Genomic DNA, 72,089 nt, shown 5'->3' on the forward strand with positions numbered 1-72,089 from the left:
CCCATTCAGCAATATACCTTCTGGGGTATAGTATACTGTGCATGTTAAATTTATGTGCACAACTTAGTAAGGATTATATGTAAATACACAGTTGTTTTGATTTGAGTGTAGAAGGGATCTCTTCTAGGTCCTGATGAGAAGCCAGGGTAGGGCTTCGAAACATGTCGACACAGGAGACACTGCTCATTAAAGCATAGTATCTATATCTCATTCCCCACTTTTAACGATACCAGCTCAAAGGAACATTAACATTTATGTTTTCCACTGAGCCAGGTATTTTTTAATTTTTCACCATTCACTCACTTCTGACCCTTCCACTCACACTCCTACACCACACTTAGGGGGGTCATTAGGATGGCGGGTGGACTTTGCCCACCCGCCATCCTCGCGGAAAACGGGACCGCCCGCGAGCTGTGTGGCAGTCCCGCCTAGCATATTATGATGCGCCCGCCACAGTGGCAGGCGCATCATGCATTTATAACATTGCAGCGGGCGGTTTTCACACCAGCGCCCGCCGCAATCCTGTAAATGCTTGTGATTCATTTGCATACACAAAGCGGCAGGCACCGCGCGGTGCCTGCCGCATTGCGTATGCAAATGCAGGGGGGTACCACAGGTACCCCCCAAGTGCACCCCCCTCGCCTTCACCATGGGGGCCCAGAGGGGGCCCCCAAAGTGAAGACCACATGCCTTTCCGTGGCGGCAAGGCATCTGATCCTGGCCATCCTAATATGGCTGGCGGTGTCTGACGGTGGCGACCGGGTAGAAAAGCGGCGGACGGTGTTTACGTCCGCCGTGGTCCCCCCGCCATTGTAATGTGGCGGGGGGAAATGGGTGGCGGACGGTGACGGATGTCGGGCGGATCGCCACCGCCTGCATGGCGGTGGCGATCTGCCCAACATCCTAATGGGCCCCTTAGTATTGTTTTTCATAACCAGTGCTCCCACGTAGTCGTAGGACATAGCACGCCCCTGCAGTGGGGCGGGAAGACCCAGATGATGAAGCATGCCACCAAGGGTCCTTTTGGTGGGTGAGGGGTATTTAAACAAAGCTGTGTGCTTTCCACCATTGTAGGAGACACACGTAGTCTGGAGGAACACTTCTATAGTTTCCCATAAGGGTGGGTCCCTTTGGTTTTTGACAATATAACTTGAGGAGGAGTATCTACCTCTTCTGCTCTTTTGAGCATTACCTCTTCACTCCCTTCTTGTGTTACTTTGATGTAGAGGCTGTAGACAGGGCTACATTTAACAATTGCACGAGGAGGATGCTGATTCCTGACCACTGCTTTTGGTAACTTGTAGGGGTGATTGGTGGGTCTGCAGCTTCTCTTGTTCAGGATAAGGAAGCTTCTAAGCCAGGCCTGCCCTTTGTCTGTCACTATTTGTTTCTGCAGAAAGGATAATGTCAGCCGGGTACAGAGATCTCACACTTCATTGTACCGTTATTCTGGGTACTTCTGCTTGGAGCCAGCCCCAGTGCCACCTGCTGTGGGAAGCATTACTTTACACAAAGGCAGGTAGCCTGAGAAGGACACTTGAAGAAGAACCAAACTGGTTCCACAACCATTCAGTTAAACAGTGCTGTTTGGGCAGCTGGAGTAATATTTTGACTTTTTAACCCTGTGCTTTGTTAACCATGTCCAAAGTCTCGGAGTCACACTACAGAGGCGGGCAGTGTTTGTCTTCTATTAAATAAAGTACTTGCATATGAGCCATATTTCAAGTAATCTACTGTGCTGTTACTGACATGGCAACTACCAGTGTTTGGGGATTGGGTAGGCCACCTTTATACATTTGAAGAAGAAACAACAATAGGTAAACTGCAGAGAAACCCAAGCAGGTCAGGTCGTAAATTGACGAATTAAACTTTTTAATTTCCACAGTGTATAATATATTAGAGTGCATCAAAGAAAATAATGAAACTTGATGTCAGATAAATGAAGACACAAATCAGAACTACGTTACATAGCACTGTAACGTAAAAATGTAATGCAGACATCAAATACAGATGAATTCATCTTACAAACACATTACTTAGAACTTGAGGTCGGTCATGAGGAGGTGAGCGTTGCCTATACATCATTTACCAACTGCTGGAACCTGTATCTTTCAACCTCGGGTGCAGATAAAGATCAAAGGTACTTTTAAAATCACAATACAAATTCACAGAGACGCAGGTCATGAAACACCACTTTGTGTTAGTTCGTGAAATACCCGGGATTGGGTTGGCTTTGATGCCACCCTGTCTCCCTCCTCCCCATACATGCCCAGCTAGGGTTCAGATAGTTAATGGGAGAACAGATCAATAGGGCTGCCTCAGTGGGATTGGCCAACGAGTTTGGGCTGTCACGCGGGGGCGGTGACGTGAGGCAGGGCTCCCACCTGAAGCCCCCTGTGCTCCAGTTGAGCTAGAGAGGCGCTGCAGACAGACATCACCGACCACCACCGTCATTCCCCGCTGACCAGCATCAGTGCTTGAGAAGACATGGCCATTCACTGGATCCTGTGTCTGGTGGCCGTCGGGCTGAGGCCTGGCCGCGCGAACCCCATCCAGGCCCTGCCGGACATCCAGACCCAGGAGAACTTCGACCTGCCCAAGGTGAGCGGGAGACCCTGCCCCGGCGCGTGCCCCTGTACGGATAACTCATGTTCAGAGCGGCCACCCCCCTCGAGCACGTGCGAGGAAAGGGTGGTGTGCCTCTCTATTACGTTCACGGGGGCAGATTTACAAGCCCCTTGCGCCACTTTGCGTCATTTTCCCCATGTTAAAAATGACGCAAAAGTGGCGCAAGGGACTTGTAAATCTGCACCATGGTATTTACTATTTAGGTGGGTTTCCTTGGCACTGGCAGGGGCTGGGTGCGAGTAACTCTCCGCACCCGAGTCGATCCTGTTTAATAACCGCTGCTATAGACGCCTGTTGCTTAGAAAGGCGGTGATCTGCAAACCAGTTCAGATTCTACTTTCATCCTTCCTCGGTCGGTAAATTGCTTAGCCCCATTAAACTGGATAGCAGTAACACCTGCTATTTCCAGAGCTCAGAAAGGACGGGAGTCTGAACGCGATTAAAAACCACACGAGGCATTGTAGTGTGCTGTCCCGTAGGTAGGAAACTTGTAGGCGCCTCGCGTTACCTCGATTTCCTGGGTAAGGGCAGATGTGTAATTGGCCTCCAGGTGAGATGACTCGTTTAATATCTCGTGATTCAATGTGCTTTGGGAAGTAAAATAGCGCATCTTGCAAAGAATGCACACCATCAGAGAAGGATTGCTACACCAAGTAGCCAACAGCAGGGCCGGTCCTAGGATTTGCGAGGCCCTGGGCTAAAAGGCAACGTGCGAGGCCCCCTCTAATTTAGATAAGTGGCCCCTTGCAAGGAGACCATTCAGAGACACTGTGGGGGGCCCATTGTCCAGCATTTTTGCGCCCCCACAGTTTTAACTTTTACTCCACAAGCATTTCTCACACCTTCAGTCCGATAGGTGTGAGGATTGATTGTGGTCTAAAAGTTAAAACTGAGGGGGGCGCCAAAATGCTGGACAATGCCCCCCCCCACAGTGTCTGTGAAGGGTCTCCTTGCAATTGAGGGAGCGTCTCCCTCCCCTATGCCTCCAGACAGACACCATCCCTGAGAGGCCCGGGGAGGGGGCCCCCTCCAATGGACCTTAATCAAGGCGACACCTTTTTTTTTAAATAGATCACCAGGGAAACAACAGGACACATCACCAGTGCGTGGCCCCATGCTGGTGGGCTGAGTGGGAGGCCCTGTGCAGCCGCCCACGCTGCCCATGCCTAGCGCCTGCCCTGGCCAACAGCATGAGATAAAACAAACATATTCCTCGGGAGTGACCCTGAAGGCCACTCTATCGACATTTTAAAGATTTGAAACAATAACTTAACGGAATTTTTCGTTCATACAGCTGCAAATACATGTTGTGCCCCTGTTTACAGTTAAACATGATTCTCAAGGCAGGGGCTGCTAGATATGTGCATATATGTGTTTTCCAAAGAAGTCTTCATAAAAAATTGAGTATTTTTTTCACTTCTAAAACAAAGAAGAAACGTCTTTTAAGCAAAGATTTGATCAAACCGGCCAAAACCTTCGGAACAAAGAAAACCATTATATAAGCAATGGTATTTTGGAGTTTAAAAAAAGACGAATCTATTGTTTAAAAAGTTATTAAAGGTATAACGGACAGAAAAAAGTTGAAAGTTAACCCACTAAAAGTAAATGTAGGATGTTAGAGTATTTCACACATCTCTATTTACCATTTTACTATTTGCCTGAATAGTTTGATAAACCATCAAATTATCTTCGTATTAGTTACTTGTATTTGTTTGTCCCTCTGGTGCACATTGGGAATATTCACCTTGTGCAGATCCTGCTGCTTTATTGTTTAATATACTCAGGCTTTACACTCCCATTATAATAACAACCCCCTATTCTGTATTCTATGCTTGGTCCAAGCGTTTTTACTTAAACGTTTTATTTTCATATTTTTATTATAACCGCCGTGTTTTTTAACGACCCAGGGGCCTTGAACTAGGTGCATGAAACTGCAACAAAAAATATATGAATGCAAATAATAAATGCAAGAAATACTATTAAAACGAACACATCTTGTGATATTCCTTCCTTAAATTTGAAAGAGGTATGCACTGAGTATTGTAGCCGGGCCTGGCACGTGGCACTTTTTCCAATGGCAGACGCATTACTTGGGTAGCTATGTCCGGCTTTGTACACAAACAGCAGGGCCTGCTCTAGCGTTGGTGGCGCCCAGTGGGACAATCTTTCTTGGCGCCCACCCACGACTTTCTTCTTCACGGAATCCATTACTACCAGCGACAAATGAGGCCCTCATCTCTCCTTAGCTCCTCTCACATGTATTTCTTTTATAGCGCTACTCATCTCAATGTAGTGTGTTAGGGCACTTTACATCACAAACATGCAGAGACATGCAATGAGTGGGACAAGTGAGTAAATCAATGTATAGGGAATGATACTCTCTGCCCTAGTTATGGCGTACCTTAGACTGCCTTGTGCCAGTTCACACCAAATGCACAATAGTGCAAGGGTGTGTGTGTGTGTGTGTGTGTGATGTCAACCATAGGTTTTATTCTGGAAGGGTACCCTTCCAGCACAACATTTTATGTTTTGGCGAAGTTTAATACTCTTCCACTTTGTATGTGTGCTGCACTGCACAGCAAACATGCAAAGTTAGAAAAATGTGATGAAAATAAATATTTTCTCTAACTTGATGCCTATCTCAACGAGGTGTAATCTTTTAATGCAAATCCTTTACTATTTTATTTATTTATTTATTTATTTATAAATTGTTTCTATAGGGATTAGAATCAAAATCCATGGATTGGTGAGAGCGAATGACAACGATCCACCCATGGTATGCCTCCTTGATACAAACTAGAGCATAGTGTTACTTTGTTTTACTTTCAGCTATTTTCAAGCGCAATTCTGGATTTGCATTGGAAGGTGAAACCCAAAACAACACTATACACCAGGTTTGCGTCACTTTTGTGATGCAAACCTGGCACAAAATGTTAACAAATCCACTCTAAACTCAGGATTTAAATGTAACACAATAATTAGGGGTGTCATTCTAGTAAAATTCTATTGCTAATGAAAGGAACCCTTTTTCACAACCATAGAATAACAAAAATATGAGGAAAAAACAATTGGGATCCATGCCTTACAATTTGCATGCAGCACTTTGAGGCTAGTTAATAGAGAAATGTCCTTTTCACACGGATTGTAATTTATGGATTCAATGTAACAAAAGGATCTTTGTGACAAAATAAGTAAACCCACTGAACTATCTACACAAAATACAAATATGTGACCTGCATGTTACACGCTGTGCTTTGCAGCAGGAACATTATAAACTATGACTAGACCAATCACAGATCTCTCCACTAAGTGAATTAACCAACAGAGATATCATGCTACTGTCATTAGCCCCTTAAAAATGCCAGGTGCACAAAGATCCCTGCAGACTGCTATTACATGCGAAGGGCGTCCCCTCGACCATGGCACCCAGTGTGGCTGCACTGACTGTCAGGCACAATTTATTTATGTATTAAGAAGTTTTGTATACTGTTGTGTGTAGCCTTATGATTCGTTCACAGCCCTAGATATGCATTGGTGAAGAGGGGATTAGATGCAGTCAGTGTAGAGGAGGCCTCAATCTTGCTTTCTTTGGTGCAACCCCATGAAAGTACACGTCAGTTATAGAAGAGCTGGTAAAACTCAGTTTTCAGATTATTCCTGATGTGCAGACAGGACCAGATGTATCATTGCACTGGTCGCCATTTGCAACCAATAGGTGGCTTTACGGAGTTCAATTTTGTGAACCGATTTATGCATCCATATTTATTTAATTAGGCTGGGCTTCAGGAAAGCTCTGAAAACGTGACTGTTCGAGCAAGTCTATGCATAGTAACTCTGCTGCAACATTCTTCATGCTCTGCGCCATGAAACATACGGGTGACCCGTGCGCTTTATAAGTTGATATTAACATAACATAACATAACATATTCATTCAGTGTTTTCTATAGTGCAAACATGATTGGGAGTGGGTCACAATCCTACCAATCTCATGAATGTTCATGTGGCAGGTTGCAAATTGTGACCCCGTAATGTGGTGCAACCCAAAGGGATGGTGGCCTGCAAGGCCACCATGATTGTCTTTAATTAAATATATATTTTTAAAGCAACCTGAAAGAGATCTGCTTTTAGTTTTTCTAACGCTTCACTGATAGTTGACAGTGGTCCTGTGTGAACTTTTATAAAAATTCACAAAGGGGAAGGGGTCCAAAAGGAACACTTTCCCATTTGTAAATGAGTTACCAGACAAACCCAGGAGCAGACGCTGCCGGTATGGGAGTACCTGCCGGGCAGTGACCTGGGGAGAGGGAGGGGCAGGGTGGGGGGTAGTAATGTACGGATTACGGACCTTAACAGGTAAGTAAACATATAAATAATGAATTTTGTTGCGTGCACTGCATCACTAAATGCGATGCAGTGCATGCAACGAAATTCGTTTTATTTATTTATATGTTTACTTACCTGTTAAGGACCGTAATCCATATATTACTACTTCCCACCCTCCCCCTCCCCACGCCACCGCCCGGCAGGTACTCCCATACCGGCCGCGGCTGCCCAGGAGTCAGTAACTTTTCAATAGAGGTGAACGAGCCAACAATTTAACAGTGAGAGCCAAGGGTGGGGCCTGGCTCTAGGAGCCTGTGCACAAGCTGAGCCCTGAAAATATCTGGCTGTAAATCATGCAACAAACATCAGGTTAGAATATGTACAATATGACAAGGTGTCCTTAAAATTCAAGATAGTATTTGTGGGTTTTTTTAACACATGGAAGCTTTTCACCTTAGTAAATCAAATTATTGGAGAAATATTTATAGAAAATGAGAGTTTTTTAACAAGCATTGAGAAACATTCTTGCTCCATGATAACAATACTCATGGAATTTGTTCATGCAGGTAGGCTGGGGTGATCCCAGAGTTTCCTTTTTCACACTGTCCAATTCAGTCACTAGATGAGTATCTCTTTCTGACATCAAAGGCTAACAGATTTTCTGTAATTCTTGGAGTATGAGATTTGTGTGCAGGTTACAGGCAGAACCTTACCATAAGACTTACGGGCTATTCACAAGAGACACTGGCCGCGAAACATGTATTTTTTTAGTACAGTGAAATTTGCCAGAACTCACAACATGTGGTGCTAAGGTCATGATTACCTCTATGGTACATGGTCAGCAGCCGTAGCCCCGTGGCCACGTCACCACCCACGAAAGCTCAGCTTTTTCTGGGCTCAACGTTCCAAGAGGAACTCGAGCTGACTCAGAGCCAGGCATTTGGCTTGAACTTTCCGTGCTTCACCCGCCTCTACTTTTTAATGGTTTGCAACGAGAATTACTGTTGCAAAACATTGATACATTGGACAACCAATTCAGTATTGACACATTGGATACCCACGACATGGCCCTTCCAAATACCGATTCGGTATGCATTCCCAAATCCATTTTAGGAGTGGTAAGACAATGCCAACTCCTAAAATGGGGTTTGTAAATGGCCAGTAATAATTTTCAATCGCAAACATAGGATCGGAATCTTTGGCCCATAGTTTGGCTCCAGTCTCAGGTTTGGTTTCAGGGCATTCCACAGTGTCAGACTTTGCACTCTAAGTAACTTTCCTCCATAATGCAGACATTTGTAAGTTCTGTGGGTGATGAGGTGTGCAGTTGATGATCGTAAATATCTGAGAGTATCTCACTGGAGTGCAATTAAGATTGGCCCTCGGCTTAGTTGGGTTTAGTGCACAGTAGCTTGGACTCCCGTGAAGAGGCCTACAATACAATAATATGTACAATCGGAATACAGTGGTAGCATGATGAAGTGCGTAGACGTAGTGATATTTTCCGAGAGCCCTCTATAGCCATTACATAAATAAATACAATTAGTAAAAGTATAAATGAAGATATAAACAACACTCAACATATTTTTGGAAAATTTGTGAGTGATAAATTCAAATCCATCTTCACAGCTCTCTCTTGTATCCTGTAATCTCATCTCAACCACACAATGTGGCCTCTCATTCCAGGGTACAAATCCAACTTTAGGCTGAAATGGTACCTCATGCCTGAATCGTAGTTACAACTCACAGGTTTAGCTGTTGTGTGGCTGTGGTGCCATGATATGGCTGTATTGTGTGCAGGAGTAGGCATTGGAGTGGTGTTGTCGGGTCTGGTCGGTGGACATGTTGTTTGACATGTTGTATGTGGTTTGGTCACATGTGCATTCCCACAGTTGTGCGTTGTGTGATGGTGGCTTTGAGATGTGTGGTGTGTTGATTTTGCAGTTGCCAACGAGCAGTCCAGTTCCATATGTGCCATTCTGGAAGCGCTGGTTGATAATGGATTGTTGGAAGATGTAGGAATCGTGCACACTGCCTGGGTAGTTTGCGACGACATTGGTGAAGAGTCCCCGATGGTCCACTATTGCCTGCACATTGATGGAATGCGTGTGCTTCTTGTTACGGTAGTGGTGTGCTGTATACGCAGGGGGCACAAGTGGGACATGTGTGCAGTCTATTGCCCCAACACGCCCGGAAATCCGGCTATGGTGTAGAAGTCTTGCTTGGTTTCCTGCTGTTCCTGCGCAGTGTGGGGGAAGTGAAGGTACTGGGGTATGAAGCTGAGGATGGCATCCAGGACAGGTGTGATGAACTTTGATAGGGCTGGCTGTGAGACCCCTCCAACTCAGGCAGTTGTTGGTTGGAAGGTACCAGAGGCCAACAGGTGCAGGACAGCCAGCAACTTTGTCCGCGGAGGGATGTTGGTTCTACGCTGTGTTGGGACTGTCAACCAGTAGGCGATGTGGGCCGTGATCCGGATGGTGGTTGTCCTTTTGAGCCTGTAGTGGGCAATGACTCTTGCACAGTCTGTGAGACTGGTGCATTTTTGGTAGGTCCGCTGTCTTACTCTGCACTGCTTCTGTGGTGGTCCGGGGGGGTGGGTGTCCGGGTCCTGTGGTGGTGGCGGTCCTGGAAGTGGTGGCTGTGGGTGTTGTGGCTTATTGGGGCTCCGAGGTGCATGATGAGTAGCTCCATAGCGTTGTTTGTTCTTCTGGTGTGGCTGTGTGGGGGCTCCATTGCATACTGCAGGTATGAACAAATCCTGGGCACACGTATAGATTTAAAGGTTGATACAGTTTTTAACAGATCATACAAATGACACCGCTGGTTTTCTTAAGTGTTGTTTTATATGAAGATGTTCATGAGGAATACAAAACGCCATCCGACACGTGTTTCATCAACAGGTCAGTGCCTGTGACTCTTCAGGGCTGGGAACAATGTGATACATGAGAATAAAAAGTCTAGTTGTAAGTTACAAATAAGACCACAGCTCAATGAACATGAAAGGTGACTTGGGTGGGGTGACCGATGTAACACCATTCTTACAGTGGAGACCCTATGGAAATGCGTTTTGGACATAACAATTCTAAAGGCGGATGCATCGGAAAAGTGTAAAAAGTAAAGGAAATTAAAGTATTAAACTACATGGATGAGTTAAGAACCGGTTGATTCTCTTGGAAAACATACAGAAGTAGTAGTTCTCAAGGAATATGGTGAAAGGACATTGGTCAACAAGCGATTCACTTGGATAGCATACAGCAGTAGTGCTTCTCAAGGAATAGGAGCATACATTGTGATAAGCTGTCAAATAGCATAACAAGTGGTAAGAAAACACGTAAGATCTACATAAACGTTCTAACCCTTGACAAAGTTCAATTGTGAGCTCACGGATGTGGAAACGTGACATCAGAGAAATAACTGTTGATTACAAAACCAAGCGGTCTGCGTTTGACGCAGCGAAACAGTGCAGATTCGGCGATTAACGGTTTGGGATTGTCTACCCATCATCTATTGTTATAAAAGCTAATACATCACGTAGTATTGCTAAACCATCACAGTAAATATATGCGGCTCTGTGCGTGCTCAGAGGTAAAGAAAGAAAAAGAAGTGAAAGTACGGGGTGGCCGAAGCATGCTTGGGAAATGCGTGTAGCTGAACGGTTGGAAAAACATGGAAGCAGCCTACCGTAAAAAGTGTAGAGCGTAAATCTGAGGGGAAATGAGGGAAAGAGAGAAAAAATCTAGGGTCAGCGATAAAGGGGTACCAAACACGTGCGAAAAGACGTATAAAAGTACAATTGGTCAAACGTAATATCCACTTACTGAGTGACCGGTGATAATTCCAACCCGGTTAATGGGTTTCACGACAGCCGTGGTGTGGCCGTCTGGTAATGAGGAGTGTGAGAAGGACGGATACATCTGTTTGGAGTAGAACCTGTAACAGGAATGTAGAGCGGGGTATCGGAGGGGGCGAGGTTTAAAGAAGAAAACCAATCGCGTCAAAGGCCCATGGTTAAGTCTCAGCGCTAAATTACCTGAAGTTGCAGGATCCACGTCGTTGCTCGTCTCTCGCCGATGGAGTGTATCGGAGGACGAGCTGCGACCGGAAGAGACTATTTAAAGGAAAATATAGTGGGAGAAAGGACGAAAAGACTAGACCACTGCAGGTAGTCGACTGGCTTGACACCTGCAGGAGGCAGGTGTTAAATACCTGCAGCTACCGTGGCTTATCGCGTGGTTGTGGTCCGCATCGCAGAGCTGACATTTAGTTGTGAAAGTGGTGTTTTGGTTTTTTCATGAGTTTTTTGCACGGGTACGCCTACTCTGCATCTCATTAGGGTTAGTTGGTGATGTCCACCGTGGAGATACATTTTGGGGCAGTTATCGCGGCAATACAGGCAATATCTGCAGTTTGCACCAGCTTGTGAATGGGGTGTTAATTCTATCTCCACATTTGTTGCGTTAGGGTGGGAATAATTCATAGTTGAGTCCTTGTGAATATACCCCCTAGAGTGTTCATGTCATCAATCCAATTGTTACAAAGATAGTAATTTTTATTTGTAGAGATAATGTGTAATTAAGACTTTTGGGGGCCAAGTTTCAAGTTAATATGACTCTTTCAATACTGTATTTTCAAGATAGAACTGGTCGTTGTGCAGAGCTTGAGATGAGCAGACACCGAGTAGACAGAGCAATATGAGACGTAGAATTCAACCAGGAATATGAAGTGGAACACTACAATGAGCAAATGAATGTAGGTGCCCACGCCATTGCATCTAAGCTTCCTTTGCAGTAAACAGAACAGTCTCTTGGGTATGAAAACTAGCATGACCATGCCACTCTCTTAGAGAGTGGAATATCTTGGATTGATCCCAGTTCTGCAGTGGTACATATTTCCCCCTTTTTTTCAACTGCTCAATCTGTAACTGTAGCAGAAAGAATCAGTGTACTTGCCTCCAGCTGGAATGCCAGGGGCAACCGAAGTTGATCTAGACTTTTGTCTCTTTCAGGTTGTCAGTAGCATTTTCAGAATCAGACATGCGTCAGCAGATAGATCATCCATACCTCCAGATCATATAGTTGCGGAAGCTAAAATGCAAGGCTCTCACTTAGGACTTAAGGAAAAATTGGCAAAAGTAAATTAGTTTCTGATACCGTCTTCCTAAAAAGCGAATGAGAGGAAGAGACAGAAGACAGAAAAAAGAAAGTTGTGTCATTTACTACAGTGTAACTGTGCTAGACTTAGAGATGTGTAGCCACCATGGCGATTCTTACTCAGAAGATAATGAGTGAATTAGGTTTTTTATAGATCTAAGCCAATTAAACTAACTTGTTGATTGCCAGTAACCCACCTGACACCAGCTTCTCACATCATGGGGCCAAACAACTGAAGCAGTATAGCAGGGGCAAGGTGACAGTGAGAAAAGGACACCGGAAGAAACCTTAGCTGGACTGGCCAGCTGGGCAAGCGGGCAATCACTTGGAAGGTTGTAGCCCCAGGAGGCCAGTTTTGACACTTGAGGCCGGTTGAAGTCTCCATGAGTGGTGGTGAACGTTAACCGATCCAGGTGGCAACTTGAAAGAGTTGCTTTAGTTATAGCACACATTAGCACGTCTGCACATGGGGGGTGAGTTTATCATTTTTGCCAGGGCTGTTTTAAATTCCCAGTCCGGCCCTGGAAGAAACCCACACACGAAATCAAGAGTCCTTCCGGGTGAGCTACATCAACCAGGGAAGTCATTCTTGTGCCATGGTGTCAGTAAGAGCAATGAGTATGAGTAAGTGATCTATGATGTCCATGGGCAGCCCCAATGAGTACACAGGGCTCTCTAGTTTTGTAAGTACAAGCTGTGTATCTTCTACTTTTCAATCCATGCAAGTTCCTGCTTTATCTCTCTTGTCATGGGTTACAGCAAAGCAAATGATAGGGAAGGCAGCATAGGCAGGACTGTCATTTATATATAACTATATTACGTCCAACCCTCTCCAACAACTTCCTGGGTGGTGAAAAGTGCTGCCAACTTGCACAGTGTAGAAGCATGGCCAAGGAGTGGCTGCATTTACCAGCAGTTATTCATGTTCAACAAGACACAAAAGTTCCAACCCAAAAGATGGGTTAAGGGAACTTTACTGCAATCCCAAAAAATCCTCTTAGAGGCATCGAGGTCAACATGTGATTCTCCACGGCTCCTTAAAGTTTAGTGGCATTAGGAGGCTGTATTTCCATGTTTTCTTCACTATTCGACTTCACAGCACCTGAAAATAACTTTTTAGGGCTGCTTTGGGCTAGAGGTGTGCTCTTGTGAATGAAATATATACTACAATGCAAGGCATGTGAGAATATGAGTCTCGGTTTTTGGTTCATGGCATCTAAACATTGTATATAAAGATTCACAGCTACCCTAACATGTTTCTCTTGTCTCCACAGATATATGGCAAATGGTACGATGTTGCCATAGGCTCAACCTGCACGTGGCTAAAACAGTACAAGGATAAGTCTGTCATGGGTACGCTGGTGATGGGTGTTGGTGAGACCAGTGACCAGCTTAGCACAACCAGCACCAGAATAAGGTAAGCTATGGTGAACCCAGTGCAAAAGGCAAGACATATGGCAGACAGCCCCAAAACATCCTTCCCAAACACGAATTCAAATTTCACCTTCTGCCCACCATCCACTGAGCTGCAGGATTACCTTCATTGCACATCCCTTGCTCCTTAACACCAGCTCGGGAGCTTTTCAGTGATCGGCTGAAGAAGAAAAGTTACCTTATCAGCATCTGTGGCACCAATTCACAAAGGTAAACTTAGACCTGAAGTCTAAGTTTAGACCTGAAGCCTAGTGTAACTTTGTGAATCTGGTCCGATGACTTCAGGACTAAACTTAGACTTGTGAATTGGGACCTTAGACTTCAGGACTAAACTTAGACTTGTGAATTGGGACCTTAGACCTCAGGACTAAACTTAGACTTGTGAATTGGAACCTTAGACTTCAGGTCTAAACTTAGACTTGTGAATTGGGACCGTAGACTTCAGGACTAAACTTAGACTTGTGAATTGGGACCGTAGACTTCAGGACTGAACTTAGACTTGTGAATTGGGACCTTAGACTTCAGGACTAAACTTAGACTTCGGGTCTGAACTTAGTTCTCAGGTCTAAGTTTACCTTTGTGAATTAGACCCTGTGTGTATAGCATTTGAGGATGGCCAAACACATTAGGGTAACAGGATACTTGATCACCTGAACACGAACATGTACAGTTAACTCTACTCCGGTATGTTTATGTCCAGAAAATAACTACCAGAATTTTGTGTAAACATCAACCAGTATTACTCTAACATATACTCTGCTCCATCCATGTTCAAGTAGAGGGAATTCCAACACTGTTCTGGGGCCTGCCAGATTTTCAGGATAAATACTGATTGTATTAATGAGCTTCATTTAAATGTATTGTGTGAAAATATATCAGTGCAGGATATTCTGATAAACTTGAAAGGAAGTGGCCATTGTGGACCAATGTCGGATGTCTTGTTCTAGTGCGTTGGTTAAGTCCTGGAATCGCTGACGCATTTGCATACGCAAAACCAGCTAGAATCTGCTTTTAGCAGACAGAAATTCCATGACGTGAGCATTGCAAGGGCTGCAAAACACACACCTCCAGCTAAATTATTGTTGTGTCAATCATACGCTATACAACTCCAGTCACACTGAAACAGGTTGAATGTTAGTTGCAAATGTAAACACTTTTTAATGTTTTTTCCCCAGGCAAGGTGTATGTTCTACAGCCTTCGGCATATATCAGAAAACCAACATTCCGGGGAAATTTACTTACTACAGTCCTAGTAAGCTTATTTTAATAATTCAATGTTTATGAGTATTATGTGTTTACTTTGTATATGTTAACTCTAAGACTACAGGTCACTTGGTGAGAGATTCACTGCGGTATGCTTGGATCATGAACCCTAGTTAAAAGAGGTGCCATAATGTACTGCTGTGGTCATAGTCCTGGAATGTGGCATAGCAACACTGCTGCTTCCTGCTATGCTTGCAAAGAAGCTACACGGTTTGCAGAAACAACTGGACATTTCCACGGAGCCTAAGAACTGGTATTAATAGCTATATAGGCTTCACATCATGTTTTCACACCTCTTGACCTCACGTAAACATCTACTTGAGCTTTGAAATCATCATCAGAATGGGGTAGAAAGTGCGACTACCCCAGTCTGAATCAGAGCATTACTAAGTTAGTCACTTCTCATTGAGACTTTAGAAGCCTATCAAGCTGTGCTGCACATGGCCCGTGCAATCCTATAAATTAAGTCAATGCCAATGGATATTTATAAGCTGCCATGCTCACTGTCTGCTTCAAGAATCTCATGCAGCACTATTGGTTAAATACTTCTCATTTAATATTTATTAATTGACATTTCCAGGCTCTGCATCATGGAGCACTACGTATTCAGCCAGTGCTTATTGAGTTTTTACAAGCTCATGTGTACTCACTTTGCGGCAGAAGGCCTAAGCAGTACTATAATTTAAATCATTGCCCATTGAGTCTTTACAGCCACCATGCTGACTCACTACTGGAGTGAGCCCATGCAGTGCAACGGGTTAGGTCACTGCCTATTGACCAGACCTTGAAAACAGCTGGTCCCTGAGGCATCGGAAAAATAGTTAACTTCACCCTGTCATACCCTCATAGGCAACCCCACCTCCAATTCGAACTTGATACATTGCTTTCTACCTTGTTAAACCAATCAATCCTTCTTAAATTGTCTACACCCAGCTGTAAAAAAACACCACTCATTGGTTCAATGAGGATCTAAAGGGTTTTAAAAGGTAATGTAAAAAATAAGGGAAGGAGAGAGCAGAAGGACTATGAGCCACAACAGAAAGGGAAACAGCCTTTACTACGCAACCGTTACAATGCCTGCCATTACATCGCATGCCATTGCAACGAAAAAGGTGTGTAGGAGTGGGTAGAAGGTGTTGGATTTAACTCCAACACCTTCCCAACTGTTGCACGCACTGGAGTTGGAATAGATAATTAATCTATTCCATCTTCCAGCGCTCCCCGACAGAAAGTCAGGGTAATGGTTGGTGTTGCAACGGCATGCAATGTAATGGCATGCCTTGTAATGTTACATATTCCAACAGAAATCTCAATAATCAGCCCTCCTAAAATCCTAAAACAAAACCATTAAAAAGTTTACATCTATGCTTTTCCATAAGCAGATATTAGGATCTCAGAATCCAGCCAGGGAAGTCTTTAATTTGAAGAAAAATTATTATCCTATATTATCTGCTTTCTTTCAAAAGAAGATCCATGACATAGTCAATTATATCCCATTGTCATTTGGAGCTACTTATGTGATAATTGGGCCTTCTCTTAAGGTACATGATCAATCTCAGAATTGCTTGCCTTAAAATCGTTTGATTTAGTTGTCTCTTCTTTGCCAACTGACATGTGCCCAACCCATCAACTCAAAAAAGTTAGCTTGATGATCCTGCCCTAGTTAATAGATGAATCTCTCCTCTCCGGCTTAGTACCAGATAAATGGACGGAAGCTATTCTTCCTACTGTGCTCAAGAAACATTCCATTGATCCCAAAATCTCTGCTTTTTTTTACCAATCTCTCTTCTTGAATTTTTTGCTAAATAATGGAGATTGTAGTTCAGAATCAGCTGTGTAAACACCTGAAATCACACATGAAATTGCATAAGGCTCAGCCAGCTGTTGGTAAAGGGCCTTTGAGTGAGACTGTTGTGGCCAAAACCACTGGACGAAAATGAAGTGCTGCCCAATGTACTAAAAGTTTCAAAACTGTGCTGACAAAACAGTCTTTTTAACATCTCCTCATATGTTCAGTTGCTCTATAAATGTCAGGGGCACTTATATCAAAATACAGAACCTGTCCACCTCTTCAAAGAAGTGTTTCATTATTTAAAGAAAACAACTCACGTATATGTCCTAAGCCTCTTTCTTCCTCCTCACAGTAGGTGCTTTATTCAAAAGTTAAAATGTTGTTTTCTTCTCCACAGGGTGGGAAATGACCATCGAATCCTATGTTGTGTTCACCAACTATGATGAGTACGCCATCGTTCTCATGCGGAAAACCAAAGGAGGGGAGACTACAACAACTGTGAAACTTTATGGTAATGAGATACCTTTATAAACAAGGAACTGAGATCTCAGTCCACTCTCAGCAAAAACTGTGCACACATTCAACTGTGCACTATACATTGTCTGCAAACCTTTGTCAAATTTCTACAAAGTGTACCCAGATCCTGTTACCCTACTACACATTTCACACTAGTCTTCCTAGCTTTCCCCTAGATCCCTCCCTACCTACTTTCTACAAATCACTGGAAGCTTCCTATCTCACACTGTATACATTGTTACAAAGTTGTGATGGCATTCTGCAAAGACAAAAGAAGTTGGAAAAAACGCAATAAAAATATTTTTTACAAAAGTTTACTAGAGAAGATACGGGAAGCTTGCCATAATTTGCTGCAGGAAAACATGAAAGTCAATTTTGAAAAGTATCAGGGGTTTTGGTTGACACTAGGGGGTTGACTTTCCTCGAGGCGTTGTGAGAAGTGCAAGATGGTTTAGCTACATAATGTGAATTTGCTGTAATAGCCCTGTTACCTTTCAGTTCCAGACTCTGCTTTTGTTGGGTCTGAGACCAGGGGGAGCAAGGGCAGTGCCAGGGTTACCAAAGACCAATCCAGGGGTTTCCAGCTGCTAACCCAGGCAATCACAATTACAGTGCTTGGAGAAAGGTCACTGAGAGACATTTACTGGTAGGTAAATATAGCAGAAGGGTTGAATGAGAATCTAAAAATGATTATGCAGAAGAGTAGAGTAGCATCCTAAGCTTGAGAAATGCTCTGTGACTGTCCACAGAATTTCGTGTGAAGGGATAGGCATCAGCAGATCCCAGATAGTAGTTAAATGAAGACATCATTCAAGATCAGAGCTCTGTTCTAAGCCCAAGTGCTAACTCAAACTAATGCCCAAACCATGAGGAATGGCCCCTTGTAGTTTGGTGACACAGCTGAGGATCCAAAATTCCTGGTAAGAAATTGGTCCCCAGTGAAAAGAGTATGTGTTTGCAGAAAAAATGTAAGGACACAGTTCTTTAAGCTGGCAATACTCCGAACAATTCATAGAAGTAACAAGGAACCCTCAAAGCGAAAAGCAAAGGAATGTAAGATGCACTTAAGAGGATTTTACAGAAGTGATGATGGTGAAAATAGTTCCGATGATACAGGCGCTGAAGGTGCAGGGGTAACTGCACCCACAACCTTACAGAGTTGTAAGGCAGCCAAGAGGGATTGGAGCAGCCTTTGAAAGGCACACTAATGAGCAATCAGGGGCGGCTCCTCCACTAGGGCGGAGGAGCGTTGCCCAACTGCTTTCTCACAGTTTGAGAAGCAGGAACATAAAATGGTAAAACTACCATTTTATGTTTCTGCTTCTCCCACTGTGAGAAAGCAGAAGCATTTGGTTGCAGGTGGGTGAGTGGACGATGCTGCTCTACAAGCATGGCTGGGCAGGGAAGGAGAGGTGTGCCCACTCCTGAGTGGACATGACTGGTTTGGTCGGCCCTCTGGGGCTGCCCAAAACAGTAATGCGCACTCTGCCCTTTCTCCATGCAGGCTGCAATGCAGCCTACAGGGAGAAAATGGACCTCCCATGGGCGCCTGGATGGGCACCTCCCCGACCAATCACAATGCTGCCATTGTAGTGTTGTGATTGGCTTAGGGGAGGGGAGGGTGGCTGCCTTCTTCCTGGTCCTGCCAGAGGCAGGTGAGCAGGAGGCGAGAAAATGCGGGCGGCCGGCAGACAGGTACGTTTTAAAAATTATGATTATATTTACCACCCACACCCCTCCCCGCGTGGTCCCCGTCCGTGATTAATAATGGCTGCAACTGTGTGCAATCGGTGTCTTAGAAAAGTTACTATATGCATGGACTGGTTACTCTCAGCCTGAAGAGACTTATTTCCACTTCAGCATCATACATGTGGGAGTAGAACAGGACGTGCAGGCTTCCTTCACCAAAAGCACTGAGAGGTGGCATGACATACTTCATTTCAGGAATGAGTGTATAATAAGCGTGCCTGTGTCTACTTTCTAAAAAGCCTACCCATGGTCTATAATGATTTGTTCACTTCCCTGTAAAGCCCTAAACATATTCATTCTAAAGATCATATCAGCACCTACATTGTTTGTTCACATTTTATGATGTTCTCAAGACTTTTGTACAAGTCCACTCTTATTTTCAGAGGTTCTCTGTCTAGTTTCTACAAATTTCTACCAACTTTGCACAAATGCTTGTCCAAGGAGGTGGATTTTATGGTCCACGATAATGTTCTGCCCTTTATAGTAGTATATCCTGCAGAAATTGTCTCCTCGTAGCTACTGTATTGGCCTCTCTCCCTTGGGCATATGTGCGCTTTACAAATCTATAAATCAAATCAAATGTTATAATCATACAGAAGTTCTCTCTTTGGATCCTTTTCCTCTCTTTGATTTACTATCAGGCCTCTCACTCTTTGCTTTTCTCTTGTTCTCGGTTTCAATTCTTTTCCTCTCACTCTCTTCGTGTTCCACCTCCAGGCAGGACTCCGGAGCTGCGGGAGAGTTTGTTTGAAGAGTTCACACAGTTTTCCTTGGAACAGGGAGTACCCAGCGACTCAATTTTTAGGATGAAAAACGAAGGTAATGAGACGTTTATCTCCGTATACTTTACTTTTGATTTCAGATGAAAAATTTCCTCTAGTGCTAGTTCTGACATGACAAATTCGCATCTTTGAATTTTACACTAAGTAGACTAAAACTAGTTGTTAATTTCTTGTTGCATTACATTAGCCCATGCTTCACTTAACCTTCCTGGCCAGACATAGCATTACAAAGTAGTGCTCCACAAGGGCATAGCTTTATTTGTATGTGTGCTCCCGTTGCAAACCTTTATTACAGTCCTGTCCCAGTGCATATATTTATGTGTAGTCATGTCCGGTGTTATTTGTAGTCCAAACCCAGAATATACCTTTTACTGTAGTTCTGTAGCAGTACATAGCCTTACTTGTATTTGCGTTCCCCCGTACAAAGCTTTGGGGCCCACCAGTAGGGGGGGGAAGCATCGACCACAGACACAGGAATAGTGTGATAAAGGCCGCTTTATTGGAATCAGGTGCACCCTGCGGATTCCCCTCCTTGGCCTGTGCCGAACAAAACTAAGGCTCACTAAATAAACGACTGCCTGACAGCCCCATAACCCCCACCCCTAAATGCATCCCCAACATTGCAACATCATACAACATCCCCTCTGCAACCTACCCCCCTACCCACAAACTGTAATGACCTCAGTGTCCCCCACCACCTACCGAAACAGCCCAGGCCTCCTGCAAATACCCCCCTTTCTCAACTAGGAAAAGCGCCACAATGATCACCGCTTCAGCACCTGTTCCAGCGACACGACAGCACTCCCCTACAACCCTAACAGCCACCGGTGCACCATCTTCCAACAAAACCCCCACAGACCCACCGCATCCCAAGCAAAACTACAAAAAACTACTACAAAAAAAACGTAACCGAGGGTGGGAGGGAGGGAAAAAACTCTTGCCCGCAACTGCCTTAACCGGCTGCTGTGTCACTGCACACCAAAATGGTGGGCAGTGACACAAAATGTCTGGTGTTATAGATCCCAGTCCAAAACAAGTCAAAAATTCGCCCAACTGCCCTCCCCCAGCCCAACCAGCCCACCTACCTTTTTCTGTTGCCAGGGGTCCCCCCCTCCCCCTACTGCCCCAAAATGCCCCAGGGGGGCATGCCTCCCGGTGGTCGGCCACCCCCCCCCAAATCCCCATTATTGTAATCATGTCCAAGTCCATGACTTTACATGCAGTCCAGTCCCAGTGCATAATTTAACTTTTAGGTTTGTACCAGTGCATATCTTTACTTGTAGTTCTGTCTCTGTGCATAGTTTTTCTTGTGGTCCTGTACCAGTGCATAGTTTTACTTGTAACCCTGTACTGATGATAACTTTACTCGTTATCCTGTCCCTGTGCATAGCTTTAATTGTGCTCCAGTAGCACAGCATAGTTTTACCTGCAGTCTTTTCCCATTGCACAACTTTACTTGTACCAGTGCATAGTTTTATTTGTAGTCTGGTACCAGTGCATACATTTACTTGTTGCCCTGTCCCTTTGCATAGCTTTACATGTAGTCCTGTTCGTGTGAATAGCTTTACTTGTGCATGATTTTACTTTTAGTCCGGTTGCACTGCATATATTTACTTGTAGTCCTGTTGCCGTGCATAGCTTTACATGTAGTCCTGTATCTGTGCATAATTGTACTTTTATTCTTGTTCTGTTGCATTTGCATAGGTTTACTGGTAGTCATGTCCTGCTGCATAGCTTCACGTGTAGTCCACACTGCTGTATCACTTAATGCATAGTTGTATCAGAGTGGATACTTTTACATGTAGTCCTGTCTCGCTGCACGGCTTTACTTGTAATCCTGTCTGGTGTATAGCTTTACTTGGGGTCATGTCCATGTGCACAGTTACTTCCAGTCCTGTACCGGTGCATCATTTTAAATAAAATAATTTTAAATAAACTGAGCAAAGCTTGATTGTAATCATATCCCGGTGCATACCTTTAAATATAGTCCTGTCCCGGGTGCATACCTTTATGTGTAGTCCTGTCCCAGTTCACAATCTCACTTGTAGTCCTGTACAGTGCATATCTTTCCTTGTAGTCCTGCCCCTGTACATAGCTTTACTTGAGGACCTGTACCAGTGAATGGTTCTTCCTTGTCCGGATCGTGTAGCATGCCTTGGCTTGAGACGATGTGTCTGTAACTTCAACGAAAACATGTTGGGTGCACACCTGTTGAGCATCAGTTTAGCTTTTACCAGATACTTGCAAACTTTGGGCATGCATGTATCATGCGTAAATTGTGCCTTGCAAAATTCTTTGCTATCATTTCTGTATTTCAATTGAATATGAGCTGAAGGATTTCAGATATATTCTTCAAATACCTAGGCTGCATAAGAAGTTCCAAAACTGAGGCTCTTCATTTTGCATATCCAATGCTTGTGGCAAATTCTGTAACAACACAGGAATTCATACCACCAGCTCCATCTGATGGTAGCTTTTATTAAGGTCAAGCTTTGAGAAGCATGAAGCTTGCCTTAGTTGTGTAGGGAGATGTGTCTTTCTCTTGTTATGGTGGTTTTGAGTTGCCTTATGAACTGTCCACCATTATGAATCTGATTCTGGAACAATTTGGGTATCATGAGGTGGGCCCACATACACATTAAATAATGTCTCGATGTAGCAGGTTGCGTGTCCTCTTTGCTTGCTTCTGAACATTGACATTGTAGAGGATTCCACTGTATACTGGTGACTGTGCATTCCTAGCCACTCTGTGCCCCATTAACCATGGGTGCAAGCCACACTCTCCTCCCTGATCCAATAAATGCTGTGATAACGATGCTCCCCTGGATACCCAATACCAAAACACTTATTTTGACATGTTCTAACTGTTTTATTTCTCTTGTCCTCTGTTACAGGTGAATGTACTCCTGGGGAGAGAGCAGCTCCAGTCAGGGTGAGTCACAGTGGAAGGCTGGTCTGTAGGGAGGCAATGTGGGTCCAAACTATTGAGAGGTTTCACATGCTGCTACTGCTGATTAGATGATGTTGTACAGCTTCTTCTCCATACTTTTGGCACAAGCTTTGAATCATACCCTTATAGTAGCACCATTGCATATCAGCTCATGCTGGTGGCTCAGTGGACTAATGTGCCCACTGCAGGTGCCTGTGTTTGAACTCATGGTCACGGGTTCAAATCCCAGCAGTTCCACTCAGCCTTTCCTCCATTTGAGGTCAATAAAATGAGTACCATCTGTTATTCAGCACCAAGATGCCTCCAGCTGAACATGCACTTTACAAATACACATGTGATGCTGATCACTGCCTAGTTGATGGCGGCTCATGTTCTATAGCCCACTCTGGTGTTCATACTTTCCTGCATTTAGTTTCTTCCATCCGGTAATCATTTTCTGGTGGTATGTGGTCCTACACGTGACTGCCTCTACCCAAGCCCTAGTTCCTTTCAGAGAAGTGAAATGTGAGGAATCCCCTTGTGCCCAGGTAGATCTGTTCTCTTTGATAGGAGTTGCTAATACTGTTGGAAGTCTTTTTTGAGTGTCACAGTCATTGCTTGTTAATGGCACTCATAGAAAGGCAGCGTTATGGAATTTAGGTTGGCACCCATTCCTTTTAGTGGTGTTTAATGCCATCATATGTTCAGAATTTCCCTCGAATATGATCTGTGAAGTACAATAATACACAAAATGAAGTTCAAGGTTCTAAAGTGGCTCAGAAAGCCCCACAACTTCTGAGGTCAACATTTTTGTGATTCTGTACACAGGAAAAAATAACCATGATCACTGAATAGGAACCCATCTTTCTATTCTGTCCTAGGAGGTCGAGACACTTAAGACGTCTGGCAGAAGTATATTTTCCAACATCACAAGTTTTTTTATCTTAACCTGTATCACTTACTATTTAAAGAGCTGCAAAGTAACCAGAAAGTGACTTCTGGTGCTGTCTAAAATTGATTAACTAAATATAAGATGCTTTCTCGTGATAGGACCTTATCTTATAACATAATCACACTCCCTTTACACCTCCGAGCTACCATCTACATCTTCAGAAAACACCTTAAAAACCTATTACTTTGTAAATTTACCTACCCAGTTTCTACTTCTAGTAGCTCAAACCTGCACCAAAATAACACTTGGGGCGCTTGTTCACTTTACAAGACTCGTTAAAATGACATTATATTATATTTCCCATGCACCAAAAGATGACCTCAAACCCATTCCAATGACCATTCAGCAGAAAATAATTCTAGGTAGCTGATGCGGTTTATGCGAGGGTCTGGTCGACCTTGGCACTAGAGTAGTTGGGTGATAGATAGTAGACGGCTCAGAGTAGACAGTGGCTTCCAGAAGATGAATCTGGTCTTAAGGAAGGGGGTTCCGACCTTCCTCATCAAGGTTCCTGCTGTACATCACCATTATCAGACCCTGTGTAAATTTCTGACCATCCGATATTTAGGCAAGCCTTAAAGCCAAGCCATTTCCAGTTATCCAATAAATGATTACATCTCAATATCAAACCTGTGTGGAAGCCAGAGATCTCTCTCTTCTTTCACCTTTAACAACAGTCGCACCCATTCTCCTTTTCATCTCTGTTAGTTACTAGAATCTGCAACACCGTGAAGTAGCCCTGTGATCATATGAGTGATTCACCAAGAAGATCTAATACTAATATAGCATAACAAAACACAATTCTATATAAAATAATAATGGTGCATACCACAATGCAACAGCACAACTTCACATTTTAATAATGACGGTACTATCAAGACCCCCACCTCCGGTGAACCCAACAACTCAAATGTGTCTTAACAAATGATAAGAAGCCTAAATTTCGGTGAAATTCAATCCTTTCCTATCTATATCTTGTATATGCAGAGAATCCAGAGAGCGGCTGTACTTGAAGAAGAGGGTTCAGGTGATGGCGGACCCATTAAATTCAACGGTAATGGAGGTGAGTATTCTGTGTACGCCTGTTGATCTTCACGCGGGATGAGGCATATCTTTGAAGTGACTGCACCTGAAGAGGAATGCTTCAAATGAAATTCTCAAGACTCTTTACAATGAGAACTAATGTAAAGGACAATGTCAGGAAATAAAATTGACTGCACTGATAAGTTGTAGAACAGGTGAGTGACATTGTAGGATAAACAAGTGATATGTCCAACGCTCAGTCAAAACGCAGTGGACACACTTGGTGCATTAAGAATAAGAAACTGTGAATCCTTGATGTGTGTGAGTCACTCCAGATGAGTAAGTCTTGGTAGTGCTGCACTGACCGGACAAAGATGTGTGGCTAGAGTCTGAGCCGTAGGGTGTGAAGAAGGAAAAGAATGAGTGGGGCCTCTATTAACTGATGTAGGGACCATCAAGACTTCAATGAAGAGTGAGGGGTCAGTTGCCACTCGTGGGTATGGGTAAGACTCTACTGAGGTGTTTTTTTATAAGATGTGATATGCCACTGACATAGGTATGTGTAACACAGGGCTGAGGTGTATGTCACTGTGTGCGGACTAGTAAGGCTCCACTGAGGTGTAGGATGTTGTGTGGCGATGGGGAAGATTCTGCTAAGGTGTAGGATGTGATTTTGGGGAATGCATATGACTCAGTCTAGGGCACTCATTGCAAGCTGTTCAGAGAAGTATGCCTGGAAATGTGGGGAAAGATACTGCTCTGGTCAACTACGTGCGGTCCCATGTTCTTAGACATAAAATGATTGGATCCCAAAATACCAGATCTGCTTTTATCGGATGTGGATTTGAACCCAGTAAAACCAAACGATAAGAGGGGTTGGTGCTGTGGGCACAGGTGTAACCTAGTCCCTGCCTGCCCCTCCAGCATCACAAGGGGAGAAGACAACTCTACTCCAGGTGAAGGCACAGCCTCCCCAATCACATCCCAACACACCTTGCATGCACCATTGCTCCCACACTCACCCCCTAAGATTTACCATCTGCATCAAGCACATTGTAAATATTAGAAGAATAGTCCATGGAATCTCAGCAAACAAATATATGATGTTACTTAGCAGACCATTACTTAGCAAGTTTTTACTACAATGTTTTTACATCGTAAATACCATTACTACGTAAGATTTAACTGTGCATGCTTTTAGTTCGCAAATACATTTAAAAGTAGTAAATATGCATTTACTTTGCAGTATATTACTAAGTATACAACTTCTATGCATTTTTTACTCTTTTACCCTTACGATCATACACTACATTACCCTCCACTACCTAAACACCACTACACTACCCTAAAACACTACCCTACACTACACAAACACCACAGCACTACCCTAAACCCAAATACACTACTCTACACTACATAAACACAACCCTACAAACTAAAAGACAGCCCCCTGCACGACCACTACCCTAAACCCATATACACTACTCTACACTACATAAACACAACCCTAAACCCTAAAAGACAACTCCCTGCACCACAACACTACCCTAAACCCAATAACACTACTCTACACTACATAAACACAACCCTGCAACCTAAAAGACAACCCCCTGCACGACCACTGCCCTAAACCCAAATACTCTACTCTACACTAATAAAAACACAACCCTGAAACTTAAAAGACAACCCACTGCACGACCACTACCCTAAACCCAAATACACTACTGTACACTACATAAACACAACCCTAAAACCTAAAAGACAACCCCTGCACGACCACTACCCTGAACCCAAATACACTACTCTACACTACATAAACACAACCCTGAAACCTAAAAGACAACCCCCTGCCCGACCACTACCCTAAACCCAAATACACTACTCTACACTACATAAACACATCCCTAAAACCTAAAAGACAACCCCTTGCACGACCACTACCCTAAACCCAAATACACTACTCTACACTACATAAACACAACCATAAAACCTAAAAGACAACCCCCTGCACGATCCCAAAAAACTACACTGCCCTACTTACCTCTTTCTCCTCGTGGTCCCTCGCTTCACCGTGCTTCCTTTCTTCTCCTGCTTCAGGCATCGTCAGAGCTGCACGTCGCTGTTTGGAAACAGAAGCGCCTCCTTTTCCAAACAACAATGTGAATAGTCAGCCAAGTAATTGACTTTGCTAAGTAACGGTATATGCGAAGTAGAAGCATGCAAAATTAAAGCATGTGAAGTAAAAGATTCTGCTAAGTAAAACAATTCATAGTAATGGTAAGTCGTAGTAGTGGCCGCAAAGTAATGGTAGAATACCTCAGCGAACATGCAGATGGTACTTTCTGATCAGCATAGTTATTCCCCGTTCTGAGAGCTATAACTTCTGCTAGTCAGATTTAGGTGTGGGATACTGACCAGAATCTGGATCTGGAACAATATTCCTATACCGGACTGGCTTTAGCGCTGGTGACGCCTGGTGCAACAGTGTTTGTTAGCGTCCCCAATGACCACCACCGCCACGGTTTCCCTCATTACCACCTTTTAACAGTGACCCACAACTCTCAATGACCACTTTCCCTCGGATGCATTTAATTAGCTTCATAGCGCCACTCAAACCAGTGTAAGGTGTCAGAGTACTTTACATTGCACATACATTGCACAGAGACAATCAATCATACGTGTGTAAATCACTGTATAGGAAATGTTACATAAGAAAGAGTGTAGCAGTCGCATGTCATCCATACTGGTAGGCAGTATAGTTTGTGCTTGGTCTGGAAAAGCACAAACTGAGGATTTAAGATGTAACACCATGGTTGGGGGTTCTCTTTATTAAGAAGAATTGATTTCTATCCAAATGAGCCCTTTTTGCAACATTAGGACAATAAAACATCAAAACATCAAAGTTCTCTAATCTATACCCTTTGGTTTGCACGCATCTCTTTAATGACAGTTAATAGATCACTGTTCTATATTAGGATTTGTTCTTATAAACTGCAAGTAACAAAAGGATCTCTCTGACAAAAGCAGTAACCCACTGACCTAGTTACATTATATGCACTTTGTCATCTGCATGGTACACGTTCTTTGCAGAAGGCATATTAACCCTCTGCACTACCTTAGGATCAGTCAAAACTTCTATAAGACAAAACTCCGATCTCTCTGCAGAAAGAACATTATTACAGGAGTAATCTTGACATTTTTATTGTTACCTGAAAATTGCTGGACGCCAGAAATGGCAACAAGTGCTTTTAAACCATAATATATTTGCAATGGCACCCCACCTGAAGTCAGCGCCCGGTACGGTGGCACTGGTCACACCACCCTTGAGCCGGCCCTGTCCCTATATCCATGATTGACACCCCTCCACCCCGCGCCAATGCTGATCCAAGTTAGGAAAGACTTGAAGGCACATCTTTTTAATAAAACTCTTCATCATAAGGCGTTAACAGTCCACAAATCAGCGACCTCTCCTATCGCTCGTTGACTTCATGCAAATCTTTAACCCTGTTTAGTACTCTGCTGCATTTTGACTAGGTTTGCACTATAGAAATACCACATACATACAAAATACCCCTCACTTTGACCATACCTCTAAGATTAAAGCGAGTCTGATCGCTACGTCAAGTTTTCAGAAAGAGATGTGCTACACTTAACAATGTTTTAATGGCCAAATAGTGCATTTTAGACTTCAATATTTTAAAGAATTTGACCAAGAAGCAAAACAGCTTCCATTTGGTTCTGACTGGGCACTCATACAAAAAAGAACTGCAGATGCGCTGAGGCTGACCTAACTGAAAGCGATAGTGGACTTTCTCCTGCCATCTCACCTTGTCTACCTTTCAGTTTTTCTTTCATCCTGACTTTTTACCTGTTCTCACCTCCATACTTCAATTCTTTTCTGTCTCGCCCTCGCTCTGTGTTTGCCCCCCCTCTCTCTCTCTCTCTCTCTCTACTTCTGTCTTTTTCCTTTATTCCCCAGCTTCTTTGTCAATTACAGACAGGACTAAGTCCTTAAAGCAGTCATTGTACTCACTGGGACCGGCCTGCAAGCCATCCGGCCCAGTGGCAGCCCACACAGTGGCCCCTTAAGAGGGGGTTCCTAATGCCACTGAATGACCTCTTTGGCCACTCAAAGATGCAGAGGGATCTAAATGTAAACTAGTCCGCACCCCACATGCCACGCTCATTCCCTTGAGACCACCTATTGCAAATGAGGACATTCATTCAACATCTGGTGACATCAAAATGTATTGATGGATCAGGATACTCGCTGACAAGCTACACCTGCTGCCAATGTGGTCGTGTTTTTGCACCACTGGATGTCCTACTTAGGTGGGCAGTGTACCTGCTTGCTGCAGAAAGGAGAGACAAGTAGGCTTAAGAGCCAGAAGGGTCCAATGAGGCCAGCAACTCATATGCTGTGGTGCAATGGCATCATTCTACTTGAGCCCTAGCCACTGGGTTGGGGGGGTGCTCCACAGATGACAGTAGGCCTTGCAGCATAAGAGTTCCACCTTGTACTTCACAAGAGTGCTTTCAGTAATCACCAGTATAACATTACAAATCCTCCATTAATCAATCCAGTTGTACTACATTTCTGTCACTTCTTGATGGCACAGCAGTAAACAATGCCCCGCCATCGGAGAGCATACATTTATGTAATGAGACCCATAAAGCGCTCAAGAACAGTCCACTCAAAAAATCAGGAGTAACATTATCACCCCCATCGTGAAGGAGAAACCCTCACAAGTAGGACAGACGTCCAAAAGGCGACCACCACAAATGCTGGGGTGTTACATTAAACACACAAAATGCGATGGAAAGAAGGCTTTCAAATACTGACAATCACTCTAGATAGCATTCCAAACCATCATTTTCACCCAATGTGCTACTATAGACAGAGGCCCATTCTATGCAAATCCTTACAGGAACAGTCAAATATAAACCACAAGGTGGGGCCCCTCCAGTAGGAAACACAAGTAACCACTTCCTGGTTTTGGCAATGTTAGGCTTCATCAGTTAGGTTCTCCTAAAAATTACTGGGCTGCAGGCAATGAGTGACTCCTTCTTTCCCCGAAGACACAAATAAACATCACAACAAGTAGCCACGAGGTCGACTATAAATTGCATAAACCTTGCATCAGATTGGACAATCATTGTCCTGTGTAGGCCACACATGGTATGGTGCCAGCTATTTGGGAAATCCACTCTTAACCCTCTTAAACAGTGGTGTAGTGTGGGCTAAAAAGATATGGGAAGGGGCAAAGGAAACACCACCGAGATAGCCTAAATACCTTACAATGGCCATGTACTTGTCTATCACTAGAACTAGGCATATAAAGTAATTGGAACAAGGAATAAGACATCACTTGAATAAGGAACAAGATAACAAGCAGGATATAACAACTGGGCCATTAGTTATGTGATTGCTGGAGATGGATCCCTGCTTTAGAGTATATCTTCAAGAATCACTTCGTTAGCAACAGTTCTGCCATGCCAGCATGGCGGAGCTGCCACTACAATTTTCATTTCCAGAGTGCCTCCTGAGATGCATGCTTGAACCTTCTTACTGGATAAGTGTCTGGCACCGAGGTGGCCATCTCTCACAATGATGAACCAGAAACTTGGAAATTAGGGTGTTCGTCCTTAATCCACTGACCTTTTATTCTTGAATACAGGTGAGATCAATTCTGAGAGACCTTCCTGGTGAACGTAGTTCACACCATCATCTGGATTTGGAGTCTCTCCATTGGCTTTGCTTAGTTTATCTGACATTTCCAATGAGTTTCCTGCATATGCTAAGCATATAGGCTCATCAATGACCAAATGCAGCGGTGACATGACATCTGTGTGTGTGTCAGGAAATACTCTCACTCAATTTTTCAAACAACATTGAGCCATTCTGCAGTGTCTCTCAAGGCTCACTTTAAATGTAACTGTGCTGCACAATCTAATTTTAATAACAGAGAAGTCTATCAGGTGCCAATAGGCCGCTTTGACTAAGTGCCCCATTTGATGGTTCCTTATAGATTCTGAGATGGATTGAATAACCACAATACTTGTGACGTCATTAATTTGCTTCAGCTTCACAGATTATCTGGAGCATGGGATTGTGGGAATGTATAATCATGCTTTACAAAGCTGCCATTAGGAGTAAAGCTGAAAGTGTTTAGGACCCAAGAAAGTGTATGAATAATACACCACAAATGTATAAGAGACAGAGGTATGAAAGAATGAGTCTGCACTTAAGTAGGTGGTACTGATGTGGGAAATGTGTGAGACTCAACAGAAGCGTCTGAGGCCTAGGATGTAAAGTGAGTGAGATTCCACTGATATGCACATGGACAGGCTTATGGAATGGGCGTAAGATGACAAGCCTATAGAACAAGACTCCACTCAATATGTATGAGACTGCTGTAGAAATGAGTGTGGTTAATGATTCAACCCGTCATGTGGCTCGCGCGGTGGTGGGTGTATAACCCCGTCTCCCTCCTCTCCCACAGATGCCTGCAGACAGGACTTGCTTGTTGGGCCATGCTTGGGTATGAACCTCAGATTCTTCTACAATTCCTCATCCATGACCTGTGATAGCTTTCACTATGGAGGATGCCTGGGGAACGGCAACAACTTCCACTCAGAGAGGGACTGTCTGCAAACCTGCAGGACGGAAGGTAACGGACAGAAATCCCAAATTAATGATTAGAAAACACAAAAGGGGAACTCTGGGTGAAGCCACTGGTGAAAATATAGCAGTAAGCTGTGTTGAGCGTACTCTGGAAATGGGTTAAATGTAGGCTGAATGAGAAACTAATTATCCATGAAGAATTTCTCAGGAGGCACAACGCAATTTAAAGTACACACATTTGCAGGATATCGGCATGAAATAAAGTTGCATACAATAATTTAAATGGGAATCATTTGTTTAGTCAGTGGTTGCAATGAAAATATGTAGGGCTAAGTTTGACAAGCCACTGAATAGCAAAATCCAGTTGAGTTTTTATACCAGTCAAAAAATATCCATACAAATCTCTGCTGAAATTAATTATATGTATATTTTGATCTTCATCCTCGATATCTTAGAACCCTTGCAGCTTGATGAGACCAAACCTGAAAATCTTGCATTGTTTTGGTATGGCCTTCCATGTGAATCACCATTGTACATTTCGATTCATTCTATTTCAACTGAACACTCAAGATATCTTCTTACAGTATGACAGATACGTGTTTTGATCTGTATTCATTCTTATTACATTTGCATCAGGATATTCGTTTGGTTACAAGACCTCTTTGTGCTAATGCATACTTCTTTTGATTATGAAGAAAGCGTATGGCTAGTTAAGAGCACTGCTTGGTTACTAGAGCGTTGTGAAATTTTCTTTTTGGTTTCCCTCTCAGCCATTTTACATTGAAAATAGTTTTCTCTAAATAGGAGATATTATAGGGCATATTTACAAGGGAATTGCATCCCCGAGAGTCCGTCTGGTAGTCCTGGTTCAAGATGCAAGTCCAATCCTTCACTCAGGCAGTAGGACAACAGAGTATCAGTGCTTCTTGCAGAGCAGCACAGCAGTCCTTCTGAGTCTTCCACAGGTCCAGAGGTGTACTGAAAAGTGGGTCAGAGGGTCATATTTTGTATACATGTTGCCTTCTTTGAAGTAGAAATTTCTAGAAAAATCCCCTTTCAGTCCTTGAAGTTTCCTGCCTCCACTGCCCTGGTTCCAAACTGGCTGCATGAACAATGCAGTGGTGACAAGTCATTTGTGTGAAGACAGGGCATACCCTATTTAGTTGCAAGTGGGGCTGTGCCAAGCTCTACCCCCATCCTGCTGGTTGATGGCCCATTCAGGCACACCTAATCCCTCCATTGTGTGGCTGTCTGGGAGGAATAAACAAAGTCCAACTGCCACCCCCTAGACCCAGTCATGTGACTCAGAAACCAGCTGCAGTCTCCAAATAGTTAGGGCAGGAAAATGCCAACTTTCTAAAAGTTGGCAACACTTTTTAAAAATTGTAACATAAAATCTGGCTTTACCATTAAATAGGATTTTTTATTACAATTTCTCAGATACCAAGCACAAAATGTTACCCTAATGCCAATCCATAGTGAGCACGCATTAAATACAATACGGCATCTCAGTACTATCCTGTGGGAGAGGTAGACCTCACAGTAGTGAAACACGATGTTCAGGAGTTTTTCACTACCAGGGCATGTAAAAGTTAAAAGTACATGTCCCACTTTTTAAATTGACCGCACCCGACCCTATGGACTGTTTAGAGCCTGCCCTAGGGGTAATCTATATATATTTAAAAGGAAGGTGTAGGCATGGCAAAATTACCAGGTCGAATTGGCAGTTTAAAAACTGCATACATAGGCTGCAGTGGGAGGCCTCAGACATGTTTAAAGGGTTTCTTAAGTGGGTGGCACAATGAGTGCTGCTGGCTATTAGTAGCATTGAATTTAAAGGCACAAGGTACATGTAGTACCACTTTACTACGGACTTACAAGTAAATTAAGTATGAAAATTGGGCGTAGGCCACTGTTACCATGTTTATAGGATCGAGCACAAGCACTATAGCACTGGTTAGCAGTGGTAAAGTGCACAGAGTCCTAAAACCAGCAAACAGTAGGTCAGCAAAAACAGGATGCTGGACAGAAATGTGGGGGAAAGCCACGTCAAGGATGCCAGGTCCAACAGTGATTAATACTTATATATTTCTTAAAGTTGGCTGCCTGTTTGCTGATGATTAGATGGCTTCATTCACTATTTCATTTTCTTGCTCCTGATTGGAAGTCTTTGCTTGCTATTCCTATGTAGTCCTGCCTTTGGAGGATTTAGGCTTCACCCATGTTTTTTGATAGGTTGATAAATCTTTCCAGTGCTGAAGTCAGGGAGCTATTTTATTTTATTTTATTTTTTTACTCTCATTAGTGATTTAGCACTCTGTAAGTGTGCGTCCCATTCCTTACTCTCTCTCTCTCTTGTATCCCCATGTCATTCTCATCCTAACTGCCCTATCATGTTTGCTTCCCTCCTCTCTTCCCTCCAACACCAAGCACTGCTACAGCTTGGTGCCACACAGTATCTCTCTTTCCACTCCCGGTATCTCTTTCTCCTGCCTTTCTGTCCTGTTCCCGCCACCCCTCTGTCATCACCAACTCCTATCTTGCCCAATACCCAGTGCTTTAAAAATTGTGCTAGCATTAGCAAAGTCAATTGCAACTGGCCACCTTGGAGGTGCACTTTTAGATTTCCGGCAGAGCCGTCATTTTGTATTTTGCATGTTACAACACACAATGTGATAGTAATCTTGGAAGTATAAAAAAAAAAAACAGCGTTCAATATGACAGAACATTATTTTCTGTACTTTCAACATGGTCACTAGTCGCATGTACACACAACATGATGGCCATCATGGAAGTATAGAAAATACATTTTCAAGATGCCCAGCATGTTCCATTGTGCAATGTGGTGTGATGCAATGTGGTGGCCGTCTTGAAAGTATAAAAAATTATATTTAAAATGGCGAATCATTAGTCTCTATACTTCCACTGTGACCACCCATTGAGTCTGCATGGAACATGACGGCCATCTTATAAAATATAGAAAATATGCTTCCAAGATGATGGGTCATTGTTATTGGCTTTGCCACTGCCAGTGGAATTTTAAGATCATTGGCAAAGTCAGCAGCTGTCACCTGCCAGCACTGGCAAAGCTAGACCAATTGGCTGTGCCATTACATGTTTTTTTTAAAGTGAACACTTGGAAATTTTCCCTGATTTATTCATTTAGGAGTCCACTTAATAATCTCCATCTGTTGGTCTTTCCTATTTTCTTTTGCCCTGTAATAGTTGGAATTCAGAATAATGTTCAATATGTTATGACCTACAATTTTAACCACTCTATTTTATTGTTTTCTTGCTAATGCCATTTTGAGGAACAATCATTTAATGATCAGTGTCTCTGTTCACATTTTGGGGCAGAGGAGACCTAAAATTCAAGCAAATATTTTCCTTTGATTTTTACTTTGTTAGCTCTACTGCGGCCTTACTATATTTCTAAACCTAGGCCCAGATGTAGGTAAAATAGATTTACCGATTTTTAATTACCGAATTTTACCGATTCGGTAATTAAAAATCGGTAAATCTAAGGGTTGGATATGTAGGTATTCCAGATGTGCTGGAATACCAATTCTGAAGAATTCGGTATTTACCGATTCGGTAAATACCGAATCGGTAATGCCCATTCATTCCTATGGGCTTTGAAGCCCATAGGAATGAATGGGCATTACCGATTCGGTATTTACCGAATCGGTAAATACCGATTTGCACAAAGGGTGCAGGGGGTGTCACTTTGACACCCTCTGGCACCTCCAAAACAGGCTCGGGTGCCATGTGGCAGGCATACATGCCCTAAGGGCAGGTCTGCCTGTCACATGGCATAGGTGTGCATGCACACATGTGCATGCACACGGCAATCGGTATTTTACCATCAAATTGGATTTGATGGTAAAATACCGATTCTGTAAGGCCTCTGGGACTCTGAAGAGTCCCACTTACATCTCGGTGCCTCAGAATCGGTAAATTTACCGATTTTTTATTTTACCGAATCGGTAAAATTACCGAATCGGTAATTTTACCGATTCGTTAAAATAATGCCCCCTACATACCTGTCACCCATATACCGGTCGGTAACGGCCGAAAATACCGATTTACGGCCGTTACCGACCGACCTACATCTGGCCCCTAGTTCTGCTGTAAGTAAGTTAAGCATAATTAAGAATGCGTACTGCCAGTGGGGAGTGTGAAAATTCCGCCTGTGATCTCTCTTGTTGAATTCTACAGGAAAGCTTCACAGAGCTTCCAGACTACATCGTTGCCACTGTCAGACAGTTTCCAGGCAACCTTGACAGCCTAAGAAGGGGCGACAAGCAAAGTTATGTTGTTTAAATGTTACTGGGAAAGCCCAGAAAGACTCAGCGATTTTATCAAAACATTGCATTGTTGTATATCACACTATCTATCAAAAATACTGCATTATTTCAGTCGCCTGTGAAACAGATCTAAAAATAAATAGTTATAACTTAACTACCCTTAAAAGGGATTTTCTTGGACTTGGCTATTGTCCAAGATGAAAGATCAAGCAGGGCTTCTAGAATTCATAAAAAATGTAGCCATTTCTAAGCTCTTTGGGGAGAATTTGGTTAGATATCCAATTCTTTATCTACCAAACATGTTAGTATCCCACCCTTTGTTTTATTTGGAAAATCTAAAAGAAGGCTACAGAATACTGTGCACGAAGAGGTATTGCAAAACCATGAAATAACCTCTGAGCTTCAAGTACAACATGTTTCACACAAATTCATCGACCTACTATGGTAAGCGGTAAAAGCCACAGTAGCATTTAAGCAAAAGATACAGTGCTCTCGAGGCAGTCCTGCAGATCTGAGGCTCCTCAGGACTCCTGAGGCCCATGTGTGCTAGCTGAGATGGACTTAAACATCCTCATTCCAGTTAACACAGGGTCTCTCTTGCCCGAACCAAGTCTGATGGGGATAGGCTGAAGGTAAAGCCTTAAAGAATTTGAATCAGAGAGAGCCAAATGTCACAGAGGTCTCCATAAGTTCAACCATATAACAGTAAACATCTTAACTTCTTTTAATTAAGTTGTCCACTTGCATGGCCATTTTTCAATAAATATAAATGTATTTATAGAACAACATAGGTTTCACTCTCTTTCCAGCTGCATGCAGATTACCAATAGTTCCAGGACCTTGCAAGAAACTCATGCCACTCTGGGCCTTCGACTCAACCCAGGGAAAATGCGTCACCTTCAATTATGGAGGCTGCCAAGGCAATGGCAATAGGTTCTACAGTGAGAAGGAGTGCAAGGAGTACTGCGGAGTCCCCGGCCTAGGTACGTAACATGCATCACAGTTGGGCCATTGTACCACAAAAATGCCGTGGTTTGACGCTGCTTACAGTGACCTTGACGCATCCATGAACAACTGATATAGGTTCGCTCAAAATGACATTAGTTAATACCCAACATCTTACGAATAACTTGATTTCGATTATATGTTTCACCAGCATTAAAGGATACACGATGCAACATCAAAACTTAAACTCCAACACATCATCACTTAACGATGCACCCCATACCTTGTGGAAGGGCGAGATTTTGATCGATACCTTATCACTATTGATCTAAACCCCGATCTGGTCGACTGAACCTTTGTTGCCTGTCAATGAGGGAAGAAAGTGCATCTCTTACCAAGTTAGTTCACCCAATAAAGGACTCCGCTCCAAAAGATCACAAACAACTTCTAGCTTTCAAAAGTTTATTGTAAGGTTAGGATAAGCTGCAAATACAGGCATCTCAGAATGAGATTCACGAGATACACAGGTCCAACTACATACATGTGCTCTCTGAAAGCCCTCAGACGAGCAACGGAAATTACCAGCACAAGTTCTAAGAATAATAAAGCTATCAGCATTGACGCATATTGAGATCTCTCCTTCATTTAAGTTGGAGGAAAACACACAGGTTAGGCTGTCCCTACCCTGCTCTAGATGGTATCCCTACTTAACCAAGTCTCAACCTAACAAAAGGTGTCAGCAGTGAATGACCCCCAAGGGAAGTCACTCACTCTTAGTCTCTTGGTGAAAACCTATAGTTCTCCAGTCATGACCCCTCTCTGCCTACCCATCCGCTCTCTAAAGGGTCCTCAGGCATCTGCTCTAACTCCACCCAGGGGTGCTGTCCCTAATACAAAACAGTCAACAACATTTGAGACGCCCCTCGTGAGACGCCCCTCACGTGGTGTAGCTTCTGGCTTTTTCCATGCTGCTTTGTATTGGGCCTCATACGTTGGAGTTGACCTTGCTTCTCAGACTCTTCTCCGGCCCGCTGATACCCCTTAAAACATTCCGGAACCCTCCTCCATGTCTGGGCCGTCTTCTGAACAGACCTCTATTCATATTATTTATAATTGGATCCCCCCTTTTCTCTTGCAGACAGACATCTGCAGCCAAGATCCCAACTCTCATAGACTTCCAAAAAGTTTCGCAACATTTCTCGGCCCAGACCAGTACGTGTAAATCAATGTTAAAACATTTCAGGCCTACAGCATTTCTCATAATAATTATAGCATTCAACTTCTTCATTAATTAAAGCATGTTAATACTCTTATTCTATTATTCAGTAAACACATCTATACATCATGGCCCATTAATGCAATGACCAAAACATTAGTGCAATCTATGTCGTGAAAAGAAACACCTTCCCCTTCCCTTCTAGCTCTGGCCCTGAGGCCTACCACATTCTGCGTTTAACCACATGCTATCTTACATTTTAGCAGCTACACGACATGGATTCAGGAATAATCACATCTAATAAAATCATATAGTGTCACACATTTCTGTATTAGTTCCACTTCTACTTAAATCTCTACATTAGCTATACATTCAGAATATAATTTCAGATACTACTAGCACTCATGGCATTTCTCCTCATGATTTGTGCTTACTACGGGTAAGTGTGATGCACTCATACATTTAGGTCAGTTTGCGCTCTCTCAGTTCCCCCCTTTGATGACCTCTCGGGGTCATCACTAACATTTAAACTGCAGTTATTGCTAGCATAACTTGTCTCTGCGTTTCCAGAGCCCTCAGACTCCTGTACTGATTATCTTGTATGGCAGCCAATCTCTGCAGCTGCTCTCTTTGGGCCCTTTCTGACCTTTTTGCTCTGTACCATTTGAATACCCTCACCAATCCCCACAATAGGATCCCACAGATCAATATTATGATGATAGGTTTTAGTATATACCACACAAAGCTTTTGCCTAGGGTGGAGATCCACCCTCCAACTTCACTCATTCCGTGGCCCACCTTTTCCCAGACATTTTCTCTACTCAAGTCTTCGATCTCCTTATGAATATCAGTTATGTTCCTAATAACTTTCTCAAGGGGCCTTGAATTGTCTGGAATGTAAGTACAACATTCCTGGACCTTCAAAGCCTTACAGACTCCGCCCTCTTTTGCTAGTAGGACGTCTAACGCAAGACGGTTCTGAAGAACCATAGCCCTTATCGATTGCATCTCTCCTTCTACCAGCATTAAGGACTGAGCAGTGCTGGCAGACAACCTGTCGACGACTGTTGCCAGTCGTCTAATTTTAACATCATTAAGGATTAGTCCCAAAAGAGGGAACACAGCTCCAAAGACATCTCCAACCATTTCTGCATCTCCTATATCTCTCCTTCCCCTCGATGATGTCTTGCCCTCGATGATCTCTAAGTCTTGTGCATGATATATTTTGGGGAAGACAATTGCTAGGTAACATGATCCATACCAGTTGTCAGGTAGTCTCACGTAGGCATTTCTTCCACATACAAAATACACATTTGGAATCACTTGCATTCCCTTCAGGAAATCTTTAGTATAGTACTCTATATTGAAAGCATGTTCACAGCTGACTTCTCCCACGTATACATTTTCGTAATACGTTTTGGCTCGGTGAAGACATAGCTTTCCTCTCTGCGTCTTATCTAAAGCTATTGGACCACTACTACCCTTTCTCTTGTGTGCCTTCTCTTCCTCGGTCCAATCTGTTTTCCATTGTCCTGATTTTTTCAAAATCTTTTGTCTCCTGTAACGATCATCCACCTGCCCTATGAACTTCTTCTCGACTTCTGACACTTTGCATGTCAGGTTATTTCTACGGGCATGTGAAGTATCTAAGGTAATCCAAGGAATGAAGAACTTGGCCAATCTGTCTTCACTTTTCCAGTAGTCCCATTTGTTCATCTGCTTATAATTTGGGACTTCTGGCAACACTGAATCATAATTGGAGAAATAGTATTCAAAACTATCTCTCCCATAAAATATACTAAGCAATAAGCTACATGTAATGCCATATGTCAGCGGGAGGTGATGATATCTAATGCCTTCATCTACAGACGCCGGCAACTGCATGCAGACGTAACAGTCCTTAACCTCCATGGCATCCACGTATTCATATAAGAGTTTAGCATAAGCATTTGACCTAAAGTCTCCTTGGGACTCATCTACGTGTAACCTGCGGGCTTCTGCAGCTAATAACGCTTTCTCTTGAGTGTTTTCCCTTTTCTCACCAGCAACAGTGGGTGTAAGCGTTTCTACAGATTTCACATCAGTTACCTTCGCCTCTTCCTCATGTCCCTTTACATAAGAAATTGTTACCACTAAAGCTATTAATATTATCACTCCTACTATTAGTGTACCTATTATACATTTAGCTCTGCGGTTCTGGGTGCCGGCTTCCATTTCGTCAGACAATATGGCTCTCTCTTATCTTGGCACACAGTTCTTTTCTTCTCGTTCCTTTACAGTCTCTTTTTACTCTTTTTTTGTCTTTAGAATCCACACAACTGGAAGCTGACAACCTTCTTCGCAAAGGTCCTTTAACAGTTCAATAAAGACAACCCTAGCCCTTCTCCATCAACTCAAGGGAAGGTCCCTAATATTCTCTGCTTCCTGGGCGCTAGGTAATCTTCTTTTTTCTGCTCGCTTATTTACAAAGTCCTTTAAGCATCTACTATCAGGTTTGTGCCTGCAGCTTCGATAGCAAAGTTCAGTATTTCCAAACGAAGATTGTGCTCTTCATGGGCTGTTATCGTTGTACCAAAGTCGGGGAATTGCAATTCTGAGAGAAACATGTGTTTTAACTTGCTGAGGCGGGGAGGTCTGGGGAGCATGAATGTTAGTGACCCTTCTTGTTCGACTCCGGGTACCAACAGTCGTATTTCCACGGTGACGATGGGCTCAGAACTGGACACCACCACCGCTCGGATCCTCCCTGTCTCCTGTTTCAAAGACATTTGTCGCCAGATATGTCCACTCAGGGGTGGAGTATCTTCTGCTAGGCACACGCACTCTTCTTGACCTTCTTCGGTCCGGTGCTTCAGCGCCCTGAGCACCTTCTTCCGGGTCTGAGTCTTCTGATATCGGAGGAAGGGTTATCTCTGGAGTTGACCTCAGGCTAGAGCTCCTTCTTTGCGGCCAATTAGCTTCTCCACGTGCCCTTCTACTCCTTCTTCTTCTTGTCTGTTCTCGCTCTCTGTCAGACCTGTCAGTGTCTGACTCGTACTCCCAGCTACTTTCTCCTTCTGTAGCGTCGTCCGTTTCGCTGTTGTACTGACCGTCCTCAGCTTGGTCAGACTCGTTCCCTGCTTCCGCTGGCACCTCTACAGCTTGGCTAGCCCCCTCTATGGCTTCTCGGTCCTCTGCTGGACGTCTATCCGAGAGAGGAGCTGTTTCTTCCAGAGGTGCTGGAACCCTTCGCGTATGTGACGCGTGGATCCAATTGGGCAGGCCTCCCACCTTCACAGCCGTGTTCGCGATCAGGATGATCTGGAAGGGCCCACGCCAACGAACATCCAGGCAGCTTCTTCTCACATGTTTTTTCACCAGGACCCAGTCCCCAGGATACAGGTCATGGCACGGGCCCTGGCACGATGGAACCTCGGCAGCCTGCACCTGAAGGGACACAGAATGAATGGCGTCAGACAGCCCCTTACAATAGTCCAGGATCATATCATCTGTGATATTTAACAGTGCAGTAGTTGGGACAGATGGCAGCCTCATTGCTCTCCCCATTAACACCTCATGTGGTGACAACCCCGTTCTTCTGTCTGGGGTACTACGAAGGCTCATGAGGACCAATGGCAGGGCGTCAGGCCAACTCAGGGTCGTTGAGGAACACACTTTTGCAATTCTGGCTTTGATCGTGCCATTGATCTGCTCCACAATTCCTGAGGCTTCTGGTCGGTAACTGCAATGCAATTTCTGATCTATGTTCAGAGCCGCACAAATCATCTTCACAAGCTCGCTGTTGAAATGCGTTCCCCTATCTGATTCCAAAGAGGCCGGCACCCCGAAGCGCGGAATGAGTTCCCTAAGCAGTAACTTGGCCACTGTGAGGGTGTCGCACCTACGTGTAGGGTATGCCTCAACCCATCTGGAGAATACACAAACAACCACCAGGACATAGCGGAGGCGGTTGCACCTCGGCATTTCAATGAAATCTATCTGCATTCGATTGAATGGACCTCCAGACCTTCCTATGTGGCTTAGTGCAACTGGTGTTCTTTTCCCTACGTTCAGCTGCTGACAGGTCACACAACGCTGGCACACTGCTTCTGCTGCTATTCTAAACTTAGGATTGTACCAGGTCTGTCTAAACACTCTCAGCATAGCGTCTCTCCCTAGGTGTACGGGACCATGTATGTGTCTGGCCATTGGGCTCACCATCTCATTGGGCAACACTGCTCTACCATCTGCTGAGACCCAAAAATGGGACTCACCCACTACACATCCTGCCTTTTCCCATGTTTCTTTTTCAAAATCAGGAGCATTTTCTTGCATGGTTGTCAGTTCGTCCCAAGTATCAACAGTTTCCAATATCATGGCTAATTCAGTCCTTACATTTATTCCACCCACTTCCACCTCTGTGAAAGAGTACCCTTGTTCCGCGCAGTACCGCGCGACTTCGTCGGCATATCTATTGCCTTGCGAGACGAAGTCCACATTTCTGGTATGTGCGGTGCACTTTACAACTGCGATACCTGCTGGACATTGCAACGCCTCTAACAACAGGCGCACAAACTCTCCATTGCGAATGGGAGAGCCTGAAGAGGTCATGAACCCTCTTTGAGACCATAACTGCCCGTAATCATGAACCACCCCATAACCATATTGGCTGTCGGTGTATATGGTGACTCGAATTTGATTGCTTGCCAAGCAAGCACGTGTCAAGGCAATAATCTCGGCTACCTGAGCGGAGTGTACTCCTTCCAGGCACCCAGCTTCTACAACTCCAGTAATTGTACAAACAGCGTAAGCTGCTCTCAACTGCCCAACTTCGTCTCTTACACATGAGCCATCGACAAAGAAAATTTCGTCTGGGTCGGTCAGTGGCTCATCTACGATGTCGGGTCTGGGTTTGGTGCATAGTTCAGTCACATCGAGGCAGTCATGGTCTGTACATTCATCATCATCCTCGATATCATTTGGGAGTGGCATCAAGGTGGCAGGGTTCAAAACAGAGCATCTCCTGAGGGTCACATTCTCTGCAGCAAGAATAACTTGCTCATAGCGCGTGAGCCTGCTGTTGGTCAGATGCTGTGTTTTGGTCCTGGTCATCAACAGTTCAACAGAATGGGGCACGCACACCTCTAACGGGTGCCCCATGACGATATTTTCACATCTCTCAATGCTGACACCCGTTGCAGCAACGGATTTGAGACATCCGGGCAACGCTGCGGCTACTGGGTCTAAAGTAGCCGAGAAATAAGCAACTGGTCTACGGGCATTCCCATGGATTTGGACTAACACAGACAACGCGCAACCTTCTCTCTCACAACAGTAAAGCAAAAATGGTTTATTGTAATCAGGCATTCCCAATGCCGGAGCACGACACAGGTCCTCTCGCAGCTGTAGGAATGCCATCAAACAGTCTTTGTCCCATGGTACCGGATCGCTCACCTCCTTATGCGTCAGTTTTTGCAAGGGCTTTGCTTTCAGTGAAAAGTTCGCGATCCACTGTCGGCAATAACCCACCATCCCTAGGAACATCCTGACCTCTCTCTGTGTCCTAGGCGCATTCATTTTCATGATCGCCTCTATCCTGTCTGGTGACACCTTTCGTTTGCCTTTCTCTATTCGGTGTCCCAAGTACTGCACTTCTGTCAGGCAGTACTGCAACTTTCCCGGGGACACCTTGTGCCCATTGGCAGCTAGGTGATTTAACAAAGCAATGGAGTCCTCCCTGCAAGCTTCTTCTGTTTCTGACGCCACGAGGAGGTCGTCTATGTACTGGACCAGAACTGACTTCTGGGGCAGCACTAGACTTTCAAGATTTTTCTTCAAAAGCTGGTTGAAGATCGATGGGCTTTCTGTATACCCCTGAGGAATACGACACCATGTTAGGACGCGACCCTCCAGCTTAAATGCGAAAAGAAAATGGCTTTCTTCGTCCAGAGGGATCGAAAAGAAAGCCTGACAAAGATCAATCACAGTGAACCACTCAGCTTGGAATGGAATCTGAAACAGTATCACTGATGGATTCGGTACCACTGGACAACACGAAACGACTATGTTATTAATCTTTCGGAGGTCCTGCACTATCCGGAATTTCCCATTTGGTTTCTGCAGACCCATAATCGGGGAGTTGCATGGACTACCCACGATTTCTTTCAGTATTCCCTGTTTAATCATGGACTCGATCACGGGTTTTATGCCTGCAATCGTTTCTGGAGTCAATTTATATTGGGGTGTTCTTGGGAACTCAGCATGTGGTTTCACTACAATTTTCACTGGGTCCACCCCTTTGACCAATCCAATCTCTTCCCCAGTGAAGTCCCATACTTCTGGTGCCACTGTCTCTCTCAAGTCCCAGGGGAGCTCATCTACTGTCAACGTAGGGTACAGCTCCACGCATATTCTTGAGTTTGCAACTTTGAAGTCTGCGTCATCATCATTGGTCAATACCTCCACTCCCTGAGGTGTACAGTATATTGTACAATTCAATTTACACAACAGGTCTCTGCCTAGCAGACACACAGGACTTGAATCGCAAACCACAAACTGGTGCTCATCGCTGTACTTCCCTATTTTCACCTGTACCGGTTCTGTCAATTGGCTGGTTATTCTCCTGTTTGCGACCCCCACCACTTGTATGGTCTCTCCAGACATGGGCAGGTCTGGAACCGCAGCTGATCTGATCGTGGATCTAGTGGCTCCTGTGTCCACCAGAAATGTCGTGGGGCACCCTGCTACTTCTGCTTCGACATAGGGTCCCCTCTGGTCCACCTCCAAGGCTGCCCCGAGGGTGCAGTCTTCCCTTTCCACTCTCTGTCCGGTTAATGGGTCCACATAATAGCACTCTTCTCCTCCTACAAACAGGGGCATCTGTCTATAAGTCTTACCCATAGTCCCTACTCGGGGAGGTTGCGGGAACTGGGCTCGGGGAGGAGCCCCCCCCCCTTTGAGCACCTTTCCCTGGTATGGCGTCACCCCTCTTGTAGGCGCGCTCTGGACCTCTTCCTCCTCTATCTCTTGTTCTCCTATCTCTACATTGTAGGGACACTCGCGTTTCCAATGTCCCACCTCGTTACACTGGTGGCACCTAGTCGTTTTCTTCAAGGCAGCTATGTCTATTCTGGGTCTAAAGGTGGAACTCTCCTCATTGCCCTTGTTCTGACTGTACTGCTTCTTTCCTCCTGTACCTGTTCCTTGCTGCTGTTGCTGCTGTCCCCCCTTCCCTGCTGCCTGCATCTGTACCACCATCAAGTTTTCTTTTAGTTTCTTAGCCTTGGAGTCTATCTCATCACAGCAGTACCTGGCATATCTCAGTATTTCGTCTAGGGGTTTATTTTGCCAACAAATCAAGTGTTGCTGAATCATTAAACTAATATCCGGTCTCAGTCCCAGGACGAACTTGGACACAAATTGCCCTATGTCTTTTGGATCCATTACATCCAGACCGCTATACTGTTTAAACGCCTTCAGCAATCTCTCGTAATATTCGTGGACTGTCTCTTTGGGTTCCTGTCTAGTTCGGTCTATTCTGACCCAATCTATGTCTTGCATTGGCACTTTCTCTTTCAGCCAAGTCATCACTCTCTCGAATTTTGCCATCACAATCTCGGACGGCCCATTAGTCTTAGCATCTCTCTCCGGCTCCGTTGTGGGCCACTCAGCGCTAACCTTGCATGCTGTCCACAGATCTCCTGGTACTACAATGTCAAACAGCGTGTTCAGATCTATCCATAGGACCTTTGAGATTTTTACAAATCTCTCAACTTGCTTGTACCACTCCACTGGGTTTTCCCGCAATTTGGGGAAGGAGGTGGTAAAAGCAGCTAAATCTCCCCTACTCCAAGGGACATGCACATAATTCCCATTTGCGACTTCACGCAAAGGGTATGCTCCCATTCCCTGCAGCCTTCCCGGTGTCGTACCAAGCGTGCTTCTCCTGACGGTCCCTTTCTTGGACCACCTCTCTTCCCACTTATCTAGTGCCCTCCATGTCCTTATTCCAGTGATCAGTTCCCTTATGTGCGTTTTCAGCCCGATCGTTCTCCTCTCATCTAGGTCTCGATCTGTGTAATGTAGCCTGTGGTTACCCTGTAATGCTTTGGTTCTTGACAGGTCCACCATATATTTGCCTGCTAATTCGACTAACTTCTCATGGATTGCTCTCGCCTTTCGAGTGATGTCCTTTGCCATATACAGTATTTCATCCTGCTCATACATTTCCATTCTCTCTAAAGGCAGGGTACCATCTACCATGTCATCCAGGTCTGACCTTAAGCTGGCGACATCGAGTCTCTTGGCTTTTATCTCAGCTCGCAATATGTCTTTCGAAGGGGGCTCACTGGTCTCCCTACCATCCCAACTCCGAGCTCTACGTTTGGGCTCGGGAGAGTTAATGAGTGCTCTCCCTTGCTCCCATCTCTCCAGGTCCCATGCTCGGCCATCCGATCTTGGAAGGTGATGGAACACGGGCCTGTTACCCCCACTCTTGCTCTGCCCACTCTCTCCTTCTTCTCTCCTTTCACCGTACGCCTCTCTGTTATTTTCCCTCTGGTCGCTACTCTCCCTTTGCCTAGTATCGCTCAGTATCCGATACGATCCTTCCTGGTTCCCCATATTCCCTGGGCTGCGCTCGTGTCCGTCATCACAGGGACTATGGTGCGACCTCTCACAACTCCCATTCAGTTCTCTGGTGCCGGGCACACAGTGGGTACACTTAAAGCTGTTTCTGTACTCTTGCGTTCTCCTCTCCCCTTCACTGAGTGTTGGGCGCGCCACCCCTCCACTCCCGGGGCCCCCGTTTTCCAGGTCCGTTCTATCTCCACTCCGGGCCCAATGGGTGACTCCCCTACTATCTCTCTCTCTCCAGTCCCACTCCGGGCTGCTCTCCCCAGCCCCGCAGTGAGTCCGAGCTCTGCTGTCCTGACTTTCCCTTTCAGCTTCCGCAGCTATGATGCTCTTGTGAGCCTCCACTGCCTCATCCCACTTCTTCATGTACTCATTTAGCTCTTGAAAGGATTTTCGTCCAGATCCCCTCATATCCACTGGCCATCTAGGGCCCCCAGGATCCCCTCCTGGATCCCCTGCTGTGTGCACCGGGGTGCTCCACTCTCTTGGTATCGGCATCTGACTTGGGAAATTGATCGTATCGTTCCTCCTTGCCGTCTCTGCTCTTTCTCCGTCCTTCCGTACCCGTTCTTCCCCTCTTGCTCTCTCTGGGTCATATATCGATATTATAGGACCTATGGTAACAGGTACCTGTAGTGCATCTGGTAATGCGTAGGATGTGGCGCACTCCGTTTCCGGCGCTCTTTGTACCACAAACCTCCCGACTACCTGTTGCACCTGACTAGGCTGGGACAGCTCTTTCTTTGCCTCAGGATCCCACTCTGAACTGGGAAGCGGTCCATGCTCTCCTGCATTGCCCCCCTTTTCTCTTTCACTATGCTCGACCTCTCCCCCTGCTCTATTATACGGGGGTGGCCTGTCTGTCAATAATCTGTTTATCAGGCTGTCCTCTGTTTCGCTCTCATCATCTTCTTCTAGGGGGCTTTTATTTCCGGGCACCTCTAACACTGGGTACAGTTTATTGACTTCCATGTTATGCACTCTCCATCTTTTAGCATCCGCATCCCATCTGGCATCCTGCACTGCCCTTACCGATCGTTTCACCCTTTCTTGTCGTCTGTTCATATTCTTTACATGCGCTGCCCTAATCCATGCATCAAGGGCTTCAAACTGGGTCGGTCTAGGCAAGGGTCTCATTGAGGTCATGACTGATTTTAATCGATGTAACACCTCTAATCTGAACGTCCCGTACTTCGGGAACGTCAGTTCCTCATTTCCTTCCGTAATCTTACTCCACTCTGTTATCCAAAGGATCGTATGCAGCCCAACATTCACTGCCATGTAACGAGCCGGCGTACCCTCCGGCGGGGCTTCTTCCCCTTCATCCGATCCCCGCTTCTCTTTTTTAAACGCCGCTCTCAGCCATTTAAAACACTTCATAATTATACGCACAATATCCAGCCTCGCTACTCTGTTTACTTCCTAATGACAATCCACCAATCCTAGCGCGGCTTTGCTAACTTGGCCTATCGCAGCGCGGTCTTTCTCCGGTCGGCCAATCCCAGCTCGACACTTTCTGACGTCTTTGCTAGCTGGCCTATCACAGCGCGGTCTTTCTCCGGTCGGCCAATCACAGCGCGACACTTCCTGACGTCACTTTTCTCCGTTTCGCAGCAGCACCCCTCCTTTCTCAACTCGTCTCCCGGTCATGCATGCGTCCCATTCATACACCGAAAAATGACTACTTCCGACCAAGCGGTCACTTCCCTCGACTGTACGTCCACAGTCTATATGTAATTGTCAACACAACTGACGAAATGTCTATCGTCTCTCTGATAGGTTGCTTACACACACAGTAACCTCCGACCAGCGTCCGTTACTCACGCACTCACTCTTACGTTCCCCCTATCTCGGTCTTTCGGGTGATCAATGGTACCTCATGACCCCCTTCACACTAGTTGACAATTACTCTGGGTGTCCGATACACCCGAACCACTTAAGCTCTCCTTGAACTTAAGATTTCCACCGGTTGCGCGCGCTCACAACCTGTTCCACAGTCACTCTACAGACATTCAACTCCGCCAGACATTACAACATAGATACAATACAAAAACACCGCAATCTAACACGCATGACCCTTTATACTCACTCTCGACCGATACTGCTGCTTTTTCTGTCTCACGTCATCCGGATCTTCTTCGGCGGGCGATTCTTCCGATCATCGATCTCTAGGGGCCTTGGGGTAAGCTAACCTGGCCTAGGTCACCGTCCTCAAGAAGGCAACCATCCTCTATAGCTACCAACTGGAAGGGCGAGATTTTGATCGATACCTTATCACTATTGATCTAAACCCCGATCTGGTCGACTGAACCTTTGTTGCCTGTCATTGAGGGAAGAAAGTGCATCTCTTACCAAGTTAGTTCACCCAATAAAGGACTCCGCTCCAAAAGATCACAAACAACTTCTAGCTTTCAAAAGTTTATTGTAAGGTTAGGATAAGCTGCAAATACAGGCATCTCAGAATGAGATTCACGAGATACACAGGTCCAACTACATACATGTGCTCTCTGAAAGCCCTCAGACGAGCAACGGAAATTACCAGCACAAGTTCTAAGAATAATAAAGCTATCAGCATTGACGCATATTGAGATCTCTCCTTCATTTAAGTTGGAGGAAAACACACAGGTTAGGCTGTCCCTACCCTGCTCTAGATGGTATCCCTACTTAACCAAGTCTCAACCTAACAAAAGGTGTCAGCAGTGAATGACCCCCAAGGGAAGTCACTCACTCTTAGTCTCTTGGTGAAAACCTATAGTTCTCCAGTCATGACCCCTCTCTGCCTACCCATCCGCTCTCTAAAGGGTCCTCAGGCATCTGCTCTAACTCCACCCAGGGGTGCTGTCCCTAATACAAAACAGTCAACAACATTTGAGACGCCCCTCGTGAGACGCCCCTCACGTGGTGTAGCTTCTGGCTTTTTCCATGCTGCTTTGTATTGGGCCTCATACGTTGGAGTTGACCTTGCTTCTCAGACTCTTCTCCGGCCCGCTGATACCCCTTAAAACATTCCGGAACCCTCCTCCATGTCTGGGCCGTCTTCTGAACAGACCTCTATTCATATTATTTATAATTGGATCCCCCCTTTTCTCTTGCAGACAGACATCTGCAGCCAAGATCCCAACTCTCATAGACTTCCAAAAAGTTTCGCAACATTTCTCGGCCCAGACCAGTACGTGTAAATCAATGTTAAAACATTTCAGGCCTACAGCATTTCTCATAATAATTATAGCATTCAACTTCTTCATTAATTAAAGCATGTTAATACTCTTATTCTATTATTCAGTAAACACATCTATACATCATGGCCCATTAATGCAATGACCAAAACATTAGTGCAATCTATGTCGTGAAAAGAAACACCTTCCCCTTCCCTTCTAGCTCTGGCCCTGAGGCCTACCACATTCTGCGTTTAACCACATGCTATCTTACATTTTAGCAGCTACACGACATGGATTCAGGAATAATCACATCTAATAAAATCATATAGTGTCACACATTTCTGTATTAGTTCCACTTCTACTTAAATCTCTACATTAGCTATACATTCAGAATATAATTTCAGATACTACTAGCACTCATGGCATTTCTCCTCATGATTTGTGCTTACTACGGGTAAGTGTGATGCACTCATACATTTAGGTCAGTTTGCGCTCTCTCACTTGCAATGTTAACAATGACAGCAAAGCACTAAACCAAACACAGAAAATACAAAACAGCCACTTAAGCAATGGATCTAACTGGCAGTCAAACAAACGGGGGAAGGGATAAAATACCCTGTTGCAGAACTGCAATTCTCTGGCTCACTTCAACTGGCCCAAACAGTTGTAGGCCTGATGTCTTGTGATGGGAAGGGTCAAGTTCAGGTGGATAGATGCAGCAATATCAGGAGCGGGCACAGTGATTGGGTCTCCTCGAAATCAAAGCATGTGACCGTCCACAGAAATCCTTTCAAACGTGCTAAAATGAATGCAGTTAAATTCACAGGAACACCTGTAAACAAAGGCAAGACCAGGTCAGTTTGAAGAATATGCTACAAAACTGGTCTGTATTAATTATAAGTCATAAATCCCCTTCCCTCTGTTTACCCTAGGATTGCCAGTCCAAAAGTAGATGGGATGGAATGCTCCATTCCTGAGGTCAACACCATGAGGCACCTTATCTCAGAACTAGCACCCTCTATATTTCTAGGCCAGTTTATTGAAACATTCAGTCTTAGGTATACTTGTGATACCTCTGGCTCAAGACACATACCAGTGGCGGTTGGCACCATGAAAATATGGTGAGAGACAATGCACCTAAACTCACCATAAAGGCTGCCTGTCCAGTGTGTCTTTGGCGGGATCCTGAAGACGAAAAACAGAAAAGGAAAGGACTTCCTTTCTGCCTAGCAGACGCAAATACAACCAATCCTGGAGCTGCTCTCATGCTGTTTTCAGCATGAGAGCAGCTCCAAGATTGGTTGGAGCAGGCTAACCCAGCGCTCATTTTGAGGCCTGGGGCCTGTGCCAGCAATACCATGGCTGTTTCACAGCCCTAGGATTGCTGGATCTACAGTCCTCATGTCGGGCTGGCCATCGCAAGACAGCAGGCCAATCCGACATTCCCACTGCAGGGGCAACAGTGTTATCCTGCAATTGCAGGAACTATCACTGCCCCCTGCCCTCACGCTCGCTCTGTACACGACGCAAGGGGACAAAAATTAAAATTGCATGGTAATGCCATTTTATTTATTTGTTTTTACCCTGTTGCACTCTCAGTAGGCGGTGCGATGCTCCTCCGCCCTTTAGGAGGAACCACCCCCGGACATGTACCCCATTTGAGAGATGACAAGATTAGTATCCATGTAGCAGGACCTTGAGATATCCAGTCATAGAGATGGTGGGTTCTATATCCCACTGTTTATTCCTTTTAATCTTAGTTAGCTTGTGTCTGGTTCTCTTTCCTAATCCCCTGGGCATCTTGTTTTAAAGATTTTAGGTTCTATTTAGCAATCCTCTAGACACTCAGTTTTGGTGATGATCACCTCTAAATCCTTTTATAGTCCCGCTTAAGAGATATCAAGACTTGGAGCTATTAGCCTACTAAAAACTCAATATTGGTTCAATGCCTCACCCTCCAATGTGTGTTTAGTAGAACAGTGCATTGTATTTTAAGTCACATGTGACCATGGGAGAGCCAAAGCTGCTGAGGATTGATTCAGGGTTTGGTGTAGATGTAGTAGGAAAAATCCTCCGATTTCTGGAGGAAGTGCTGGATCTAGTGGAGACCCAACTTATGGTATTCCCTTCTCTATAGAGATGGTATGCAAGACCAGGCATTTTTCTTCATGTGAGTAAAATCTTGGGCACTTCCTGATTATGTCACGTGTCATTTTTATTTTCTTCTTGGTTACATTTTTCTCAAACATTAATCTGTAGGAGATTTGTTCTAACTGAAAATTGATCACAGGAGCTGCGAAACTAAAGTATGATGCAGCCGAAAGACATGTTCTGCTTCAAACAGCTTCTTGTTGACAACTTCACCCACCCCTAATTACATGGTGGGCTACATCCTACTAGTGGATTCTCCTCCAGAGTTAGACTTTCACCCAGAAACTGGAGAACTTACAAATCAGACCCATTGTGTTAGAAAAAATCCTTTATATGTCAATAAATTCGTAATCTTCATGTTCTACTTTGTTTTTTCTAACAGATGAAGAGTTATTGGGCATGTAGATCTGATCCCTACCATCTTGGCTTTTACCTCGAGCTTTCCGCCCTGGCATTCGAAAGATGAGGTGGAAAACAGATTTCTTGGGACACAGAATTCTCCCCCCAGGAATTTCATTTCAGCTAAGAAAATGGATGATTTTATTTTTGAAGATCATCGTGCTACAATTCTTAATGAATAAAGTTATTCCTCTCTGTATTATTTGGAGTAATCTCTCTGTTTTCTGTTGGTTTACTTTTTCATTTTTCATGTCGACCGCTCACAATGGTTTGATCCAAAATGGATGCCTGTTAATTCAGTCCCAGGTTTACACGGAATGCAGCAAAGGTTCTGCTGGTCACATAACTCTGTCAGAATGTCACATTAATTTAATTACGAAGCCATTCTACATTAATAATGCACTTAGCACATTAGGAAAAAGGATTTTTAGGTGACGGGGATTTCTAAAATACCGAATATCATATATCTTCGGCGCAAAAATGCATTTATTACCTTATGATGTTCTACCTTATGCTTGAACGTTTAATAAATAAAAAATATGGGTTCAAAATATGGGTAGTACCCTAAAAAATAAAACAAAACAAAACATGTTACCTTGCAAAAATGAAAACCTTTTATAGGCTTGCAAGTATATTTGGTTGTGTGACTTCAAGGCCTTAATGAGAAGGGAAGCATGTGTTTTTGAAAGAGCCAAATACAGGTAGCATCCTAGAAACATGGCACGTTTTTTGCTTTCTGAATAGTTAAAATCATTTGCACTTTTGTCTGCCAAACAATTCATCATCATGCACTTTTTTATGCAAACTGGAAAGAAGGGATCCTGGATGGACAATCCTTCCTTGGCCTCAATGCAGATACAATACAGGTGAAGGGATAGCTTAGTTCAGTGTATTACAGAGTAGCTCCAAGAGTGAAAGAATTTCTAGAGGTCTTTGGCAGGGGTGTGCCTTGGTCAGTGAAATTAAGGGAATGTAAATCTCAAATTTCCAAACCAAAAATAACAGTGGGCTGAAGGGTGGTGAGGTGAGATGACCAAGGTTCGGGAGGGACTGTTTCTTTGGGGATCAGGGTCAGTGCTGAACTGCTTTAGATAAGCCTCTGTCTAGAGTGGCACAGTGGGCAAAAACCGATGGGCTGGAATGCTACTCCAAGTGATAGACACTAGTTAGACTATTTGCAGGCCTTTATTCGATCACTTTGGGGTGTTTGCTGTCCAGTGGTATACCTGGAAACTGGAGCCTTGTGAAGCTTTCTGAGCCTACTACTGCCAATATTTGTGAATTCCAAAAACTTATACATTTGCACCCATTCAAGTAGTGCATATCTGGGTACAGATGGGCTGAATGGTGGAGGGGTAAGATGACCAAAGTTTGGGATGACTGTTTCCTTGGGGACCAGGGTCTGTCTAGAGTGGCACAGTGTCAAAAAAATGATGGATTGAAGCTTTCCGAGCCCACTACTGCCACTATTTGTGAATTCCAAAACGAGTAAATTTGCACCCATTCAAGGAGTACATCTATGTGTATAGATTTAATATTTTTTCGTAAACCACTCCCTATAAACATTTTTTTCTGCTCCACAAAGTTAACAAGTTAAAAGATTTTGGCAAAATGAGAATGACAATAAAAACTGACAGAGACATAGCTAACTCCACTCAGGCCCCCTAGAACCAACTAACAAGCAAAGAATGCATGTGGGGGGTGTCACACCCCAAACACGTCCCTGAAGCGATGCCACTGCCTGCACCACCTGTGGCTGGTAGTTCTCCTATGGGAACCCCCGATCGCAGTCACATACAGTGGCCTGGAATCCCTGCCCTTGGTTCACCTATTTTAAATGTATTTTCACTGCATGCACTCTTCTTCGTCTCTGTTACGAGAAGCCTAAATGGTAGAGTTAATAAATCAGTGCAGATAGGCAGGGCTCCATGTTTCTAGTCCTCACTTTTGCAAATCATTTTATCAAGTGACTGACGGCCCCATACACTAAGCCCAAGTTGCAAATAGAGGTGGATGTGCATTCAAATTAATAGGGTGGGCCAGAGCCAGGCCAAGGGTCTGGCATGGTTCTACGAGGCCATTCACAAGACAAGCCATGAAAGCTTTAGGTTTGTATAGCATGGCAAAAATATTATGCAAAAATATGATACAGTCCTTTCAAAATTCACAAAAGTGTATTTCTTTAAACTGCAGAAGTGTTTCACCTTAGAATATCAGATTGTATCACTGCATAGACAGACATTTATTTAAAAGTGAAAGTTTTTAAACATGAACTAAGAAACATTCATGGCTCACCCACCAAAGACAATGCCTTTAATGAACTAAGAGGCAATTCAGTAGCCTTGTAAACCCTTAACGTGGCCAAGATCCTTAAAATAGATGGAGCAACATTATAGTCTATGGAATCAAAAATAAGAAGTGGTTGTACAGCGCACATCCTGCACTCAAGTATTTAAAAGTGTTTTCATATGGAATTAAGAAAAAGGAGGCTCTGTCAAATAAAATATTTGCCTAGGATCACACAATTTGGGCAAGAAGAGAAGTCTGTATTGGTTCCAGGTAAACTGGTATTACATTTTGAAATTCAGCCACCAGGTGTACATCTCTGTCTCTCTCTCTCTCTCTCTCTATCTTGTTTTACATCAAAAGTCACTGTTTTGTCTTTTGTTTTTTGTTTCTTGGTGCACCATAGATCAGGGCACTCAGACCAAACTGCCAAGCAAAGAATGCATCTATTTGGGGGTGTCACACACCAAACAGCCCCCTGGTCTTTGGGGTTAATCTAGTTTGTAGCTCTGTTTGTCAAACAACCGCACGATTAAAGTTGATCCTAACACAAAAGCCAGTAGAAGATTCTAAAACCAGTAGCGGTCGGTGGTGGGAGTAGCTGGCGGGCGTTGACATGGGGAGGGGGAGGGGCAGGGTGGGGGGTAGTAATCTATGGATTATGGAGGATTACATGTAAGTAAACATATAAATAATAAAAACTAATTTTGTTGCGCTCACTGCATCCCCAAATGTGATGCAGTGCACACAACGATATTTGTTATATTTGTTTATATGTTTACTTACCTGCAAACCTCCGTAATCCATAGATTACTATCCCCCACCTTGCCCCTCCCCCTCCCCACGTCACCGCCCGGCCACTACTCCCACCACCGACCGCTACTTGGTGAATTGTAGGTTATTTTTTTCAGATGCCCAACGACATCAGATGGGTGCTAGAGTGGTGACCCTTTTCTACCATATGGCTATTTTGGAGGATGAAGTCGAAAAATTTGACTTAAACTTGTTGCAGAAACAGGTGTTTACTCCGATACAGGGACAGGGGAGCTGTTGTGCCATTATCTGCAGCCTTCTACGTCCCCTGTAACTCAAAAGAAAATGATGAGAGAGCAGGAGAAGGAGCAACTGGTGAACCTTATAAAGGGGCATCCGGTGTGTTAATGACAATTTTTGAAACCTTCTCTGACTTCCAATTGGATGAGGTCACTAATATAATAAAACAAATTCATCCAACTTACTACTTTGAGGATGTGAAACAAGCAAAGAAATACAAAAGTAACTTCCATCTGTTAGCTCTATGCTGGCTCAAATTAATCAATGTGACACTGAAACCAAGAGTATATCACAGTGATCTGGATATTGGTCAGATCACACCTATTTTAAACTTGCCGACCTAAAAATCCTGGATAGTTACAGACCAGTAACTAATCTACCTTGGTTGGGGAATGCAATCGAGAAATGCATAACTACTCAATTTAATGACTACTTAAACACTAACTCACTGCTATCTCCATTCCAATCAGGAGTCAGAGCAGGCCACAGAACAGAAACGGTGACACTAAAAATCCTCACCAACTCTTACAGAATCTGAATGAAATTGCTGGTTTTGTTTGACGTATCAGCAGTATTTGAGAGTCGGACACAAAAACATATATATATATCATGCATTGTACCAGACGGCTCTGCTCTAGTCCCAGTGCTTTTCCACCTGTACATGGAACCACTAGGCCTGCTACTGAGCATCTCTGGCCCTGAATTACAACAATACACAGACGATGCACAACTCTACCTAAAACTATCATTGATAAAACACATTATCACTTTTCAAAGAGGGTTGGAGAAAATACATAACTTGATGACATCCAATTGTCTGAATTAAACACCTAGAAAAAGGAATTCATGCTCACGTTGGTCTCTCGCAAATCCAATGAAAACAATGTACCCAAATCTCACTTTTTAGGCAGTGAAATCGCTGGGGTTCCTTATTAAAACCTTACTTTCATTGATACTGCACGTCAGCAAACTTGTGCAATCAGCAAAGTTTCATTAATCCCAACTAAAATTTGTAAATCATCTACTCACCACAGAGCAACTGAGCGCAGTGGCTCAGTTGCTAAAAAAATTAATTTGACCACATCTCTCCAATTGGGAGGGACATTGAACTCCGCTGGAGGTTAGAATACCATTGGACAGCAGCCATCTCACCTTCAGAGCATCAGATTAAACTACATATCTGACCTACTGGCGATTTCAGGAGGCTCAAAAGAAACTGGGATCAAGAACAGGGCTGGCTTTAGGGCAATGCAACCGATGCGGCCGCACTGGGTGCTGACCCGTGGAGGGGGTGCTGACCTCAGGGGGGTGTGCTGTTTTAGCAACAACTTATGATTGGAGAGATGAGGGACACTTTTGCCCGGTGGTAATGAGATAATCCAGGGAAGCAGTCATGGGACGCCAAAAATGATTGTCACACCAGGAGTCACAAACGCTAAAGCCGGCCCTGATCAAGAACACTCTACTACTGTCAACTCAGGGTCCAGAGCAGTTAGTCTTGGATGCTACAGGGATCACCTGCAATGCCCTTCTGATTAAGAACATCGACTGACATCATGTCATTCCCAAAAACCATTCAAGTTAGACTTAAGATGATGCAACATGAAGGGCAGAAGTAATAAACTCAAATAGAGACAATCTTTTTTTCCAGCAAATAACTTGTTTCAATCCCTTGCTACACATTCATCAAATCTCTCCTAAGGTAGTCGTGTCAATCTGATAGGTGTATTTTCAATTGTTCTCCATGGTAAAGTGTTCTCTGGACAACAAAAGACTCATTAGACCTGGTGTATTGTAGTTCCTATATTCCCAATAGGCTCTGCGCATTGGAATAATACACAATATAGATTTGACATAGGACTGAGGTCAGTATGTCGAGTATACTAAACTTAATTGTGAGTGCCAGCTAGCTCAGAGGTCACTAGAAACTTTCTCGAATACACAAGAAGGGATTAGTTTCTGACAACCGCATTAACATGACAACTTTGTTTCCCAAGAAAAAAACGTATCTTCAGAGTCTTGGAAACAATAGATAACTATTTTACTTAGTCAATTGTGCATGCTTCGTTTCTACAGAGTTGCAGAGAAAAATAGAGTGACGGGCGTTTCAATAAAAGGGGTTTATTGAACAGTCTTCTTTCTCATACAAGAGAGGTGAACTGCTACAATCGTTAGACGGAATGCGAAGTATAATGCGTACTGCGTAAACAGTAGTATAAAATAATACTGTAATAGCATTGTCTGGTGCTATGACATATACAAATACATACATAAATAACACAGGCTAAAATACTCAACTGCTGCTTCTAAAATACGCCTACCCCAATGTACCTAACCTAGGTCTAGTACATGGGAAGAAGTAAGTGTGGTCTTTAGCATAGGTTTAGCTTTTGCCAAGAATTGCCAAAGGTTTCTCTAGGTTCTAATCAGCTCCATACCTTAGAATGAGAGAGGTTGGTATCTCTTTCACTGACTCGATTTCCCAACACCCCGCAAGGGGAGTCAGAAACACTGGAGCTGAATTCTCGGCAGAGAAGGACAGCTTCTTGTTAGTGCGTCAGCTGGAGAGTCGGCTTCCTTCGGCACTTGCTGTAGAGAGCTGCGTCAGGCAAGTAAGTAGTCGAACTGTACCAAACCACACCGTCCTTTGCCATAGCAAGTGAAGGTATATTTATACCTTGAAGGTGTTTAGGAATGCAAGCTTTGGCGTAAAGTCGGGCATATGAACATCATGGATGAACCCCTAAGGCAGTGGTTCCCAAACTGTGTGCCATGTCTCCCTGGGGAGCCATCAAACCTAGCCAGGGGAGCCGCGCACCAAGCCCTTTAATGCATTTAATGTTGAAGGTTCTGTTGACTTTAGTTAAACTAATTAGACTTAAACGCATGACGTTGATGATTTGTAAGTGACATGTCTAAAGCTATAAATGTAGTGATTAATATGTTCCAACACTCCCAAAGTAAGTTGAAGATGCCTGATTAATTTTGTGAGACACATTAATAGTTTCATTTTTTTCCAAATGCATTTTACACCAATGACAGTCATCAGAAAAGTACAGTTGTTCTGGCTATTAAACACACTAAGTATTATTAAGTATTGACATTTGTACTGGAATTATAGGTACTTCCAGTACACATTTCTTTCAGTACACACACATATACAGACAGTCTTGCTCTCTCCTTGAGCACAGGGAAGTAAAACACCATATAGGACATAATGCAGCAATTGAAAGCAAAAAAGAAGGATGTTTAAAAAAAAAAATCTGATTTGGGGGTACTTTTAAGGGAGGAGACAGCAAAAATAAAGCTGCATGTGGTTTGAAACATCTTGAGTCACCCTGCTGAGACAGGTGTGTTGGCACGTATGACATGGGTAGAAATAGAAGTGCATGCAAATATTCTTCCAGTGCCGAAACACTTTGGAAATGGGGCCTACATGCAAAGAGGTGCTATCTAGCACTGTAAGTGGGATAACAACGTTTGAGAGGTTACTCTAAAAAAGTGATGGGCAGAGAGGTGTAAGTAGGAATATTTTATTAGCGGCGCCACCTCAGTAATACAAAACATCCTGCGTTTATGATTATAATACCTCCATCAGCTTCATCCCAATTATTTTCAGGGAGAAAAATGCAAGTACTCCCGAGGCCAGGCTTACATCCCCCCCACACCCTCCAAAAAAAGTAACAATGGGGAGCCACGGGCAGTGGTCAATAGGTCAAGAGAGCCGTGGGTCGCAAAAGTTTGGGAACCACTGCCCTAAGGAATAGTTGTTCATGCATAATAATGAGTTTCTTGGAGAAATCAATGTCCAAGCTAAGGGAAGTCCCTTCTGCTTAAGAGTCTGGTTTTCCAAGAAATCGTTGTGACGTAGATGAACGGATGGAAGTAGCCATGCCTGTATTTGGGTAGCATGGGCTATGCCTAAATTAGGGCTTGATTTCTATGCCTATATAAGGGCAATGTGAATTGTACCTATATAAGGGCATGAATCAGGAAAATGCATACAGAATCTAAATTGCCACACAACACCCACTTCACTTCCTTATGTATGACATTACTAAATTCTAAACACGTTAAATATATCTAAACATGAAGTGTTAACCTCCATGCTCAGGACGAGCTGAGCTCGTCATGAGGCACGGTGCTCCGGTGCCCAGAAAACATCAACTCTTCTAAGTCTGTGAAAACGTTGTCTACCATTGTAGGTGAAAGTTGGATTACCTCGTTTAGAAGATTAACTGCACATAGATGCGAAGCATCGCCTTTAGCTTTGGACGCATTAGCAATGTTCATAATGGATGGTACCTGCGCGCCTGTTTCCTCTCGTACCTCACCGTCAGCATTTTGAGTCTGTGAGATCTCAATGAATGCCGTCATCAGAATTGGTAGCCGCTTGGGACAACACAGTGCATGGACCGTTACTGGTTCAAGCAAAGTATCAACATCCGTTGGCATGACTGATGGGAGTGTTAGACAGATGTCTAGCACGCATTCTTTTCCGCATAGCTGGCAGCGTAGAAAAGGTAAGATGCAATCTTGCCAGATCGGTCTGAATGACAGAAACCATGTGGTATTTAATTCTCGTAGACGAGGTAGTCCTAGAATTTGAACAATGCGCTCACGACACTTCATCGCCAGTAGAGTTGTCTCCATGGAGAACTGGGTGTCGCTGGGGAATTGACTTGCCATATCGCAGCAGTGGGAGCAAAAATAGTATCCCTGCAGCGAGTCCCAAACTGAGAGGCAGTCCGCCAAACACAGAGTGCACGAAGTTTGGAAAAATTCCTAGGACCACTTCAAAAGGTGCTAACAGTCCAGAAAATACAGTCTTAAATACATGTACAATACCGCTCGTATCAGACATGTTTAAAATACGATTTAAAATTTCTGAGAACTGTACAGGGCAGTTTGTAATTAAGAGGGCATGTATCTCAGCAGAAGTCCTTGCAACTTGCAGATCATAGGTCTCTTTGGCCGAGGTCAGTGGCACAGTTTTTTGCAAAAGAATGGCTTTCATTCTGCTTAAAGTATCAATTCGTATAGAAGAGATGTTCAGTGAAGGCCACAAAGGCGACTCCCTGTCTGTATTGGTTTTTGGAAACAATACTTGCATACGGAAAGTGACCCTGGCTGACACATTTACTAGATATGGTATGCCTGGCAACATGCCACAGCAGCCGTGATCATCCAACATGAGGTAACTCCGATTCAAGAGTTGTCCAAAAATTGGATCAATCACTGCAGCTGGTGAACCTTGCAGGTGGTAAGATAAATTATTAGAGGAACCATCGCAGGCCCTGTGTAAGTTTATACCCTGACAAAGGAGAGAACCGCTTAATGCATTTTCGCAGTTTTTCCCACTAATAAACACTTCACGGCCCCCACTCCAACATCTATGCGTGTACGGTAATCCCCAGGATGTCTTGATGTATTCTTTACCCAACCTTTCATATGTGCCTGTTGGTATGTGTGTTAGGCAATACTGAAAATGGAAAATTGTAACAGGCAGAGTGATTGTTCCATGTATTATCCATTCAGTAGCTGGCAATCTGCTACCGTAAATGGCAATCTTTCCAGTTTTTCAATCCTCAGCACCGTATAGTCTGCTCCCCTCTGTGCCAGTTTGATCTGTTTATCAGTGAGATTGAATTCTGAAAACAGTGACGTAGTATTGATTAAACGCCAAGGCACATAGCCTGAACAAAGGTTTTGAAACGTCCAGCCTAATAGCATGATTGCGACTGACCATGTTGCAACATGACCAAGTCCTGTTCCATGATGTCTATGGCAGAAGACACTATGCTGTCCAATTAATTTGTATCCTGGACGACAGATTCGATAGCCCATTGTCAACCACAGAGAGAGTTTTCTCTAAATTAATACGATCAATTTCTCGTATTCGTTCTGCAGTCTCTGCTTGCGTAATCTTCCATGCTTCATTATAAGCAGCATAGATACCGGCATATATGAAACATTTATGACATGGTGTTCTTGGTCCTAGCAAGAATTCTCTAAGATCAGCGCCAGTGAACATAAGTATTGCTTTACATCCTTAAGTGTAGATCTATGTAGCCAATCAAGGCAAAGCTTCCCTACACTGTATGTTGTTACTATTCCAGGATGCTGTCTTTGAACATATCTTGGGTCTGGCCTAATGAATGTGAACCCCTGTGTTTTGTTCAGGAATCTATCTTGACAGTTGTTAGTGTCTGTGGGCCAGATTAACCATTTTTTCCAATCTGGATCTGTTCTGTTGTGAAGCAAAATAGTATGTACGTCGGCCTTCCCCTCTGAAGCGTTACTGCTATCAGGTGTAGGTATGGAAGGATTGTTCAGGTCTTTTATCTTGGCTAACCCAAGGCAAGATGTCTGTTGGACAGTGTCATTCAAAAACATAATTTGCACAGGGATGATACAGGCTCTAAACATAGCTTCTACCCCCTGAACCAGCAATCTTTTGTGCCCTAGACAGTTTTTGTCTCAATGTTGTCTTTCCAAAAGTTGAAACCTAGTTTAGACAGTTGAGCATAAAAGGCTGCAGAATAAATCTGTTTGGTATTTGTCAACATATTTTTCATGCCTGTTTTGTTTACATTTTTAAAGTAAAATGATTCAGCATTGGATACATTGAACCCTGAAAAGTACAGAAAATGTCTTGCAAATGTTTTTGAGTTACCCTTTGGTGGCGTAGGACAATGTTCCCATTGGTTATACATTAATACATTTCTAGGATTTGCAGATTTGTGCAAGAAATGATGACCATAGTCATTGTAACAATACAGTTGTTCATAGTCTGATGAACCTTCTAAATATTCATGATTAGTGAATACTGCAGACCTTTCTAGGTCTAAAATTATATTATTAACAGTCCCGAAGTCCCAATCATCAGAAAAGGTACTAGATGAAACAAAATCACTTAATGAAATCTTGAATAAGTGTGGAATCTTCAACAGCTCCGAAGGGCCAAAAATGTCATATTCTGTTCTGTCCCAAGCTATACCATCAGGTACAGGAACGGCTGTGATGTTCACGGATGACAAGTCTCCTTGTTCACGATGGGATGATTTGTGCGGCTTGAGGAGTACGTTGATGTTCTTACTTGCTGTGTCCATTTTGACATATCTTCCATTGATCAGCATTCCCAAAGTGATTACCAGAGTCAACCAAAGCAGAAGAAAAAGCACATCCAACACAATCCAAAGTTCAATCCATGGTGAAACCAGATAAGTCTTTTCCAGGTGATGAAAAAAGTCAATTGCTTGTTCTTTCAAAGTTCTTTTTACTGGCGTCGTTTCAGGTTAGCTAGGATCCTCAGAAAATGTATCAAAGTTAATGAAATAGCTAGAGGCAGTTCTGTCAATTGTTGGGATTTCATCAGGATTTGTTGAAATCGCTGGAACCACTTGATTGCTTGTTACATTAGTGTAGTCAGATGCTACTTCATTGTAGACAGGCGTTTCTTGACGAACTGTTATTTGGGTCTCAAGAGGTACATGTTCCATAGCTTTGTTGCTTAGTCCTTCTTGTCGCACTGCAGGTGCTTCAAAGGTGATGAGTCTCTCAGTTTGACCTTTGGATTGTAGCTAGAGCAGGGCGTCTGCTACATTGGCGGAGTCCACTTGGCCTACTGCTTATTATCGGCCACATGATGTGGTTTGACCAGGTCGATGGACACAAACCTGTTATCCTTTTTACCAGCAAGGGGCGGCAGTAATACTGTTCTTGATCCGTGGATTGCTAGGACAGGTACTGTTTGTCTGTACGAAGGCCCAAATTCCTTCTTGTCCGCGATCTTTTCTCTGACTAGATCCCCAAGCTTAGGAATCCAGACAGGCCTTGCTGGGACGGTCGAGTTCTCTTCAGTGGTGGTTGGGATCAGGAACACGTTGCTTTGTTTCGTTCTTATTTCATTTAATTCCTGTAAAACAGCCAAATGGTCTTTACTATCAAATGTTTTTTGGTCTACCATTGAAGTCTGACAATCGAGGTCCGCAATCAGCATCCTAGTCCGAAAAAGGACCTCATATGGAGTGATACCCCCTAGAGAACTTCTTGGCAAGTTATTAAGACTACGTTGGACACTTATTAGATGTTTGACCCACCCATCACCCGAACCTAATACCCTAGCTGTTATAGATTGCTTCATGTCCCGTTTTTTTCTCTCCACAACCGAATTATCCTCAGGATGGAATGGACTAGAGTACCGCAATGCAACGCCCAATTTGGCCATGGCCTCTTTGTAAGCTCGAGAGCTAAACGCAGGACCCTGGTCAGAATGTAGTGTGCTGACTGTGTATGTGCCGATAAAGATTCGCAAATCTTTTATAACAGTTCGAGTGTCAGCTGAGCGCTGAGGCCACATCCAAATGAACCTTGAACACGAATCCACTGCGACCATAATATATTTATAGTTACCATCCCTCTGTAAGGGACCGCAGTGGTCCAGGTAAACGCAAGCTAATGGTTTGTCTGAAATCAACAGGGGCATCTGCGCAGGAAGTTTCACTGTAGAGACTTTCATCTTTTGGCATATTTCACATTCCAAAACATAGTTTCTGGTTTGTTTCCTCATGCGCGGCCACCAGTATCTCTGTTTTAATAATGCATGTGCAGAGGTGAGCCCTTCATGTGCTGCTAAAATTAGTCCTAATCTATGTTCCATGTTTGGAATTACCCTATACTCCACTCCAGGGATACGAGCAAACGGAACATTGTTCGCATCAGTTATATATGAGTATTTGAGTGGAAACCCTTTCGGTAATGTTTCACCACTGTCTTTGTTTGAACCATTGACAGCTAGCATTATTTCACTGTCTATTTTCGTTTTTGAACGAGTAATTGAAGCTACGGAAGCCGTTTGCACAGCAGCCTTCGCGGCTTCATCAGCCAATGAATTCCCTGCAACGTGAACGCCATCACGTTGATGACTCAGTGTATGTATCACGTGAGAACTACTTGTTCCCAAAGCAGTTTATGTTTGATTGTGCCTTTTGGTATCCGGGCGGCAGCAGGAGGCTGGGAGAATCGACTTTGAGACTGCGGATGTCCTCAATCCTTGACTACCCTGCACCTACCGCAACTGCCAGGAATAATTCATATTAAGTACTGCTACCATGCACTCCTGAAATACTATATTAGATCCAGAGTGAATCATATCACCTACATCATGCTAAGACCTAATAAATAGAAGGATATATATACTACTTTTAGTTTTTTCATCATTGATACGATTTTAACAATTACCTGTTTGGAGCCATTATAAAACAAAGACCAAATGATCTTGGGAATTTATACCTCTCTTTTTGTGTTGACATTAAATGGAGAAAACGTGATCCAGAGACACAGGACTGAGTCTCTAAATTGAGAAGAAATATACTACGAACCCCCAGGATTTAAAAAAAATGGAAATGTATGTATTTCGGCCCTGATGAAGGTGTTTTTACATCTGACTTCACCGAAACGCACGTAGGCCCAGTGCACACATCTGAGAATTCACCTAAGAATCATGTCAAGACAGATGATAGACTAGGAAGATGGATTAATGCCTCTGGAAACACAGATATAGAATTAAAAGTACTACTGTAATATGTCTTTGTCTCAGATGTTGCTCCTTTTTACTTGCAGAGTATGTGAGGTAGTATGTCTGTGAAGAGTGAATGGTGAGAAAGAAGTATGATAGCATGAGTTGGTTTTCAATTGAGTTCCTTGTGGGGGTTTTCTGAAAGAAAGACTCATAATATTGTGAGAAATAATTGTTTGATGTTCTTGACTTCTTTGTTTATAACTATGTTAAGAAAACTTTTTCAAATTGTCTTTATATCAAAAAAATAAAAAAATAAAAATCAATAATACAGTAGAAAAAGAAAAAATATGCACTTTGAAACAATAAAATAGAAAATAATAAGATTTCAATTGGTATGTGAAATTTGTACCTGTGTTGTATATTTGCAAACTGATTGAACACAATAATACGAATCGCACGCTATGAGGGTGGGGAATTCGCGATCCGTGTTTTCAAGTGACATCTTGAATGCTTGTAGTTCAGCTCGCTGAGCTGTAAAATCTCCTAGAGATTGCGTTTTAGTGACCATTGGTCGGAATTTGCCACCATGCCAACGACCTTTAACGATCGCGCACAGCGCACTATAGGCTTCTTTACCCCCCGGGTTGAGCTGATCTGTCAGTATGAATTATACATTCATACTGCTCTAGAAGTAGAATTTCAGTTGGCAGAGGACATTCTTGTTCGTATTGTAGAAATGCTTGTGTTTTTAAATATGGATCAAAAACCTATTCAACGTCTGTTGCAGCAAGAGAATGAACCCATTGTATCCATCTCGGATGTAAAGCTTTAGCATTTGGAATGCTCGCTTTTGTCACTGCCTCTAAGGCAGGTACAGGTGTAACGACCATAATGCGCTTACCCTGTGCGAGGGCTCTCTCTTTTGCTACAGCAGTCTGAACAGTTGTCAGAATTTTTTCTGTTGAAGTGAACTTCATTTCTGCTTGTGTGTACAAGTGTGATTTGTAAGCTATTGGTACTTTTTCACCTTTGTTAAAAGTTCAGTACGTGAATCCACATTGACCTGGAATTATTCGGATCACTAAGTTGCGTACTTTTACGCGTGTTTGTAAATGTTTAGTTGCTAACATGTCTGTTTGCAATGAACGCAAATTTTGTGTCCAATTTATTGATTTAAAATCAGGTTTTATTAATTCGTAGAGAGGTTTAACCCTCTCTGCGTAGTTCAGAATGTAAGTTCTTCAGAAATTTAGGAAACCTAGAATCAACTGTAAGTTTTTCAGTGTATTTGGAGATTGGAGCAGCGCACACTTTTCTAAAAAGTTGGCTGCCAGCCTTTTACCTTCACTTGAAAGTTGGTATCCTAGAAAAAGGACGTCGAGATGGGAAATTCTTGATTTCTTGAAATTGAATTTATAACCCTCAGAGGCGAATCCAAGTATAATGGTATTCACCCTGTTCAAGTGCCTATCCAAGTCATCATCGGTCAGAAAGATTTCATCCACATATGACAATGCTTCATCATCATAAGTTTGTAGTAACTCTGTTACCCTTGCTGAGAATAACCCAGGACTATTCTTAAATCCTTGAGGGAGACAACAGAAGTGACGCTGTGTCCCCATAATTGTGAAAGCGGTCGAATACCTACTTTCTGGTGCAATGCTTAGTCAGAAGAAACCGTTAGAAATATCTAATGTGGTTTTATATTTTTTACGCACAATGTTATTCATTAATGCCGTACTGTGTGCATTTTGCACTGCAAATGTTTTGCAACAAGAGTTTAAATGTCTGTAATCCAATACTAGACGATATGTATTGTCAGGTTTGGAGACAGGAAACAAAGAATTGTTAATTGACGAGGTGCATGTTTCAATCACCCCCTGGTATTCAAGTTGATCTAATATCTCATTGACCTGTATTTTAGCTTCTTGCTTAACTGGGTACTGCCTTTGTGCAATTGGTTGATTTTTTAACTGGATTTTATGGTGAGGGGAATCCTCAACCCATCCTACATGATTTTTATATAATGCAGGAGCTTGGGCTACTGCCCATTTCCTGGCGTAAGTATATTTTAAATGAATTGGAATGTGGTTGGAGAAGGCTGGCATAATTATGTATTCGCCTTGTGGGCACTACCTGACAAATTCTGGTGGCTAGTCTTGTTCAGCTAGAAGAATGTAATAACCCTTAGAGAGTTGCTCCCAAAAGAGTGCTCTCACTTTTCTTGAATGTCTCTCTCCATCCGGAGTGTTATTTCATATAACTTATGTGGAGAACTAACCCTGGTATCTGCAGTTTCAACTTGAATGAATTAATTCAAGTCCACTGTCTCCAGATGATCCTTCAAGTTCTTGCGAGCTATGGTGACTTCTGCTGCGCTGTCCAACAATGTCTGAGCCCATTCTCCGTTCTTAAGTTGTGTCCTCAAGATCCTCAGCATGTCTGATTTTTAGACCTGCTACCTTCTTTTTGGTGAATTGAGGTTTCTTATTTTTCTGAACGTGTTGATCATCTTTGGACTTCACGAGTTCTTCCTTGTGTTCTGACCGTTTTCTTTCGGATTTCTGTGACGAAGTCTGAAAGGTACGAGAGGAACGTGTATCAGTATGTTGATATCTATCAGGTTTTCTCAAATTATCCCTATTCCTGAGGTTGTACCTCCTTTCAGAGGGCTCCTTTTGAGGAGACTGTGAAGTCTGCATACAACTGACCAGACACAAGACAGGAGTTCAACGTGGACGTTTATTGGGGTTAACATAAACATGTACCATCAGCGACCCCAGCCACAGCAATGGCCCCGGTGGGTGACTCTTCGCCCTCTCACCGGCGCTTCACTTAGAACGCTGGTCGCGGTGACATTCTATGTGATGTCACCGCGAGCCGCTCTATTGTCTGGCGTGCTGCCGGGGGAAAAAATGAGGAGTGGAAGATACCACACATCCCCCTCCCCTGCGGAAAGAATAATAAGCAATGAACATTACAACCAAGAAATGCAGAAAAATGTACATCATCACATACTGTTCATAATGTCTGGGTGGTCTGGTGATTCTCTGGCTAGTCCTTCCTCCAGGGTGGGAGACCTGCCACCGTATCTTGGGAGGGAGACCACTGTTCCCCCCAGAGTCGCCCTCACTTTCACTGCCACTACCAGAACCTTGACCGGGTGGGCAAAACTTCACTACTCTTCCCAGGTTCCAAATCTTCCCTTCCTGGGTCTTTACAGCATTCCTGAACAATTTTGTGATCTTGGTGGGCCTACAGTACTCTGACCAACTTGCCCTGCCAGTAGGTGTCCTGATCTTGATGTCATCCCCTACTTTGAACCCGGCCTCCCGTGTAGAGTTAAACCTGTTGAATCTTTCTTTCCTCCCCTCCACGGCTCCTTTCTGCCTTACTAGTCCTTTCGCTTCTTTGGAGTGGTCTGACCAACCTTTATGCCACCCCATCCACCCTGGTGACAGTCTGGTGTTGGGTACTCTCCCTCGGAGCATTTCGAATGGGGTGACTCCCGTTGTCTGGTGCGGGGTGAACCTATACGCTTCTATGCGCCTCCATAGTTCATCCTTCCAATTCATGCCGCTTGCCTTGGCTAACTGGATACTCTCTTTAAGGGTCTTGTTAAAACGCTCTACCATGCCATTGGTCTCTGGGTGATACAGGGCACAACGCTTATGTGTGATTCCTCTCTCTCCAAGGTACTCCTCCATCTCCTTCGAACACAGTTGCACCCCATTGTCCGTGAGTAGACTGCTGGGTAATCCTTCCCTTTCAAACAGCCCTTGAAGGAACTCGATGACGATCTTAGTTGTGATTTCGCTCACCAACTTCACTTCTGGCCACCTGGGGTACAGATCCATGAGCACCAGAATATACGGCGTGCGCACCTCTCCTGTCAATGGACCAACGATGTCCACTGCCAACTCTTCCCAGGGTCCTGATGGCGGTGGTCTGCACACCATTGGGGGTGTCATCTGCCTAAGTACTTTGTCGCTGATGCTGCACGGTATGCAGTCTCTCACCTTCCTTTCAATCGCAAGGTCCATGCTTGGCCACCAATAGTCTTCTCTTAGCCTTTGTTTGGTCTTCGTAATTCCCAAGGTGGCCAACGTGAGCCATGTCAATAAGGTTCTCTCTCACCGTCACCGGAGGTACCAACCTCGCCCCCCTGAACAGACATCCATCGACCACGGACAATTCATCCTTAACAACCCAGAATGGCCGCAGAGCCTCCACACGTTTATCTTCATGTTTCCATCTGTCCTTTACTCTCCTGCACACCTCATCCAAGACCCCGTCATCCTTTAGAGCACACTTCCAGGTTTCCTCACCTATCGCTCTCTGGATGGCACAAACATTTTCCATGTGGTGGTTTTCCAAATCATCTTCTATTTTGCCACGCGCTTCATTGTCATCACTTTCTTCCACCAGCCTCGACAGGCAATCTGCTGCCAGATTCCGAATTCCAGGACGTACTCGACATTGAAAGTGTACTCCTGGAGGCCAACAACCCAACGCCTGATCCTACTGGAGATTGCATCCAGCCCCTTCTTGCTGAAAACCTCTACCAATGGCTTGTGGTCAGTACGAAGGATGAACGTCGTGCCCTACAGGAAATCCCTGAATTTGCTCAATGCCCAGAATACTGCCAAGGCTTCCTTTTCGATCACGGAGTAGTTGTTTTCTGACTTCTGAAGGGATCTTGAGGCGAAGGCTATGGTTTCTTCTCCGTCATTGCTTGCTTGTGTGAGCACCGCACCTAGCTCTTTGGCACTTGCGTCCGTGGTGACTATTGTTGTGCAATTAGGTATGTAAGATTTCAAGCTGGGTGCTTCTGCAAAGGCTTTCCTCACGTCCTCAAACTCGCTCTGACTCTCCTGATTCCAATTGAACACAGTCTCCTTTTTCAGCAACAGCCTGATGGCATGCGTTCTCCCTGCAAGGTTCCGTAAGAATTTTCCGTAGAACTCTAACATCCCCATGAAAGACCTGATCTCTTCCTTGCTCTTCGGGGGTGGCAGCTTTACAATGGTGTTCTGGAGCTCTGCCTTGGGACGGATTCCTTCTGCCGTCACTTTGTGTCCCAAGAAATCCAGTTCAGCACACCTAAACATGCACCTTTCTCTCCTCACCGTCAGTCCTTGTGACCTGAACCTGGCCAGCACTTGTCTCAGTCTCTTATCATGCTCTTCATGGTCTCTGGCAAACACTAGGACGTCGTCCTGGTAGCATACAACACCAGGAATCTCTTTCAGGATGTTTCCCATGAGCCTCTGGAACACGGCTGCCGCAGAAACCAACCCGAACGGCATTCTCTTGAACTTGTATGCGCCCATAGGTGTCACAAACGCTGTGAGTTCTTGCGACTCTTCATGAAGCTTGATTTGAAAGTAAGCTGAGGTAAGGTCAAGAGTGGAGAATACTCTTGCGCCCTCTAGCAGGCTCATCATCTGGGTGATATTGGGTAGCGGGAAGCGGTCGACCACAACCTCCTTGTGCAAGGCCCTAAGGTCGATGCACAGCCGAACCGACCCATCTTTTTTCTGTGCGGCCACGATGGGTGCCAACCATTCTGTCGCTTCCACCGGTTCAATGACTCCTGCCTTGCACAATTTCTCGAGTTCTGTCTTCACCGCTTCTTGGATGGCAATGGGTAGCTTCCTGACCTTGGCTACTACAGGCTTCGCGTTTTCCTTCAACTTAATCTTGTGGCAGTAGTTCTTCAAACATCCTAGCTCTTCCTTGAACACTTCCTTGAACTCTGTCACAAAACTCTCTTCCGGCTCTCGTATCTCTTGTATCAAGATTTGGGGATTGCTGTTAGGATTCAGGTATACCCCCAACTCCTTCTGTGCTTGCCAGTCCAAGATGTTATCACCGACAGTGAACACATACACTTTTGACATTGTTTTTCTGCCTTTGTATTCGATTATGTCCCAAAAGTATACTTTCATTGAGATGGGGCGACCCGCATAACCCCCGGGCCTCACATCCATTTTCTTCAAGATTATCTTCCCCTTGGATACACGTGAAAACTCTTTCGCACTGATAATGGTGATCCTTGAGCAGGAATCAAACAGTGCTTCCAATTCGGTGCCTTTTACTTTTATAGTGTCTTTGGGGCTGCTGACCACGCCCTACTCCACTTGCACAACTATTTCATCTCAAACCGTGTTTGTCCTGTCCTTACCCTGTCTACTGAATCCGTGTCCACTTTTGCAATACTGCCTGAAATGACCCCTCTTCCCACACTTGTTACCTGTGAACTTGAGGGCAGGGCACTCTTTATCATTGGCCATGTGCCCTTGCTTCCCGTACCTGTAACAGGCACCTTTGAATGACCACCCCGGTTTGTCCTCTTTCTGTTCTTTGTTCACTATCTTCTGGCCCTTGATCATAGACACTGCCTCCAACTAAGACACAATCTCGCTTACTTTGGGTTTATCATCGCTCCTCCTCTCCCCACTGTCCTGTTTTATTTCACTGACGCACTGTAGCATGTGTTCTACCTGCTTGGCTATTATTAGGACCTCTCTTAGGGGTGGGTCATCCTTAAGCCACAATTCCTTCCGTACCCGTTCCATTCTGCATGCTAATACGAACTGGTCCCTGATCCTTTCCTCACTTGCACCCCCAAATTTGCATGTCGCAGCTAGTTTCCTAAGGTCAGAGACGAAATCCTCTATGGATTCCCCTTCCTTCTGTACCCTTTTCCCAAAGTGATATCGCTCCATTATAGTGCTAGTCTTCGGGAGATAGTGCAAGTCCAGTTTCTTTAAACTTACTTCCAGTTCATTTAAACCTCTCGCTTCTTGCGCACCTAGGTCTGGGAGGTGATCAAGAACCTCTTCCCCCTCTGCTCCCAGGTAGTACGCCAATAGTGCCACCTTCCTCTCTAACCCAAGGTTTGGGCCACACACAGTAGCATAATTTAAGAACACTTTTTTCCACTTTTTCTACTGGATTGCAGGTTCCCCTGGGTTGGTCAAGAAGAAAGGCGGGGGCGTTACACTCTGCATGCTTATAGTATGAACTGAAAACCCCCCTGGGACTGAACAACACAATAACAAACCCAGTTAAGGGGGACGTGGGGTGCACAGAGGAATGGAGGGAGTGGCTGCTGTAACTAACGTAAACGCACAATTGACCAAGCAAATACACTGAATAGAACACAGTCACTGCACCCTTAAAGATGATACAATAAAAATCCCAGTGTTAACCACTGGGTGGCACTGTGGCGCGTGAGTCTGTTCTCAATGAGGCGAATGCGAC

The 72,089-nt window shown here is 44.0% G+C and overlaps 1 protein-coding gene across 1 annotated transcript; it reads left to right on the forward strand.

The window, feature by feature from the left end:
* Positions 1-2,400: 2,400 nt before the first annotated feature.
* Positions 2,401-52,157, forward strand: LOC144754379 (protein AMBP-like). Its single transcript, XM_078642087.1, has 10 exons — positions 2,401-2,601; positions 13,379-13,521; positions 14,714-14,790; positions 16,991-17,104; positions 19,576-19,677; positions 22,535-22,572; positions 24,509-24,584; positions 31,048-31,215; positions 36,286-36,459; positions 51,942-52,157. The coding sequence occupies exons 1-10, from the start codon at positions 2,488-2,490 to the stop codon at positions 51,962-51,964; spliced, it is 1,029 nt and encodes a 342-aa protein (XP_078498213.1). The 5' UTR covers positions 2,401-2,487; the 3' UTR covers positions 51,965-52,157.
* Positions 52,158-72,089: the final 19,932 nt, after the last annotated feature.

The sequence above is a fragment of the Lissotriton helveticus genome, chromosome 5_1 (assembly GCF_964261635.1).
Source record: "Lissotriton helveticus chromosome 5_1, aLisHel1.1, whole genome shotgun sequence".
NCBI classification, from domain to species: domain Eukaryota; kingdom Metazoa; phylum Chordata; class Amphibia; order Caudata; family Salamandridae; genus Lissotriton; species Lissotriton helveticus.

What these genes read in the sequence shown, in the direction of transcription:
- LOC144754379 (XM_078642087.1), top strand. Translation starts at nt 2,488, where the DNA reads ATGGCCATTCACTGGATCCTGTGTCTGGTGGCCGTCGGGCTGAGGCCT. An exon ending in ACAACCAGCACCAGAATAAG is followed by an intron (nt 13,522 to 14,713) that starts GTAAGCTATGGT and finishes TTTTTTCCCCAG; the next exon opens with GCAAGGTGTATGTTCTACAG. An exon ending in GCAAACCTGCAGGACGGAAG is followed by an intron (nt 31,216 to 36,285) that starts GTAACGGACAGA and finishes CTCTCTTTCCAG; the next exon opens with CTGCATGCAGATTACCAATA.